Source organism: Anomaloglossus baeobatrachus, chromosome 3, assembly GCF_048569485.1.
Source record: "Anomaloglossus baeobatrachus isolate aAnoBae1 chromosome 3, aAnoBae1.hap1, whole genome shotgun sequence".
Taxonomy (NCBI): Eukaryota; Metazoa; Chordata; class Amphibia; order Anura; family Aromobatidae; genus Anomaloglossus; species Anomaloglossus baeobatrachus.
Window position 1 is genome coordinate 150622440 of NC_134355.1, and position 72089 is coordinate 150694528.

The window sequence follows — 72089 nt, forward strand, 5'->3', positions numbered from 1 at the left end:
ATCTCAGAAAATTAGAATATTATTGAAATCCAACATAAAAAAAATATTTTTAACTCAGAAATGTTGGCCTACTGAAAAGTCTGTACACTAAATGCACTCAATACTTGGTCAGGGCTCCTTTTGCATGAATTATTGCATCAATGCGGCGTGGCATGGAGGCGATCAGCCTGTGGCACTGCTGAGGTGTTATGGAAGCCCAGGTTGCTTTGATAGCAGCCTTCAGCTCGTCTGCATTGTTGGGTCTGGTGTCTCTTATCTTCCTCTTGACAATACCCTGTAGATTCTTTATGGGGTTTAGGTCAGGCGAGTTTGCTGGTCACCAGGTATTGGTGCTTTTGGCAGTGTGGACAGGTGCCGAGTCCAGCTGGAAAATGAAATTTCCATCTCCATAAAGCTTGTCGGCAGAGGGAAGCATGAACTCCTCTAAAATTTCCTGGTAGACGGTTGTGCTGACTTTGGTCTTGATGAAACACAGTGGACCTACACCAGCAGATGACATGGCTCCCCAAACCATCACTGATTGTGGAAATTTCATACTATACCTCAAGCAGCTTGGATTGTGGCCTCTCCACTCTTCCTCCAGACTCTGGGCCTTGATTTCCAAATGAAAAATTTACTTTGATCTGAAAACCACACCTTGGACCATTGAGCAACAGTCCAGTTCTTTTTCTCCTTGGCCCAGGTAAGACGCTTCTGGCGTTGTCTATTGGTCATGAGTGGCTTGACACAAGGAATTCGACAGTTGTACTAAATGTCCTGGATACGTCTGTGTGTGTGGTTGCTTTTGAAGCACTGACTCCAGCAGAAGTCCACTCCTTGTGAATCTCCCCCAAATTTTTGAATGGCCTTTTCTTAACAATCCTATCAAGGCTGCAGTTATCCTGGTTGTTTATGCACCTTTTTCTACCACACTTTTTCCTTCCACTCAACTTTCCATTTATATGCTTGGATACAGCACTCTTTGAACAGCCAGCTTTTTTTTAGCAATGACATTTTGTGACTTACCCTCCTTGTAGTGTGTCAATGATTGCCTTCTGGACATTTGTCAAGTCAGTAATATTCACCATAATTGTGTAGCCTACTGAACCAGACTATGGGACCATTTTAAATGCTTAGGAAGCCTTTGCAGGTTTTTTCTGTTAATTATTCTAATTTTCAGAGATTACTTTTGGGTTTTCATTGGCTGTAAGCCATAATCATCAACATTAACAGAAAAAAAAACCCACTTGAAAAAGATTCTGTTTGTAATGACTATGTAATACATGCGTTTCACTTTTTGTATTAAATAACTGAAATAAATTAACTTTTTGATGATATTCTACTTTATTAAGTAGCACTTGTATATGAGCCGCCCAAGTCTTATGATGCCCGCAGTGTATTGGAGGAAACTGTCCCTAAGAAGTAGATTAAAACAGATTTTCAGTAATTTCTTAGTTACATCTTTTATGTAAGGAAACTTGGGAGAAGTTGTTTCCACAAGACGTCACAGGAATTTTTAGCCTTCTTATTTGTGTAGTAATACCGTAAAAATTTGTTATAATCCCAGCTATAACTGGAACTATTCATTGTCACTTCCATTAACAGATCTATACTCAGCTCTTACACAATGTACATTAACTGAATGCTTGAGCTTCTCTATGGAAAGAAATAGAGTTGGAGAGGAAAAATCCAATAACCTAAATGTTACATTACATATTGGAAGCTTTTTTGTGTGGAGGAGGAGGATAATATAATATTACACAGAGATATTTGGAAGCTAAAAGCTTGGATGGAAAATCGTAAGTTAAGTTTAATTTGGAAATGTAAGGCTATGTACCTGGACAAAAAACAAAATGTACAAATACTGTATATAAAATTTTGTCTACAGAATGGTGGACTCACTTTACTAATTAGCTGACTTCTGCAGACAATTGATTACTTGGAATTTTATTTAGGGTTATCAGATTGCAGGGGGTTGAATACAAATACAAGTCAATTTTCAGATTAATGTTAAAATATTTCGGAAACCATGTATAATTCCCTTTACACTTCACAAATACTTGCTTGTTGTAATATCACATAAAATTTAAATAATATAAGTTTGTTTGTGGATGTAATGTGAAAAACTGCAAAAAATGTCATGGGATATGAATACTTTTACAAGGCACTGTATATGTTCCATAGAAAGACACTGGATAAAACGGTCACTGAAAAAGATATTAGTAGTAGCCATTAAATTCAACTCAAGCTTCACAATAAGTACCAAGTAGCAGCTGCCAAGGTATAAAAGGTCAGCACAAGAACATAGTTTTATCTCTTTACACGTGACTAGTCAGGAGGAAGCTAAAGAATAAATTACAGAGAATTTCATTTGCCTCACGAAGTAGAGATGGTGCAAGTCACTTTACGAGGCCTGATCCAGCAGCCACATCAGGAGCTCTATGAACTGTTTCCTATCTGAAGGCATCTCCAGTTCCTCCTCTTATTAGCTGACTTGGCACAATATCATCTAGTTTTTGAAAACTGGCTAGTAGTAGGTAGTTTGCTAGGCTCCCATCTTAATGGCCACAGGCTACTGTTGTGGTTGCTAGATCAGGTCCTGCCAATCAATTCCCACATCTCTAAATAGAAAACCTTTTTCCATGGACCTAGTAGGATATTTGGACACCCATCAGAGAGGGAAGTCTCCTACTGAGAGGCCCTCTCTAAGGCCACACGTCCGTGAAAATCATGCAAGTTTTTCACGGACGTGTCAATGGTGCGTAGTGCCCTCAGTGTGCCGTGTTTATGGCACATGTGTGTTCTCCGTGTGCTATCTGTGATAACACAGCGAAAGGGAACTTTCTGCTTACCTGTCCCTGGAGTTGCTGTCCATGGTGCTGATCTGCAGTCTCCCGCCCTGCCGACTCCCCGCTGCTGCTGCGGGCCCACAGTGGAGTGAATATTTATGAGCGGCGGTCGGAAGCAAGTGACAGCAGCGGCAGAGGCAGCAGTGCTGGAGAAGGGGAGTATGGAAATTCTTTATATTTCACAGGCACATGTGTTTTCTCCAGAGCGTGTCACACGGATCACATCCGTGCGGTCCGTGTGACACCGTGATGCCGGAGAAAAACGGACATATCTATGTGTGGAGCACACGGGCACAGGTATGCTCCACACAGTCCATGGAAAAACACGGACGTGAGCGCAGACCCATTGATTTTAATGGGTCTACGTGTGCCTGTGTCTCCAGCACGTGAGGAAACGGACCAAACACGTACCGGAGACACGGACGTGTGAAGGGGGCCTAAGCCAGAGTAGAGAGCCATGGTATGGTTGCGACAGTTCAATTTTATATGTATTGTCTATGAGAGGTGTTTTCAAGTGTTGGAGTGCTCTTTAATTTTGTGGAACAAAGATAGTCCTCCTTCCCTCCTCAATTCAGTAATTTTTGTAATAGTGGGTGGCGCTTAGAAGTAGGGGCAGAGCCTCGCACCACCTAGAAAATTTACCATCACGTTTGCTAGAATTTACGCTAGAAATTGCTGTAAATTAAAATCTTTGCTAGGCTAAGCGGACATAGGAAATTTAGTGCCGGAAAGAATAATCTAAGAATCATGGGCCTCCCTTCTAGTTCCACCTCACTGCAGCACTTCAGATTAAAACTTGTGTAGTCTTCCTAAATTCCTCTTCATGTGTTCTAGAACTGTACTTCCCTTAAGTAGAAAGGAAATCTGTCAGTAGTATGCATCGTGCTAGGCAGTCTATAAAGGTATGTAGGCCATAGAAAATAAAGTAACACCTTCATGTCTGTGATCCATGGTCTTATTCATGAGAAAACTTACCAAAATCTCCTCCTAAAAATAATAAAGACTTATAGATTGAGAAACAATTTTAACATCAACGTTAAGCACGTTATGGCTTGCTACATGATCAGAAAACATCGTTAGTACCTGTATATAGCACCAAACAGTGCGCTATTGTCTTTTTTCTTTGTATGCTGGGACAAAAAGTCTTTCTAAAAATGGAGAGGATTTTTCGGTGCCTTGGACTACCTTTTATTTCCCTTGTAAAGTTGCAGCTAATGGAGAGCTGTACCAAGCAGCACAAATAGAGTGGTGCATGGGACAATATTGACTCAACCAAACACCCTGCAGCCATCAAAGGTAATGTCAGGTCAGTCCCATACATGTATTACCAGGAATTTTAAGTTCAAGCATGTCCTTAACGATGTCAAGGAGATGCTGTGTGTTGCTGTTACCAGCCATCATCAGCGTGCGGACTATACAGGAACCACATGAGACAGTCAGTATCACAAAAAATCCATTTACATCTGGGTATCTTATAGACAACATCTTTTGGATTGGAGTCGTTCCCATCTCTTTCATGCCTAGAGCTCACCTCTGCACTTTTCTTCTCAGTCTTCAGCAGCACCTCCCAACACTGTGTCCTTAAAAAGTATCACTGTACTGTCCCATAAAAATAAAATATCTCCTATGTTGCGACCGTGGAAAAAATAAATTGCTCCTCTGTGCTTCCTGCACAAATATTCCCCCCTCATACTGCCCCTCTCCATAATCAACCCAGAATGCTCCTCACCATAATATCCCCCTGCCCCCACAAGTTGAGCCTCTCCCCACCTTTAACAATCCCCACTCCCATATATTGTGGATTGTCACTAACCCTAACACTCCTCTCTCCCTTTAATCTTCAAATCCTCAATGACGCGCTTACAACAACCAAACCTCACAGATGCTGCTGCGGCCACAACAGCAGCATGATGACGTCAACAGGGTGAAGACCTCATCACTATGCTGTACATCGGGGTCTGGGATGATGGAAGCTCCTCTGTCCCAGTCACAGCAATCAAATATAATCATGTCTGAAAGACACAAATACATTTGAATATGGGAAGGGGGTGGAGCATCTGACAAACAAGTCAGCGTGCCGCAGCATACCCAGTGTGCCGTATGTTGTGCAGCCCAGAGATTCCATGTCACAGGCAGCCAGTGTTGCTATATTGTTGTAATATAACACAGCTGTGAGAGCTGCAGTTACTACCGTGCTTGTCATGAGACAAAGCTCAGCTCTACAACTGTGTCTTTATTAAATGTCTCACAATGGTAATGCCCCCTTTAATTAGCCTTGAACAGCTCATGTACATAAAAGAGAAACATGGATTTCTCTGGAAAAAGACATAAAACAACAGATATCAAAGTACCATTTTATTCAGCTTCCTATGACCTGTATGCCCATATAGACGGCTTAGGAGGGCTGATCCTACTGACAGATTCCCTTTAAACTCACCTGGTCCATAGACAATACAAACAGCTATTCATAACAGAGACAGAAGTACCAAAAACTAGCTACAGGAGTTTGCAGTACAAATACAGCTTAGACCGCTGTGTTACACTGTTTCTATAACTCCTGTAGCATTAGAGATATGGAAAAATCGTAGCACACCCTCCCGTGGCCAGCACTTGGGCACTAGTATTCCAGCCTCAGCCATAACACTTTATAGCCACTATGAATAAATCCACATCGAACATGAATTAAACCAAACACAATCTAGGACTTTATTTTATTAGAGAAAATGGTCGATTAACATGTCTAAATAAATATACACAAAATAAACATGAAAAAAAATATTTTTTGCTTAGCTGATTGCAAAGAAATGTTGAGGTCCTAAAAACATAAGTAGATATTTCTATGAATCAGGCTCAATGTGTGGTATCTGTGCAATCATATGTATAAATGTCTGTATGGAGTGGATCATTGTGATCTGGACATGTACGGAACATGCACGTAACGGAACCAGCACATGTTACAGGAAAGTGCATAAGAAAAAGGGTAACACAAGCAGCATACGGGACAAAGTGTCAAACAACAGAACAATAAACACTGTTTAAACTCAACAGATTAAAAAAAAATGCACAAGAGAATAAACTAAAGGTAAGGGAAGAGTTGGGCTTTATTCAGGTTTCAAGGGAACCTGTCACCAGTTTTTCGACCTATAAGCTGTGGCCACCACCAGTGGGCTCTTATATATACAGCATGCTAGAATGCTGTATATAAGAGCCCAGGCCGCTGTGTGGAACATAAAAAAACACTTTATAATTCTCACGTAATGGTTACGCTGCGAAGGATTTGAGTCAGATGGGCGTCTACTTTGTCCAGTGCCGGCTCTTTCAGCCATCTTTGTCATCCTTCCTCTGTAGCCAGGGTGCATGACGTGTCCTACGTCATACACACTCACCGGCATTGAGCTCCTGCGTAGGTGTACTTTGAACTGCTCTGAGGGCAGATCATAGTATTGCAGTGCACATGCGCGGGACCAGCGAGTGTGTATGACGTAGGATGCGTCATGCACACAGGCTTCAGAAGGACGACGAAGATGACCGAAAGAGGAGGCGCCAGCACCGGACAACGGAGACGCCCATTTGACTAAAATTCACCGCAGCGCGACTGTTAGGTGAGTATTATAAAGTGTTTTTTACATTCTACCCAGCGGCCTGGGCTCTTATATACAGCATAGAATGCTGTATATAAGAGCCCACTGGTGGTGGCAGCAGCTTATAGGCCGAAAAACTGGTGACAGGTTCCCTTTAAATGTACGCGAGCAGAGAAAGGATGGAGCCGCCAATTAGATGCCAGTGATCACTGTTCAGAGTGGGTTAAACTAAGTGATCTGATTGGATGACAGTTCTCAGATATGCGTCTGCTCGCTGTCTACGCCGCAGTGTAATGAGTGTAGGTCGGAGTGTCGTGATGCATAAAACACGTGACAGAATGAGCCACTGGAACAAAACTACACAAAATACAATTTCAGATGTGCTGTGAATAGACCCTGTTATACGTATGTAAGCGGAATAGTTCACTTCAAAAGGCAATGGCATGATTTTTCCTGTACAGAGTAGTGCTGATGCACTGCACTGTATAGCACAGGCGATCAGATGATCACAGCTTCAAGTCCCCTAAAAAGACTATTAAATACTGTAAAAAGTAAAAAAAATGTTTTAAAAAATATAATTAAAAAAAGCAAAAATTTAAATTACCCCCATTAAAAATAAAACTATATAAAAAAATACACATATTTGGTATCACCGCGTTTAGAAAATGTCCGTTCTATCAAAATATAAAATAAATTAATCTGATCGGTAAATGGCATAACGTGAAAAAAAAAAATCAAAACTCCAGAATTACATGTTTTTGGTTATCGCAAAATTGCAATAAAAGGCAGCCAAAACATTACATCTACAACATAACATCTACCCCAAAATAGCATCAGTAAACACATCAGCTCAGGGTGCAAAAAATAAGACCTCACACAACTCCAGATCCAGAAAAATCAGAACGTTACGGGTATTGGAAAATGGTGCCAAAAGCGGAATTATTTTTTTTGACAAATATCTACATTTTTTGTTTCACTATTTAAATGAAAAACTATACATATTTGGTATCTACATACTCATACTGACCCAAGGAATCGTACTGCCAAATCACTTTTACCAGATAGTGAGCATGGTAAAAAAAAAACCCACCCCAAAAATCATTGTGAAATTGAACTTTTTTTGGGGCAATTTCACTACACTTGGAATGTCTTTTCCATTTTCTACAGTACAGAATGAATAGTGTCATTCAAAATTACAACTCGTCTCGCAAAAAACAAGCTCTAAGGCTGGCTTTACACGCTGCGACATCGCTAGCCGATGCTAGCGATGGCGAGTGTGATAGCACCCGCCCCTATCGTTATGCCGATATTTGGTGATCGCTGCCGCAGCGAACATTATAGCTACGGTAGCGTCACACGCACTTACCTGGTCAGCGGCGTCGCTGTGACTGCCGAACAATCCCTCCCTCAAGGGGGAGGGACGTTCGGCATCACAGCGACGTTACCGCGACATCACTAAGCGGCCGGCCAATCAAAGCGGAGGGGCGGAAATGAGGGGGACGAACATCCCGCCCACCTTCTTCCTTCCTCATTGCTCGCGTGTGGCAGGTAAGGAGAGGTTCCTCGTTCCTTCGGTGTCACACGTAGCGATGTGTGCTGCCGCAGGGACGAGGAACAACTTCGCCCAAGCGACAGAAGCGATAATTGGGAGCGGACCCCCATGTCAACGAGGAGCGATTTGTCACACACAACGAGATCGTTACAGCGGCCGGATGTACGTCACAAAATTCGTGACCCCAACGAGATCTCTGTAGCGATCTCGTAGCGTGTAAAGCCCGCTTTAGTCTATATTCACAAAAAATTAAAATGGTTTGGCTCTTGGAAGAAGGGGAGAAAAAAAAGAAAAATGAAAAACAGAAAATTGACCGGGGAAAAAAGTTTTTGTTGATGCCCCACATATGGAGTCACGTCCAAACTGAGACTTTGAGGGGGCATACAAGATTTTGGTGCCCAGGTCAACTGCTCCTGTGCCCTCCCCCAAAACTTCCCTACAGAGTTAGATCCAATCATCAAGAAGTGATGAAATACCCTAGTGATAATTTTTCAAGATATTGACTATCATACTTCATATAAAGAATACAGGTGCATCTCAATAAATTAGAATATCATCAAAAAGTTAATTTATTTCAGTAATTCAATACAAAAAGTGAAACACATATATTATACTAGAAGGTGGACCGATTCTAACGCATCGGGTATTCTAGAATTTATTGTGTAGTTAATGTATAATTTTTGTTATATATATAGTTGTTGTGTGTAGTTGCCAAGTGTTTGTGTAGGGCGCTGTAAATGTTCTGGGTGTTGTCTGGGTGTGGGGGGTGTGAGAGCGGTGTTGTTTGTGTATTGCGTTGTGTGTGTTGCGTTGTTTGTGGAGCGGTGTGTGTCTGCAGCGTTGTGTATGTGTGGTGTTGTGTGTGTTGCGCGGTTTGTGTGGGTGTGTGTGTGGGGTGCGTGTGTGTGTTTTGGGGGAAGGTATGTTTTGTGCAGTGTGTGTGTTGGAGGAGTAGTCCTGAAGAGAGAGGAGTATAATAGGAGGAGTAGTCCTGGGGGGAGAGGAGTATAATAGGAGTAGTAGTCATGGGGGGAGAGGAGTATAATAGGAGGAGTAGTCATGGGGGGAGAGGAGGATAATAGGAGGAGTAGTCCTGGGGGGAGAGGAGGATAATAGGAGGAGTAGTCCTGGGGGGAGAGGAGGATAATAGGAGGAGGAGTCCTGGGGGAGAGAAGTCTAATATAAGGAGTAGTTCTAGGGAGAGAGGAGTCTAATAGGAGGAGTAGTCCTGGGGGGGAGTCTAATAGGAGTAGTCCTGGGGGAGAGGAGTCTAATAAGTGGAGTAGTCCTGGGGGGAGGTGTCTAATAGGTGTAGTCCTGGGGGGGAGCTGTCTACTAGGTGGAGTAGTCCTGGGGGGAGGAGTCTAATAGGAGGAATAGTCCTGGGGGAGTCTAATAGGAGGAGTAGTCCTGGGGGGAGTCTAATAGGAGGAGTAGTCCTGGGGGGAGAGGAGTCTAATAAGTGGAGTAGTCCTGGGGGGAGGTGTCTAATAGGTGGAGTAGTCCTGGGGGGAGGTGTCTAATAGGTGTAGTCCTGGGGGGAGGTGTATAGGTGCCCAATGTGTGTGGGAGGCGTGGCCGAGTGGGCACAGTGTGCAGGGGGGCATGGCCGAGCAGGCACAGTGTGCGGGGGGCGTGGCAGAGTGGGCTCAGTGTGCGGGGGCGTGGCTGAGTGGCCACAGTGTGCGGGGGGCGTGGCTGAGCTAGCACAGTTTGCGGGGGGCGTGGCCGGGCCGAGCGGCCAATGCGATGGTTGTCACTGTAATGACGTCATTTTGGAGCAAGACAGACAGACAGACATACAGAATAAGGCAATTATATATATATATAGATAGAGTCATTACAAACAGAGGGATCTATTTCAAGTGTTTATTTCTGTTAATATTGATGATTATGGCTTACAGCCAATGAAAACCCAAAAGTCATTATCTCAGAAAATTAGAATATTATTGAAATCCAACATAAAAAAAATATTTTTAACTCAGAAATGTTGGCCTACTGAAAAGTCTGTACACTAAATGCACTCAATACTTGGTCAGGGCTCCTTTTGCATGAATTATTGCATCAATGCGGCGTGGCATGGAGGCGATCAGCCTGTGGCACTGCTGAGGTGTTATGGAAGCCCAGGTTGCTTTGATAGCAGCCTTCAGCTCGTCTGCATTGTTGGGTCTGGTGTCTCTTATCTTCCTCTTGACAATACCCTGTAGATTCTTTATGGGGTTTAGGTCAGGCGAGTTTGCTGGTCACCAGGTATTGGTGCTTTTGGCAGTGTGGACAGGTGCCGAGTCCAGCTGGAAAATGAAATTTCCATCTCCATAAAGCTTGTCGGCAGAGGGAAGCATGAACTCCTCTAAAATTTCCTGGTAGACGGTTGTGCTGACTTTGGTCTTGATGAAACACAGTGGACCTACACCAGCAGATGACATGGCTCCCCAAACCATCACTGATTGTGGAAATTTCATACTATACCTCAAGCAGCTTGGATTGTGGCCTCTCCACTCTTCCTCCAGACTCTGGGCCTTGATTTCCAAATGAAAAATTTACTTTGATCTGAAAACCACACCTTGGACCATTGAGCAACAGTCCAGTTCTTTTTCTCCTTGGCCCAGGTAAGACGCTTCTGGCGTTGTCTATTGGTCATGAGTGGCTTGACACAAGGAATTCGACAGTTGTACTAAATGTCCTGGATACGTCTGTGTGTGTGGTTGCTTTTGAAGCACTGACTCCAGCAGAAGTCCACTCCTTGTGAATCTCCCCCAAATTTTTGAATGGCCTTTTCTTAACAATCCTATCAAGGCTGCAGTTATCCTGGTTGTTTATGCACCTTTTTCTACCACACTTTTTCCTTCCACTCAACTTTCCATTTATATGCTTGGATACAGCACTCTTTGAACAGCCAGCTTTTTTTTAGCAATGACATTTTGTGACTTACCCTCCTTGTAGTGTGTCAATGATTGCCTTCTGGACATTTGTCAAGTCAGTAATATTCACCATAATTGTGTAGCCTACTGAACCAGACTATGGGACCATTTTAAATGCTTAGGAAGCCTTTGCAGGTTTTTTCTGTTAATTATTCTAATTTTCAGAGATTACTTTTGGGTTTTCATTGGCTGTAAGCCATAATCATCAACATTAACAGAAAAAAAAACCCACTTGAAAAAGATTCTGTTTGTAATGACTATGTAATACATGCGTTTCACTTTTTGTATTAAATAACTGAAATAAATTAACTTTTTGATGATATTCTACTTTATTAAGTAGCACTTGTATATGAGCCGCCCAAGTCTTATGATGCCCGCAGTGTATTGGAGGAAACTGTCCCTAAGAAGTAGATTAAAACAGATTTTCAGTAATTTCTTAGTTACATCTTTTATGTAAGGAAACTTGGGAGAAGTTGTTTCCACAAGACGTCACAGGAATTTTTAGCCTTCTTATTTGTGTAGTAATACCGTAAAAATTTGTTATAATCCCAGCTATAACTGGAACTATTCATTGTCACTTCCATTAACAGATCTATACTCAGCTCTTACACAATGTACATTAACTGAATGCTTGAGCTTCTCTATGGAAAGAAATAGAGTTGGAGAGGAAAAATCCAATAACCTAAATGTTACATTACATATTGGAAGCTTTTTTGTGTGGAGGAGGAGGATAATATAATATTACACAGAGATATTTGGAAGCTAAAAGCTTGGATGGAAAATCGTAAGTTAAGTTTAATTTGGAAATGTAAGGCTATGTACCTGGACAAAAAACAAAATGTACAAATACTGTATATAAAATTTTGTCTACAGAATGGTGGACTCACTTTACTAATTAGCTGACTTCTGCAGACAATTGATTACTTGGAATTTTATTTAGGGTTATCAGATTGCAGGGGGTTGAATACAAATACAAGTCAATTTTCAGATTAATGTTAAAATATTTCGGAAACCATGTATAATTCCCTTTACACTTCACAAATACTTGCTTGTTGTAATATCACATAAAATTTAAATAATATAAGTTTGTTTGTGGATGTAATGTGAAAAACTGCAAAAAATGTCATGGGATATGAATACTTTTACAAGGCACTGTATATGTTCCATAGAAAGACACTGGATAAAACGGTCACTGAAAAAGATATTAGTAGTAGCCATTAAATTCAACTCAAGCTTCACAATAAGTACCAAGTAGCAGCTGCCAAGGTATAAAAGGTCAGCACAAGAACATAGTTTTATCTCTTTACACGTGACTAGTCAGGAGGAAGCTAAAGAATAAATTACAGAGAATTTCATTTGCCTCACGAAGTAGAGATGGTGCAAGTCACTTTACGAGGCCTGATCCAGCAGCCACATCAGGAGCTCTATGAACTGTTTCCTATCTGAAGGCATCTCCAGTTCCTCCTCTTATTAGCTGACTTGGCACAATATCATCTAGTTTTTGAAAACTGGCTAGTAGTAGGTAGTTTGCTAGGCTCCCATCTTAATGGCCACAGGCTACTGTTGTGGTTGCTAGATCAGGTCCTGCCAATCAATTCCCACATCTCTAAATAGAAAACCTTTTTCCATGGACCTAGTAGGATATTTGGACACCCATCAGAGAGGGAAGTCTCCTACTGAGAGGCCCTCTCTAAGGCCACACGTCCGTGAAAATCATGCAAGTTTTTCACGGACGTGTCAATGGTGCGTAGTGCCCTCAGTGTGCCGTGTTTATGGCACATGTGTGTTCTCCGTGTGCTATCTGTGATAACACAGCGAAAGGGAACTTTCTGCTTACCTGTCCCTGGAGTTGCTGTCCATGGTGCTGATCTGCAGTCTCCCGCCCTGCCGACTCCCCGCTGCTGCTGCGGGCCCACAGTGGAGTGAATATTTATGAGCGGCGGTCGGAAGCAAGTGACAGCAGCGGCAGAGGCAGCAGTGCTGGAGAAGGGGAGTATGGAAATTCTTTATATTTCACAGGCACATGTGTTTTCTCCAGAGCGTGTCACACGGATCACATCCGTGCGGTCCGTGTGACACCGTGATGCCGGAGAAAAACGGACATATCTATGTGTGGAGCACACGGGCACAGGTATGCTCCACACAGTCCATGGAAAAACACGGACGTGAGCGCAGACCCATTGATTTTAATGGGTCTACGTGTGCCTGTGTCTCCAGCACGTGAGGAAACGGACCAAACACGTACCGGAGACACGGACGTGTGAAGGGGGCCTAAGCCAGAGTAGAGAGCCATGGTATGGTTGCGACAGTTCAATTTTATATGTATTGTCTATGAGAGGTGTTTTCAAGTGTTGGAGTGCTCTTTAATTTTGTGGAACAAAGATAGTCCTCCTTCCCTCCTCAATTCAGTAATTTTTGTAATAGTGGGTGGCGCTTAGAAGTAGGGGCAGAGCCTCGCACCACCTAGAAAATTTACCATCACGTTTGCTAGAATTTACGCTAGAAATTGCTGTAAATTAAAATCTTTGCTAGGCTAAGCGGACATAGGAAATTTAGTGCCGGAAAGAATAATCTAAGAATCATGGGCCTCCCTTCTAGTTCCACCTCACTGCAGCACTTCAGATTAAAACTTGTGTAGTCTTCCTAAATTCCTCTTCATGTGTTCTAGAACTGTACTTCCCTTAAGTAGAAAGGAAATCTGTCAGTAGTATGCATCGTGCTAGGCAGTCTATAAAGGTATGTAGGCCATAGAAAATAAAGTAACACCTTCATGTCTGTGATCCATGGTCTTATTCATGAGAAAACTTACCAAAATCTCCTCCTAAAAATAATAAAGACTTATAGATTGAGAAACAATTTTAACATCAACGTTAAGCACGTTATGGCTTGCTACATGATCAGAAAACATCGTTAGTACCTGTATATAGCACCAAACAGTGCGCTATTGTCTTTTTTCTTTGTATGCTGGGACAAAAAGTCTTTCTAAAAATGGAGAGGATTTTTCGGTGCCTTGGACTACCTTTTATTTCCCTTGTAAAGTTGCAGCTAATGGAGAGCTGTACCAAGCAGCACAAATAGAGTGGTGCATGGGACAATATTGACTCAACCAAACACCCTGCAGCCATCAAAGGTAATGTCAGGTCAGTCCCATACATGTATTACCAGGAATTTTAAGTTCAAGCATGTCCTTAACGATGTCAAGGAGATGCTGTGTGTTGCTGTTACCAGCCATCATCAGCGTGCGGACTATACAGGAACCACATGAGACAGTCAGTATCACAAAAAATCCATTTACATCTGGGTATCTTATAGACAACATCTTTTGGATTGGAGTCGTTCCCATCTCTTTCATGCCTAGAGCTCACCTCTGCACTTTTCTTCTCAGTCTTCAGCAGCACCTCCCAACACTGTGTCCTTAAAAAGTATCACTGTACTGTCCCATAAAAATAAAATATCTCCTATGTTGCGACCGTGGAAAAAATAAATTGCTCCTCTGTGCTTCCTGCACAAATATCCCCCCCTCATACTGCCCCTCTCCATAATCAACCCAGAATGCTCCTCACCATAATATCCCCCTGCCCCCACAAGTTGAGCCTCTCCCCACCTTTAACAATCCCCACTCCCATACATTGTGGATTGTCACTAACCCTAACACTCCTCTCTCCCTTTAATCTTCAAATCCTCAATGACGCGCTTACAACAACCAAACCTCACAGATGCTGCTGCGGCCACAACAGCAGCATGATGACGTCAACAGGGTGAAGACCTCATCACTATGCTGTACATCGGGGTCTGGGATGATGGAAGCTCCTCTGTCCCAGTCACAGCAATCAAATATAATCATGTCTGAAAGACACAAATACATTTGAATATGGGAAGGGGGTGGAGCATCTGACAAACAAGTCAGCGTGCCGCAGCATACCCAGTGTGCCGTATGTTGTGCAGCCCAGAGATTCCATGTCACAGGCAGCCAGTGTTGCTATATTGTTGTAATATAACACAGCTGTGAGAGCTGCAGTTACTACCGTGCTTGTCATGAGACAAAGCTCAGCTCTACAACTGTGTCTTTATTAAATGTCTCACAATGGTAATGCCCCCTTTAATTAGCCTTGAACAGCTCATGTACATAAAAGAGAAACATGGATTTCTCTGGAAAAAGACATAAAACAACAGATATCAAAGTACCATTTTATTCAGCTTCCTATGACCTGTATGCCCATATAGACGGCTTAGGAGGGCTGATCATACTGACAGATTCCCTTTAAACTCACCTGGTCCATAGACAATACAAACAGCTATTCATAACAGAGACAGAAGTACCAAAAACTAGCTACAGGAGTTTGCAGTACAAATACAGCTTAGACCGCTGTGTTACACTGTTTCTATAACTCCTGTAGCATTAGAGATATGGAAAAATCGTAGCACACCCTCCCGTGGCCAGCACTTGGGCACTAGTATTCCAGCCTCGGCCATAACACTTTATAGCCACTATGAATAAATCCACATCGAACATGAATTAAACCAAACACAATCTAGGACTTTATTTTATTAGAGAAAATGGTCGATTAACATGTCTAAATAAATATACACAAAATAAACATGAAAAAAAATATTTTTTGCTTAGCTGATTGCAAAGAAATGTTGAGGTCCTAAAAACATAAGTAGATATTTCTATGAATCAGGCTCAATGTGTGGTATCTGTGCAATCATATGTATAAATGTCTGTATGGAGTGGATCATTGTGATCTGGACATGTACGGAACATGCACGTAACGGAACCAGCACATGTTACAGGAAAGTGCATAAGAAAAAGGGTAACACAAGCAGCATACGGGACAAAGTGTCAAACAACAGAACAATAAACACTGTTTAAACTCAACAGATTAAAAAAAAATGCACAAGAGAATAAACTAAAAGGTAAGGGAAGAGTTGGGCTTTATTCAGGTTTCAAGGGAACCTGTCACCAGTTTTTCGACCTATAAGCTGTGGCCACCACCAGTGGGCTCTTATATATACAGTATGCTAGAATGCTGTATATAAGAGCCCAGGCCGCTGTGTGGAACATAAAAAAACACTTTATAATTCTCACGTAATGGTTACGCTGCGAAGGATTTGAGTCAGATGGGCGTCTACTTTGTCCAGTGCCGGCTCTTTCAGCCATCTTTGTCATCCTTCCTCTGTAGCCAGGGTGCATGACGTGTCCTACGTCATACACACTCACCGGCATTGAGCTCCTGCGTAGGTGTACTTTGAACTGCTCTGAGGGCAGATCATAGTATTGCAGTGCACATGCGCGGGACCAGCGAGTGTGTATGACGTAGGATGCGTCATGCACACAGGCTTCAGAAGGACGACGAAGATGACCGAAAGAGGAGGCGCCAGCACCGGACAACGGAGACGCCCATTTGACTAAAATTCACCGCAGCGCGACTGTTAGGTGAGTATTATAAAGTGTTTTTTTACATTCTACCCAGCGGCCTGGGCTCTTATATACAGCATAGAATGCTGTATATAAGAGCCCACTGGTGGTGGCCGCAGCTTATAGGCCGAAAAACTGGTGACAGGTTCCCTTTAAATGTACGCGAGCAGAGAAAGGATGGAGCCGCCAATTAGATGCCAGTGATCACTGTTCAGAGTGTGTTAAACTAAGTGATCTGATTGGATGACAGTTCTCAGATATGCGTCTGCTCGCTGTCTACGCCGCAGTGTAATGAGTGTAGGTCGGAGTGTCGTGATGCATAAAACACGTGACAGAATGAGCCACTGGAACAAAACTACACAAAATACAATTTCAGATGTGCTGTGAATAGACCCTGTTATACGTATGTAAGCGGAATAGTTCACTTCAAAAGGCAATTAAATGGGACATTTCCGGGATACGCACCCAAATAATGTCGAGGATGCAGACAACACGGTGTTCTGCTTTAGAATGACTCTCTAAACTTTGTAGTTAAAAATACATTTTTCAAGATCCAGCGATAAATATTTTCAGGTAAAATCACAAGTGAATTCCTCCTATATATAGATATGAATTATAGCATAACAGTGATGAACGCCATTCTGCGGCCAAAAGCAACCAACAGTCAAAGACACGTAGGAGCGACAGGTCACTAGGAACAAGATTGTAATCTGACAAATCAGAACAAACTGCACAACTATTAACATTTTTGGTTGCTGATAATTCATAGACATAAATTACACGGGCAGTTTTTGGTAGTGAAAACATCCATATGCAGAGAGGATCTCTCACCTCTCAGGACATGTCCGGTTTAGTTAAAAATGTGTAATTCCCCATAAAACACTAATACTGGAACAATCTCTCTTCTGTGCAAGTGCCATCCCCATACCTCTGTTTGTTAAAAAAAAAAAAAATAAGAAGACAGCTGCACAGAAAAAAAAAACAAAATAAAGTGCACATCAAATAATGACATACATATTTTTTTTTTATATATATCAAAATAAAAGCTACATTTAATTACAACTGAAGCTGCAATGTGGAAAAAACATAACGGGATATAGATATGATCCAGAGATGACAGTAAGCAACATTGATATTGTGGCCATATCCCCAAGATCAGCCTATAGGTGATTGAGTACAATTGAATTTTCAAAGATATAAAAATATATAATAAAGAAGAAAAGAAGGGTGATGAACTCAAGAAGACACAAGAATAAGGACCTACCAATAAATTGCAAAGTACAGCTACAAGGTCAGCGGAACATAGGTGAAATGCCTGGTGGTGCAAAGTCCCACGCGTTTCACTGCTGCATCTTCAGGGGTGGTCTGTTCAGTGTGGCGTGAAATATATAGGGGATAGGACTGACTTGAAAATCAATAACAGTTGACACCACACTCTTGATGTTGCAGTAGTGAAATGCCTGGGGACTTTGCATCACCAGGCATTTCATCTATGTTCCTCTGTCTGACTTCTGCACTTCACCAGTAGGCCCTTATTTTTTTTTAATCCTCTAGGGCTGATCACCCTTTTTCTTTCAAGTGCTATATCTATATATCTAAATATATATATTTATTTTTGAAAATTCAATGGTCTTCAACCCCACCCAGGTTAATCTGGAGGCTGTAACCATACTATCAATGTTGCCTGGTGCTGGGGTTATCCTTGGATCATTATAGTCATACCAATGTCTGCTTTTTGTTTATTTTTCATTGTTTTATATATTTTTTTCTCATTTATTTTATTAGTTGGTGTGCAATATATTATTTTTGTGCTGCGCTTTTTTTGTTTCTATTTATTTGTATACTAAATTCTGTGCACAGATTAGTAGCACCCCATTCATATTGTCTTTGTATCCATTGTGCATTGTTTTTCCCCTGCTATCCTTCAGTTATTCCTCCTAGAAATGTACGAATAAATTGTCAATTTAGTATTGCCATTTCTTTGTTAAAAGGGTGTGTTCTAAAGACACACGCCCCCCGAAGAAGAAAAGGCGAAACATGTTGGGGTGACGGGACGTGGAGGGATTTAAGTAAGTACTGTGCAGGTTTTTATGCCTTCCATGTGTTCATGGTGAATACGGCTGGTCCGTCACTTATATCAGGAAGTAGCGTGTATCCTGCACTTTGCACTTAAGTAGCAATAAAGCTGTCAACCTTGGGTGATCTAAACACTATAGGTTTCTAGTCTGTTTGAATATATGCATGATGAGTGACTACAGGGAATTGTGGAGCCTGAGTATCTCTGGGGAAACTTCAGCAATGTGAACCATATTAAATAAATTATAAGCACTTGTTTCATAGAATTTGGTGAATAATTATACAAAAATAAGCACTTTATAAGTAGTGAAGTTTATTATTTATTTTACACACCTTATTATATGGCTATTTATTAATTGTTTGAATTAATGGTTCACGTGGTTGAAATGAATTTAACCAGAGATATTTATGCGTATCTATATATATACTAACTATATGCATATTTAATTATATTTATAGAACAGACTGATCACTCACCAGGGATATGTATTATTAAACAATCTATTAAAATCCATGTATATGTATAATTAATATATATTCCTCATTAACCCCTCATGTCCCTTGTTGTATTTAAGTGGAACTCCTTTTGGAAATTTTATTATTGTATGTATTAAATTTTGATATTTGAAATAAAAATTATTTTAATAATATATTGATTTCTATAGCTTCATTCTGGTTTGGGATATTAATTAAACCAAACCATAGTGTTTTGTAATCTGGAGGCTGTAACCATACTATCAATGTTGCCTGATGCTGGGGTTATCCTTGGATCATTATAGTCATACCAATGTCTGCTTTTTGTTTATTTTTCATTGTTTTATATATTTTTTTCTCATTTATTTTATTAGTTGGTGTGCAATATATTATTTTTGTGCTGCGCTTTTTTTGTTTCTATTTATTTGTATACTAAATTCTGTGCACAGATTAGTAGCACCCCATTCATATTGTCTTTGTATCCATTGTGCATTGTTTTTCCCCTGCTATCCTTCAGTTATTCCTCCTAGAAATGTACGAATAAATTGTCAATTTAGTATTGCCATTTCTTTGTTAAAAGGGTGTGTTCTAAAGTCTGCCACTGATTGGACAGTCAGCCCGTGCGAGGCCACACCCACAATTTCTGGGAGGTGTAAAGGGGGAACTGCCCGACACAGGTATCAGGGAAGATGGTCCAGAGTATTTATCTTATGGGGAATACAACTTTCTATGAGAACACGTCAGAAGATCAAACTCGTCCTCTATAAAGCCATTTTGATCAGGATTATGAAACAGTATATGTAAGCCAAAATAGTCAATGACCACAGATGGAGCGGAAATATTTAACATGTCTGATCTTATAAATATGAAATACTGATTAAACTACCCCCATCTGGGTGGCTTTAGTAGGACATTAATGTATATGAACATCTTTGGATCCCATAACCAAAAACTCTGGTGCATTTATGTCTCAGGTTGCATTCTCATCAACACGGATTAAGGCCACGAACTGAGGTTATTGTATACTAGATATTTTACGCACTCAATCCTTTATGTGTATCCTATGACAACTTTAAACTAACCTAATCCGATCAATTATCGATATTTGTAATTCCTTTTAGCCTGTCCGAGGCACCTTCAGAGATGAGCTCACCGTCCCATTCTAAGAAATGCCGGAGCTTCTCCTTCACACTTACTAAAAACTGATAATATAAGCCATTGCTCTATGAATGATTTAAGGCAGATGATGGAAGCCTGTATTATTAATGTCCAAGAGTCTCCAGCGCAACTCATTGTATACGGATTATAAAAATTCTTTCCTCTCATAAGTGCTTCTGGATGTTAAAGGCACTTGGACGATGTTCCCCATTACCAATAATGGTGATCAGGAACAATACAGTCCTTATAAACATGGCAAAAAAATGCTTACAATGATAAGAAATGGCTTTCATCCAGGAGAATAAAAAACTCCTGGAAAGCAGGATTACAAAATATTCAGGAGTCGCCTTCCCGACATATGGCAAATTAGATATTCTCCAGTATCCAGTCATCATTAGAAATAGGAGGTACTGAGAGAGTGAGGTTTCCTTCCGAGTCCTCCCTGACACCTTTATGGAGGGCACCGGCTTCTTGATAATACTCTTCTTCTTCATCAAAAAATCCATTTTCCATGGCGTATGTGCAGTCTGCACTGGAGGCAGCCTGGCAAGCACCTTTATATTCCTGGATGGATTCATACAGCGAGTAGAGCTGACACAGGAGGGACATGTCAAGTTGTCTTAGCCCGACCTGAGAATAGAAAAGAAAGCAACTTAGAAACTGCACAGCATGAGGCACACGATCCAGTCATTATCTGTGGGGCACACGCAATATTGTATTGTTCATATATCACAGTTTCTGGAGGTTGTGCGATCACTACTGGTCTTCGTCATAAGCATTTGTGAATTTATATACAACTTACACGTACTGGGATTTATTCAAATACTTTTTTTGGCTTTCGATAGCTGTAGATTTCTGCACAACCCACAGTAACGCTAAATTTTTAGTTTTATGTTGGCCCCACCACTTTTCCAAAGAAAGTAAGTGGGACTTAACTGGAATGGGTCTGGCCACAGCCCTCCAGATTTACTACCATTTATACAAGAAATTGATGCCAATGTAGTGAGCTCAACATCAGCTCATTGCTGACCTGGGCCTCCAGCATACTGAAAGCCCATAGAGGAGCCAAAGTTATAAAGAGGCATGCTGGATCTATTGTGGTTGCTAATCCGTCATAGCCTGGAGGTTGTGGCACAATTATCAACCATGAACTGGAGTTTTCTTCCTCCTGCTAGATATGGAAATTTGTGACTGCATATTGGTAAAAACTGGTAAAGTCATCAGCTAGAAGAAGAGATGTTTAACCATAGGTTTGTGCATCAGAAAAAAAAAATGATTAGATGTTTTCTGACTGCAGTCACCAATAGGGGAAGATTACGGCATAGTATAAAATAGTACTGTACATAGTATAAAATAGCCCCCTCCAGTGGGGTCTAGCTGCTGTTAGAGCGGACTTATGAGATTACTGAATATATGAACCAGTGCCTATCGATCTGTAAGGCAGGCATCACTACAGGCTGCACTCCATTTGTTGCTTAAGTACATCTTGGAAATGAAATTGGTTACTGCATATCTGATATACTAGAATATAATGGACTTCATGTGCTAATGAGTTTAGGAGCCAAAGGTGGTCATTTTTAGTTAAACGGATCCTGACAGCTGATACATGCTGCAAGATCCACACAGCGCACAGAGAGAAGAAGGGAGGGAAGAAGCCGCTGAGGGAACCACCTGTCTGACTAGTCTCCCATATGGCTAGGTTTATACGTTTTTCTCTGAAACGGCGCAGCATTTCACAGTTGAAAACCTATGTCTGAAATCATGTAGTCAGCGTCAGATACATGCTGCTGGTAGCTCGGGCAGCATGCATCGGCTGTCAGGATCCCTTTAGTTTTTAATATTTTACAGTAACTAAAAAATTCAAAGTTAAAAAATATCACATCCTGGTTGTTGAGAGTCCAGTAGAAACAAAGTACACTGCACTCTCCTGGTTCTCTTCCTATCTTTCTGGCCGCTCATTCAGCGTATCATTTGCTGGCTCCACATCTCCTCTTCCTCTAACTGTTCGGTCCCTCAGGGTTCAGTCCTTGGCCCTACTTCTCTTCTCTCTCTACATTGCCCCAATTGGAGAGACCATCAGTAAATTCTTCTTCCAGTACTATCTTTATGCTGATGCCGCACAATTATACACCTCATCCCCTGTGACCTCAGCCCCGCTGTACTACAGAACACCAGTGACTGTCTGACTGCAGTTTCTAACATCACGTCTGCTCTCTATCTGAAGCTTAACCTTTCCAAAACTGAACTACTTCCATTCCCTCAATCTTCTAACCTCCCTAAACCTGACATCTCCCTCACTATGTGTGGTACCATGATAACTCCTAGGCAGCAAGCTCGCTGTCTGGGTGATATACTTGACACCGATCTCTCCTTCACATATCTACAATCTCTTGCCCGCTCCTGTCGCTTGCACCTCAAGAATATCTCTAGAAACCACCCCTTTCTCACCATGGAAACAAAGCCATCACTGTGGCCCTGATCCACTCCCGCCTTGACTACTGTAATTCTCTATTAAATTGGTCTCCCCCTGCACCCAGGGTCACCTAGTCACCTATCTGGCTAATCATTACTCGGATGCTTGTACTGTGTGCCAGTCATTGCACTTGTTGCCCCATATAATCACATGATCCCATTCAAATTGGTTGTTTTCACCCACAAAGCTCTCCACAGTGCAGCACCACCCTACATCTTCACCCTCATCTCTGTATCACGCTTCTCTACGCTCTGCAAATGACGTTTCACTAACATCCACACTAATCCGAACCTACCACTCCAGGATCCAAAACTTCTCCCGACCTGCACCAATCCTTCGGAATGCTCTACCCCAAGAAACTAGGACGACTCACAACTTACTCAGCTTCAGACGCTCCCTAAAAACACATCTTTTTAAAGGAGGCCTATAACACTCCCTAATTGAATTCAATTCACATAGTTCCTTCACGACTTCTCTCAACATAACTCTCCATCAAACTCCACCGCACCCGAAAGCATCTCTAAGTTTTGGCTGACTGGTCCAAGCAGCCTTTATCTATCTCGCATTTCTTTGAGATGGCTGGATTGTCATTGTAAATAAGCATTTGTACCTTCTTCCCCCACCCCACCTCAACGAATTGTAGATTGTAAGCTCTCATGAGCAGGGTTGTCTTTTTTTGCTCCAATTATTGTAGTTTCTATAACTGTAACTTGTTTGTATATGAACCTCCTGAATTGTAAAGCGCTGCAGAATATGTTGACGCTATAGAAAGATTAAATAATAATAATAAAAAACAATAAGAAGTCATGAAACAAAAGTAACAAAGAAAAACTGTATATATTATAAATACAGTAGTGTGCAAAATGCTGCAAAGTATATTAAAAACTTTCATTGTTTATTGATAAAAAAAATTAAGTGAAAAGAAAGCGAACAAAAAAAAAAAATAAATAAATAAAATCTTGCTTGCATGCTTCTGTCTCTTCATAAAAAAATTGTTTAAAATAACTTCGAGTCCTCAGTGGTTGATACCTTTATATTTGTCTCTTCATGTATTCCCAGACACTATTGACAGTTTTGAAATCAGGCCTCTGTAGGAGCCATATCATTAGTTCTAGGACCCCTTGTTTTTCTTTAGTTTGAAGATAATTCTTAAAAACATTTGACGTATGTTTGGGGTCGTTGGCCACCTGCTGAAATAATTTGGAGCCAGACACCTCCATGATGGTATTGTATGATGGGTAAGTATTTCTCACCATTGAGGGCACCATAAATCTTGACCAAATCCCCAACTACATTTTCTAAAATGCAGCCCACACTTACATGGAACCACCACTATTGTCTAGATAAACTCTTCTGCCCTTTGAAAATCAAACTGCTTTCTGTAATTATCAAATATTTCAAACTTTGAGTTCAGTCCAAAGCACCTGCTGCCATTTTTCTGCACCCTTATTCCTATGTTTTCATGCATAGTTAAAGGGGTTATCCGGCTTCTTTGACTTTTTTTTTTTTATTTCCCTATTGGGCTACATTGGGGCAGGTAAGTAGATAGAGACCACTTACCTGCCCTGCTGTCAGCCCCTCTCCCCCGGCTCAGAGCGGTCATGTGACCGCTCCTGCCGCGATTTTGCTGCTTCCGGTCTTTGCACGTCTACATGGGCAGGGCCATGTTGACATGCAAATGTGGAGCAGCATGTCACCTCCCTGCTAGGTGTCTACAGTGCGAGGAGTCACCGCCCCCTTCCCTGCACCCTCCCACACATTCCCCCGCACCTCCAGTAACCTCCCCCTGCACTGCTGTGGGGGTCCGTGACCTGGGGGCGGGGCCTGGCGGCAGCTGCCGTGGTGTCAGCTCCAGCACCGGGCCCCCTGCCCAGGATCGCACATTCAAATGTACCGGCATCACAGATCACCGATGCCGGTACATTTGAAAGTGCTGATGAGAAGCAGCGCAGCGCTGCTTCTCATCACTGTCCCTCCCGCTGTCTGTGCAATCTGCAGCACAGCGGTGACGTCACTACTGTGCTGAACAGAGCACAGACAGCGCACGAACGTGCAGGAGCGGCGGGGACCGAGGACAGGTGAGTATGTACTCCACATGTGTTCCCTATGGGGATGGGGGGGCTGGCAGAGCCATATGTGTGCGTGTGCAGAGCCATGTGTGTGCGTGTACGGTGCAGAGCCATGTGTGTGCGTGTACGGTGCAGAGCCATATGTGTGCGTGTGCGGTACAGAGCCATGTGTGTGCGTGTACGTTGCAGAGCCATATGTGTGCGTGTACGGTGCAGAGCCATATGTGTGCGTGTGCGGTACAGAGCCATATGTGTACGGTGCAGAGCCATGTGTGTGCGTGTACGGTGCAGAGCCATGTGTGTGCGTGTACGGTGCAGAGCCATGTGTGTGCGTTTACGGTGCAGAGCCATGTGTGTGCGTGTGCAGAGCCATATGTGTGCGTGTGCGGTACAGAGCCATATGTGTATGGTGCAGAGCCATGTGTGTGCGTGTACGGTGCAGAGCCATGTGTGTGCGTGTACGGTGCAGAGCCATGTGTGTGCGTTTACGGTGCAGAGCCATGTGTGTGCGTGTGCAGAGCCATATGTGTGCGTGTGCGGTACAGAGCCATATGTGTACGGTGCAGAGCCATGTGTGTGCGTGTGCAGAGCCATGTGTGTGCGTGTACGGTGCAGAGCCATATGTGTGCGTGTACGGTGCAGAGCCATATGTGTGCGTGTACGGTGCAGAGCCATGTGTGTGCGCGTGTACGGTGCAGAGCCATGTGTGTGCGTGTACGGTGCAGAGCCATGTGTGTGCGTGTACGGTGCAGAGCCATGTGTGTGCGTGTACGGTGCAGAGCCATGTGTGTGCGTGTACGGTGCAGAGCCATGTGTGTGCGTGTACGGTGCAGAGCCATGTGTGTGCGTGTACGGTGCAGAGCCATGTGTGCGTGTACGGTGCAGAGCCATGTGTGTGCGTGTACGGTGCAGAGCCATGTGTGTGCGTGTGCGGTACAGAGCCATATGTGTGCGTGTGCAGAGCCATGTGTGTGCGTGTACGGTGCAGAGCCATGTGTGTGTGTTTACGGTGCAGAGCCATGTGTGTGCGTTTACGGTGCAGAGCCATATGTGTACGGTGCAGAGCCATGTGTGTGCGTGTACGGTGCAGAGCCATGTGTGTGCGTTTACGGTGCAGAGCCATCTGTGTGCGTGTACGGTGCAGAGCCATATGTGTGCGTGTACGGTGCAGAGCCATATGTGTGCGTTTACGGTGCAGAGCCATGTGTGTGCGTGTGCGGTACAGAGCCATATGTGTGCGTGTGCAGAGCCATGTGTGTGCGTGTACGGTGCAGAGCCATGTGTGTGCGTGTACGGTGCAGAGCCATGTGTGTGCGTGTACGGTGCAGAGCCATGTGTGTGCGTGTACGGTGCAGAGCCATGTGTGTGCGTGTACGGTGCAGAGCCATGTGTGTGTGTGTACGGTGCAGAGCCATGTGTGTGCGTGTGCGGTACAGAGCCATATGTGTACGGTGCAGAGCCATGTGTGTGCGTGTGCAGAGCCATGTGTGTGAGTGTACGGTGCAGAGCCATGTGTGTGCGTGTACGGTGCAGAGCCATGTGTGTGCGTGTACGGTGCAGAGCCATGTGTGTGCGTGTACGGTGCAGAGCCATGTGTGTGCGTGTGCGGTACAGAGCCATATGTGTGCGTGTGCAGAGCCATGTGTGTGCGTGTACGGTGCAGAGCCATATGTGTGCGTGTACGGTGCAGAGCCATATGTGTGCGTGTACGGTGCAGAGCCATATGTGTGCGTGTACGGTGCAGAGCCATGTGTGTGCGTGTACGGTGCAGAGCCATGTGTGTGCGTGTGCGGTGCAGAGCCATGTGTGTGCGTGTGCGGTGCAGAGCCATGTGTGTGCGTGTGCAGAGCCATGTGTGTGCGTGTACGGTGCAGAGCCATGTGTGTGCGTGTGCGGTACAGAGCCATGTGTGTGCGTGTACGGTGCAGAGCCATGTGTGTGCGTGTACGGTGCAGAGTCCGATGTGGGGCTGTTATTTGCAATGCTGTAGTGATACCAGGTCAGGTGCTGGGGAAGAATACTGACAGGGAATGTGTGCAGGGGGTGGGCAGAGGGTGCGGCTGGACACTGGGGTGGGGCTGGACACTGGGGTGGGCGGTGCCAGCTCTGACTGAGGTTTTGCACAGGAAGTGGTCAGTTTGCTAGAGCTGAATGTAAACAAGAAGCTGCAGAGAATAAAGGTATAATTCAAGAGGAACAAAAGTTAGAAAACAAAAAATAACAATGTAGGGGTGATTTATATGACAATACAGCACAGATAAACTCAAAAATTTTTGTTAAGCTAATGTCGGACAACTCCTTTAAGTTATTTGTTTTTTTCCATGTCGAAGGAAACCATAAAAACCTATTAGAAGGGTTGTCCAGTACTTTTATTATAACTACTAGCTGTAGTACCCGGCGTTGCCCGGGATAGTAACTGTCTCTCTCCCAGTCTCTGTCTGTGTTTGATGTCTATCTTTGTATCAGTCTGTTTGTCCCTTTCCCCGTGTCTCTGTCCCCTTTCCCAGTGTCTTTACTTGTCTGTCTCTTTCCCAGTCTCTGTCATGATGACCTATTCTGAGGATAGCTAATTAATATAAAAAAAGTAGTGGACAACCTCTTAGACAGGAATTCTCTGACTTGTAGATGGGTGTAAGTGGGCTTATTGTTTGCTGCTAGTTGGCACTGTTGGACATTTTCTTTTGCCCAATTTCTGAAGGGCGATGTGCCTTATTCTGATGAATTAAGTTTCTTTGGCTGACCACTATGTTCACGGTCCACAGTGTTTGATCGCTGATGGACGTACAATAATGAGAATATACAGGCAACAATTAAGCCTGGTGGAAGTTACTTGCAAGTTTGGGGCTGCATTTGAGCAATGGATTTGGGAATTTTGTCAGCATTAAGGATATCCTCAATGCTGAGAAATATAGATTTTTATCCATCATACAATAACATCAAAGAGGTATCAAATTGGCTCCAAATTTATTCTGCAACAAGACAATGACCCAAAAATAAAAACTATCCTATCTATTGGGGCTGACAATTGAAAATTCCCTATCAGTGTGTCTTTGCAACGTGGAAGGAAACTAGAGAATCCAAAAGAAATCCACGCAAACATGGGGAGAACATGCAAACTGCTTGTAGATTTTGTTCTTGGTGGAATCCTCAGCGTAAAGAAGAAAAAGGAGTCCTGAAAGTGATGATATGATCCCCACAGAGCCCTGATCTCATCATCACGTCTGTCTGGGATTACAAAAACACAGAAGGATTTTCACAAGCATATATCCACAGAGGATCTATGGTTTGTTCCATACATCTTGGAGACCCATCACTCAGCCAAGCTTCCTGAGAGGCACAGAGTTAGGTCGGGGCCACACGGGGCACTAGTGTGATCCTCGCATCGGCTCACTCGGCTCACGCTGGCAGAATAGCGGGAGCAGAGTGTCTTGTGAGTGTCACTGCGACTGAAGTCCGATCATGCAATCTGCCCACATCTGCGGGGGGTGGGCCGGCTCTGAGGCGGGATTTATCTCCCTCTCTCCTCCGTAGCCGGCTATTGCCATTCTCGCCCTGCACTTGCAGTACACCGGTGTACCAGGAGTGTAGTGCGATTTTTCTCTCGCCCCATAGACTTGAATGGGTGCGAGAGAAAAAAGGATCACATTACAGTCACAGCATGCTGCGATTGTTTTCTCGGTCCAATTAGGGCTGGGAAAATAATCGCTAATGGGTGCTGACACACAGGCTAATATTGGTCTAAGTGGAATGCAATGTTTTATCGCATTCCACTCGCTCCAATTTTAATGCCGTGTGTTTTAGGCCTTACGCTACTTATTACACATACTAATGAAGTTTCGCACGCCTGTTCATGGCTTTCCTTGTTCTTATTGGAATGTGCACAATGTAACAAAGAGAAATGCTATGTATGACAGCCACTAATACTTTTGCAAGCACCAACATAAATGTTTTCCCTGTAGAACAGTTTCATCCTGGCATCCACTTATCTTAAAAGCTTTTACCCTCACCCACATCTAACCAGACAATTACATCAATAATTCACATACTGACCATTTTGGTTTGGTCTCTATTAAATACTAGAGATTAAGATAGAACTGTCTCCTGAAAAATCAATTTTGACAAACAACTCCATAAAGTACCACTCCAGCATTTCTTTTTTCAGTGCTGGAGTGGCGCTTTAAATGAAAGTCAACTGCCCTCGATCATATACTCACCTTCTGGCAGCTTCACCTATTACAGACGCCGCTCCGGTCCCACGGCGCCATCTTGTGCCTGTAACATCTGACTAGTCAGAAGCGAGACATTACATCACAAGGTCTCAATGTATCTCTAAGAGCGCAAGAATCAGGCCTAAACGAGGCTCCCATAGAGATGTATTCAGTTGTGACCTTCATGAAACACTGGCGGTGCCGCATGTCACAAATCGCAGACACCGACAGTGCAGATGGTGATAGAAGGTGATGCCACCGGAAGGGAAGTATAATACAGCAGGCAGGGCACTTAGATTTAAAGCACCACTCCAGGGGTGCAATAAAAAAAAATGCAAGAATGGTGTATTGCTGCATGAATATATCCAAATACATCATTGTGCACTTTCCAAGTGTCCTTCATACATCCTCCATTGCTTATCAACGCATTTTCCATTTATTGACATGTATATCCTTATATAGATCTGCTGACGTAAAGTTTGCAACTTTTCAAAGCTTTTTATGCCAGAATTCTGTGCCAGAAGTGTAACAGCTTTAATGAATTGTGCGTGATACAAAACGTGTATTTTTTGGCTGTACTGGATACTTTGTTGTTACGGTATTAATATTTTTTTTTTTTTTACATTTTTAATGAGGTTTTTTTGGGGACCCGAATTTCCAATTGGTTGATTAACTATGCTAAGAAATTGTTACGCTATTGCAGTGTACTGTTGAATTAATCTTCCCATATGAAGCCGAGCTATACGCATGTCAGACAACGAGAGCTTCAGTAAGGCTGGGGCCACACGGGGACTACTGCGATCCCCTTGCATGAGACTCGGCTCGTGCTGGCAGTACAGCAGAGCCGAGTGTCATGCTTATGTCCTTGCAACTGAGGTCCGTTCGTGCGAGCAGACCTCAGCTGCGGGGGGGCGGGCCGGCACTCAGGAGGGGAGGGAGGGATTTCTCTGCCTCTCTCCTGCGTAGCCGGCTATAGCCATTCTCGCACTGCACTAGCAGTACACCGGTGTACCGCGAGTGCAGTGCGATTTTTCTCTTGCCCCATTCACTTGAATGGGTGCGAGAGAAAGTCTCGGATTACAATCGCAGCATGCTGCGATTGTTTTCTCAGTCCGATTAGGGCTGAGAAAATAATCGCTCATGTGCGCTGACACAGGCTAGAATTGGTCCGAGGGGAATGCGATGTTTTATCGCACTCCACTCGCACCGATTTTCTCGCCGTGTGGCTTAGGCCTAAGAAACCAATGATCATGTTGTGGGGGAAGGAGGAATGATGGCCAGTCGCTTCTGATGCCCAACTTGGTCGGTGGCGTGGTGGTTACGACTGATAGTAACAGTTACGGTACTTTCGGGTGGCAGCTGCGTAACACAATAGTTTAAAAACGAGCAAGTTTTGAAATACTCAGATTCACAATACTTGTAACGAGTACTGCCTAATACTCGTGTGTGCATTCCAAATAGTGTGTGCAATGCAAGTCAATGGGGAATACTCGGAATGTAACAAGTAACCCGAATGCCGCACTGTTTGCTACTCGCATGAATAGTGCGGCATTCGGGTTACTCGTTACATTGCGAGTATTCCCTATTGACTTGCATTCACACACTATTCGGAATGCATACACGAGTATTAAGACAGTACTCGTTACAAGTATCGTGAATTTGAGTATTTCGAAACTTGCTCATCATTAGAACAGTTACTTGTGTTGTATGGAGTGGGCTCAGCTCTTGAGGTTGCTCCATATAATGAAGGCGCCCTTCCGCTGTACCAAAGCGTTAAACAGCAGATCATTTAGACATGGACCTTTACTAATGTCATTTGATGGCTATGCCAAGGAAATCTCCTAAAGAGCATATCTACAAAGCATATTAGGAGCAGAAATTCTCCAACTCCTTCTCAACAACTTGGGAGTTTCCGCTCCAAAAACTCAGCAAAAAGCCTAAAGGTTATGTTCACACCAAGGCCAGCACACCTGCCAAGTTTTAAGGCGAAGTGGCATCAGGAGAACACAAGCATGTTATACTCTATACTTTGAAGTGGTTAAAATAAGTGAGATAAAATGGAATATGTGCACAGCAATGTCGTTTTGACATTGATGTGCATTATGTTAATTCTATGGGGCACGTTTGCAGCACTTTTTCAGGCGGAATCTGCTTGAAAATGACACTATATGCATAAACCTTTCCTGGTTATCAGCTAAAACCTGTGGAACTATTTTGTCTGCCATTGAGCTCCTGGTTATTTAAAAACTCTCTAGTCATCTATTGGATGTACATGACAAACTGAAGATGGACAGATGTCTGCATGACTGAATGGTAGTAGCCACAGAAGTCCCTCCCAGTAGAGATCCATTACTATGCTGCTTTGTCACCATTTATTGTACTGCCCCACTGCTTCTGATGCTGAAGACAAAGTGCAATCAGGCTCCAAACAAGGAAAAGCAGAATTATAAAAGAAGCAAAGTTAGGGGGTGAGGAGTTAGGTCAGACCAGCAGCATTTGTTTGCTACTTGGTGGAAGTTCTACGCCAGGAGTATAGTAGTCAAGATCTCAAAATAACTTAATAGTCATTTGGCAGGTGAGGACCTGTACATAACCCTGAAAACAGAAATAACCCAAAAGTGCCTAAAGCAGAAAATCCTAAGAGGCCTTGAGCTTTAGTCCTACAAAACCCCTTATCTGAAAAACTCACATAAGCCCCAACATTCCAGAAGAAAAGTCCAATACCAATAGGTTGTATTGTAGTGGCACGGCCAGGGGGTGAGAGGTCATATCACTACTTTAATGTCTGTTCGACATGACTGCATTAGAGGACGCCAGCCTGTTAAAATATTTTCTTTGGAGAGAGACGTTCTTTTATTGGAACTGACCTCGGGGAGGGACCAGGTGTAGAAGACATTCACCCTGCACACAGCTTGTGAAATCGAACATCAACTGCCCCAATATATTCGGGAACTGCAGGTTTACTAATTCTTATAGTTACTACATTACAAGAAGTGTTTTGGTGCTGTACTCGCAGAACTGAAACTATACATTAATTGTACACTTGTAATTTCAAAGACCCAACTGGGTGAACCTATGGTATAAAAGACAAAAAGGAGGCTTGGGAAATTTAGGGTTGGGGTTCCTATGTGTGCTTATCTTCAATTAATTTGTCCTCTTAAAGAGAACCAACCACCAGAATTTTGCGATATGAACTAAAGGCAGTGCCATACTGGCAGTAAGATGCTGAATCCAAGCATAGCTGTTGTAGAAAGATCCAATGCTTGGTTGCAGAAATATCTTTTTATCAAAGTTGCAGAACCTCACTGCACTTTGACAGGCGCAAAGGAGGCGGGCCTTTGTTTATTGGGTCCTCGCTGTAATGTCCTCCTCCAGCTTCCTTTATGATGTGCCCCCTTTTTTTATTTGAATATCACGCCGCCATTGCTGTTTGCCTTGCATGCGCATTGTCACAATGATTCTGTTTCATTAAATTGGTGCCAGAGTCCGCACATGGTGCCTCTCATGGTCTTCACTGCAGTGATTTCGATAAAATGGCGCTGGAGATACCGGTTTGCGCATGTGCGGACTCCGCCGCCATTTTAATGAAGACAGAATCACTGTGTCAATGCGCACATCCCGCCAACAACAGCAATGGCAGCGCAATAGTCAAATAAAGAAAAGGGGACACATCATAAAGGAAGCTGGAGGAGGACTTTACAGCGAGGACTGAACCACAAAGGCCTGCTCCTGTTGCACACATCAAAGTGCAGTGAATTTCAGCAACTTTGATTAAAGATATTTCTGCAACCAAATATCGGATCTTTCTACAACAGGTATGCCTGGATTCAGCATCTTAGGTTCAGGCGGAACCATATTGCAGCAAGACATTTACCTGTAACATTTCAGAAACTGCTTCCATGTTTGCAAGGAGAGATGGCTGACCCCCACCATGCCGCGCACGCCTGGTTTGGTTTGCAAATTCCTTCGGTTTCTATCAAAATTAAATATTGGTGGCTGTTCACACTCAACCACCTCCCCCTTGTCCACAGGCTTTGTTAATTAAGCACCATTTACTTGGGCCTATTCCGCCTTTATTCATGGACCCTGGTCTGGCACTGTGAGGGCCAGTTCTGATATTGTGTGTGGCGTTCGCTGCACATACTGGGACCTGGACTTCCTTTATTCGCGGTTGCCTCTCCTTGCAAACATGGAAGCGGTTCTCAAATGTTACAGGTATATGTGTTCAATATGGTTCTGCTTTTAATGAATTTAGGAGGCCGAATGGCACAATGGAAATATTCCATAGAGTAGGACCCCCCTATTGAGATTTGCCATGACGTGGCAGAGGTGGCTCAAAAAATTGATTAATTGTTTGCTAAAAATCTCATTTTGCATTATAGAACAGTTGGAATAATTTGTGAATGTACACTTTTAATTGTTTGCGTGCCATTCTCAAGCAGTGCTGGCTCCCCCTCTTTCTGGTACATGATGGGAAGAAAGATTATAAAGTGCAGATTGCTAAATTAGTGAGAAAAAGAAAATGTTGATTGTAATTGCCACTCACATACTCAGAAGACCACGCATTAGTATGGAGGAGTATGGAAGAATACTTTAAGAATCCTAATGTATAGAGTATAGTGCAAGTGATTGCACATTTTTTAGAATTACATCCAATTAATAAAAAAAAAAAAAATGTATACAAGAATAATAAATCCATCTTTCGGTAATGTGGCTTGAACTCAAAATAATATACTAAAGAGTATGAAAAAACTGTCAACAGCAGCCATATCCTACTATTTATCCAGCTGAATGGTAAAACAATTAGGTCATGTATTCTACGGATATCCTATAGTTTTACTGAAAGTGGCTCACTAACTCTCACAATGGATCTAGGCAGAAACTCCGGGGAAAAACCGTGCAACTTCTCTCAATGAAATACCTACACAGGATGCCAGGGGGGTCCTTCACCGCCCTGATACCCTCATGTTTTAACACTGTGCCGCTATAAAACTGTACAATGACTGTCCTGATGAATGCCTACCTTGTATCAGATTTTACAGTATAATACAAGAATATAGCCAGATTGTTAGTCGTGCTCTTAATTAAGTATTGGGATTTTAATGAGCCATGTGTAATTAATGCGTCATTCTTATCTGCCAATTATGAGGGTGGCACTTTGGTATACTGAGCAGTTAAAGACCTGGCACATATGCTCTTAATGTCATCATGAGCGCCCAAGTATAAAAATAGCAGATCCTCTTTCTCAATCTTCTTACTCTACCTAAGTCCCGGGGCCCTGGGCTGACAGCAGTCAGCAAACAATAGAGCTACCTTCAATTTAATGATTCATATGTCCTCGTGATCCTTAATACAAGGGGCTAGGCCTCATAGGACCTACTTCAGGCTAAGACCTTTATCCTGCTAAATTATTATACTCGGAGGATGATCGGAAAAGCAAAAGGCACAGAAGTAGAAGAATGAGGATTACACACAAAGAACAAAAAGAAACATTTATACTTGGCGGCCCACACAAACACAATAAAACGCCTCCTCAGACAGCTACAATCTGATGCAGCGCTCCGACCACTGTTCACTAGTCACAGGCAAAACTAGTGTTTTGCCCCAATTTGCATAAAATAGCAGTATATTGTGCGGCCGTTTAGCAAAATTTACTTAATTTGGTCGACAACATAAGCGCCCATGCTTAGGGTATGTACAGAGCCTGTCCTCATTCTTGTGAGATTCATTTGTGTTCCTCAGGGTGGAAATGTGATCGCATCATTCGTCAGGCTAAGGCCGGGGCCACACGGGGATTACTGCGATCCCCTCGCATGACAATCGGCTCACGCTGGCAGTTAACAGAGCCGAGTGTCATGCCAGTGTCCCACAGCTGCAGGGTGCAGGCCGGCACTGAGGAGGGGAGGGAGGGATTTATCTCCCTCTCTCCTCTGTAGCCGGCTATTGCGATTCTCGCTCTGCACTCGCGGTACACCGGTGTACCGCGAGTGCAGTGCAATTCTCTCGCCCCATACACTTGAATGGGTGCGAGGGAAAGATTCTCGCATTACAGTCGCAGCATGCTGCGATTGTTTTCTCGGTCCGATTAGGGCTGAGAAAATAATTGCTCATGTGTGCTGACACACAGGCTAGAATTGGTCCGAGTGGAATGCGATGTTTTATCGCACTCCACTTGCACCGTTGTTCTCGCCGTGTGGCTTAGGCCTAAGGCTTAAACTTGTTTGGCGCTAGAAGAGGTGGTCCGAGTTACCACTGAACAGTTTCCTAAAGGCCCATTTATAGGAGTAGATAGTTGTGTAACGCTGCATTTACACAGTTTATCGCTGCCATTAAATATCCTGTATAGGTAGGTCGACCGCACTTTCATGTGCATGGAATAATTGTTAAAAGGGAACCTGTCACTAGATTTGGTGACAATAAGCTGCAGCCACCACCAGTGAGTTAATATACAGCATTCTAGAATACTGTATATAAGAATCCAGGCCGCTCTGTATAATATAAAAAACACTTATAATCACCTAAGGGGCGGTCCGGTGGGAGTCGCTCCTCTCTGGATCGGCGCCTTCTCTCTGCGGTGATAACCGTCCTCCATCTTCGCAGGCCCGTGTGCATGACGTGTCCTACGTCATCCACACAGGCCGACATTGCAGTCCTCCGCAGGTACACTTTGATCTGCCCTGCTGAGGGCAAATCAAAGTATTGAAATGCGCAAGCGCGAGGAAAGGTCAAAGACCACTCATGCATGCGCACTACAATACTTTCGTCTGCCCTCAGCAGGGTAGATCAAAGTGCATCTGTGCAGGACCGCAATGCCAGCTAGTGTGGATGACGTATGACGCGTCATCCACACGGGCCTGCGAAGAAGGAAGAAAGGGAGGCGCTGGACCGAAGAGCAGCGACACCAAATCGGACTGAACCGCCCCCCCAGGTGAGTATAATAAATGTCTTTTTTATGTTACACAGTGGGATCTGGGCTCATATATATATATATATATATATATATATATATATATATATATATATATATATATATCTCACTGGTGGTGGCGCGATTGTTGTGGGTATGCTCTCGGCAGGAGAGGTCCTATTTACTCAGGACGATGTGCTGCCGAGGACAATGATCTTTTAAACTCAAGCTTAAATATCAATTCACGTGACAAGCGAGCGATTTGACCCATTGTAAGGTTTTTGGCAGTCTACGTAGACAGGCTGAATACCAGGAAATGAACGTCCCTAGGAAAACTTGCTCCAGATATTTGCCCAGGGTAAATGCGATCAACAATATGATCTGTACACAATGGCAGACAATTAGATACATTTCACAAGAATTGTGTAATAAATCGCTAATGTATGATGATTTAATTGCTACATAGCACATTGTATTCACACATGTAAATGTCAGGTAACTGCTAGTGAAGGTGTGGGAAAGGCATTGGGAAAAATGTTAATGATTCTGCAGTAGACACCCTTTAGCATCTCAGGTCACTTGCATACATTGAGTATTTGGTGAGTTTTTTTACATCAGTATTTGTAGCCAAAACTGGGAGTTGGTAAACTTTAATGACTATGTCCGAGTGTAAATGGGTGTTAAAAGTTGGTCCGAAGGCCAAAGAAATTTTCATCTAAATCCCTATAAATTTAGTGCTGCAATATAAACTCATTTCTAATATGCTTGCCTTAAAAATTCCCTATCCTTCCCTAACTACACCATGTAACACTATTTTTTTAACTTACTTGCTGTGTGACGACACTTTATTTGAGAATTCCAGTTCACACAAAAGAAGAAGCACTGCCCAAGTCTCCGTTCCCTCCCTGAGGTCTCTTTCACATGTCCGCGTAAAACACACACATGGTGTAGGTGCGTATATGTGTGCTTGTGTGTTCCGTGTGCTGTCCCTGTGCTATAACTGTGACATCTGGATAGCACATGGACAGCATGAACTTGTATACTTACCTGTCCCCAACACTCCTCTCTCCGATGCTGGTGTTACTTCCTGCTCCACGATCACTGCAGTGAATATGCAATGAGCGGGCCCGGAAGTAACAGCAGAGACACAGGCAGGCAGGTATAAAAATTCTTTATTTTTATGTGACACGTGTTTTCTCCGGTATAGATCACATGGATCACAATAGTGTGTGGTCCGTGTGACTCCCGTGCTGCCGGAGAAAAACGGACATGTTGCCGTGTGGATTGCACGGACAGGCATGTGCTCCACACGGACATACGTTCCTTGTGAAGCACACAGAGACGTGTGGGCAGACCCATTGATTTTAATGGGTCTATGTAGGTGTGTTAGTGTCTCTGGTACGTGTGAAAACGGACGTCACACATACCAGAGACATGGATGTATGAAGGAAGCCTGAAACGAGGAGTCATCAGTGACACTTGTTTGAGGGGCTGGGCTAGTCATTGAGTGATGTGCACTGTGAAATGTGGTGATAAAGAGCCAGCAGAGCACACTGTCAGACTACCCAGCATGCAGAGACCAGTGAAGACAATTGCGGGGGCAGTGCTGCTGGTCTAAGCACATCAGGTAACCTGACAATATGCACTTACAGTAGGCTCTCTGTTGCAGGCTCGTTATTATTGATCTCAGCTGAAAACAGAGCATACTGTCATTGTGCACATTGCACAGTGTGCTGGGACCGAGCAGGGACTAGCCCAGCCTCAGAAAAACATCACTGATGACGCTTCTTTTCAGGGAGGGGACAGAGGCTGTGTCACTGACCGCAGCCTCTGCCACCTAATGACTCTTCGTTTGAGTATCCCAGCATGCACTGGGATTCTCAAAAAAAAAAAATACAATAGCAGTTAGATAGTGTAGATAGGAAATAGTAGGGAATCTTGTAATGCAAACAGATTAGTAATAAGTTTAGACTATGTCAGTAAATATATAGTGATTTAAATAACATTTCTTTGGCCTTGGACTACTCCTTTAGGTCATAAAAAGGTATATGGAGGAATGGATCTCCAGAGCGCAATGTGAACTTCGGATCTATTCACGCTGTGCTTGCATTGTATGTTGGAAGGTTTCATATCTGAAAGTATGGCATAGTATAGTATACATTAAGCTTCCATAAAAAAAAAAAAAAAAAAAAAATGTACATGCCATGCGCTATGTATAACTATATCTTTTAGCGGGATGCCCCTCTGTAGATTGGTGCAGCAGACTACGAACACTATGGAAGTCAAAACAACTTTTTGGCTTTCATTGGGTGTATAGCACTATATGTATCATAGTTTCGAACATTTCTGGGGAAGTCCTGCCACCCACCTTCTATTGAACATCTGCCGTCAGCCTTGCAACACCCACTTTTGGGTAGGGTTTGCATGAACCCTGCCCTCTCTCAAGTACCGGGAAATCTGGGACCGTGGGCAAGTATGATGGACGCATCTAATGTATGCTCTGGGAGTGTGAATATTTCACATGTCCAGGCAAGACATATTTGTTTCTTGATAAAAACTACATGACATATCTTACAGTAGATCGTGTGAATACATTACATGATCTGGATATTGTTACAATATGTCAGCGATACAGGCGACACCAAACCTGCTGCAGAGTATATCTGATAGCGTGTCTTCTATATACTGATAACAGAAGGTGGTTGTGGGAAATTGTGACAACTTGGTACATGCACTGAAGACATTATACACAACGGGCTCCGCAGATTACTGATGTGACAGATCAACCGGGTCGTCTTAATCGCTTCGAACCAACTCTACAGAGGACACTTGTTTCCTGTATACAAAAAAAGGGTTAACTCACCATTTCTTTCCTAAGTAAAGCCAGCGCTGCATCTAAATTTGGCGGCTTTGGATGAGCTTGAGAGCTGCCACTTGACCCTCCACGGCTTAAGTCATCTTGGATGCGGGACTTCTGTGCGTAGACTCTCTCCAGGTCTCGCCAGCCTGACCCGCCACTTGAGTTTAGCAGACCACTGAGGCTCTTTGGTAGTGGAGGCAACCCCTCCATGCAAGGGGTCAGCGGAGTCACAACTGTGTGCGAGCCACTCATCACTCAGCAGGATCGGAGCCAAATATTCCTCCTAAAGAATTACAAAGGTTACATCTATTAGAAACATTGTAATGACGGCTCTGCCACATCCCGGTCATTGGTGTTACCGGGCAACTAAGAAGGCACCATGGAGCTGCTAATGCCCCGGGGGCTCAGCACGGCTGCAGAAATAACAGCTCAGTGTTCCACTGACAACTGTGATATACACACCGCCTGCAACGACGAGCGGCATGAGGGGATTCACACCAGTCAGAATATGCCACTCCTGACAAGCCCACTAGAAACAAGCCCACTAGAAACAAGCCCACTAGAAACAAGTCCTCTTATAGCTAGGACGACAGAAAAATAAAAAGTTATGGCTATTGGAACAAGGCAAGGAAACGAACGACAATGCAAAAACACAAATTGCCCGGTCACTAATTAAACAATAGGTCATAGTCTGGTAACATCCACTTTAAGGGCCACAGTGAGCCAAAAAGAGTGTTCTTATCTCTATAGCCAGCCTGGAGGGGTCGCCTTGTTTCCAGCCAAATTCACTTCCCTGCGAGTCCCCCACCAGTGCTGTCTCTATTCTGCTCTCCACCTGTCTGTGTACAGGGGTTTAGTGGGGATGTCTTGTATAAAAAAAATGTGACTGCTGCAGCCAATCACTTCCCTCAGGGCTGATGCTGAAGCCATGGATCGCAGGGGTTACGTGCTGTAGACGAGATGTCCTCGCTGCAGCCAATCACTTCTCTCAGGGCTGATGCTGAGGTAGAAAAAATACGAATGCCAAGGCCAGGGATCATGTGCAGTAGTCAAGATGTCCCCACTGCAGACAATCACTTGCCTCAGGGCTGATGTGGAGGTAGGCAAAATAAAAATGCCAAGGCCAGTGATTGCAGGTGCCACGTACTGTAGATAACATGTCCCCGCTGCAGCCAATCACTCCCTCAGGGCTGATGCTGAGGTAGGCAAAATAAGAATGCCAAGGCCAGGGATTGCAGGGATCACACGTTGTAGACAAGATGTCACTGCTGCAGCCAATCACTTTCCTCAGGACTGATGCTGTGGCTGGTGGAATAACACTGCAAAGGCCTTGGATTGTAGAGGTCACGTATTATAGACAAGACGTCTCTGCTACAGCCCTGCAAACAAAGACCGGTGGGTGGGGAGCAGCAGGGAAGTCAACAGGTAAGTGGTGCTCCTGTTATCTGACAGCATTACTAACCTAATATGGTCTTCATTAGAGATTTTCATTGGATCACCTCCAATGTATTTACACATGGATGCTGCCCAGATGCAATTACTCCTGGGCCATATTGTCAGACTATACATGCTGGGGAGCTGGTCACACTGGTATACGGACACTATGGGGCACAGCATGGTTAGGTATATTCATGCATTACAGTGAGGCGGAGGAGGACCAGATGCTTCTGCTCCCAACATTGTAACGTATGTGTTTTGGATGGAGCTCCAATTCGTAATGCTGGCCCAGAACAAGCGTCCAACCCCCTCTATAAACACTGGGCGAATGTGCGTGTTATACTAAGGAGATAAGCAGCTGCCAGACGCCAACTCAAAATGGATCTTTGCTTCTCCTGGGAGACTGTGGAAGATAAGTGACATTACCGATCTCTGCCCACTTGCCCCATAGAGGCCGCTGTCCTGGAATAGGTGCCACGTGGTAGAGAATCCCCTTCTACTAAGGTAGTGTGAGGTCACTCGTCACCTGTGCGGTGACGGCTCAGATGATGTACCTCCGCCACTTACTAAGTAGAAGCTGCCGCCTGTCTGAGGACCGTTCTCCCTGACATTTTTTGTAGTGAAGGTGTTGTGCAGTGACCACCACCTCTGAATAGGAGCAGTGGTGGAGCGAGCGCACGGTCACTCCATGCTGACCCTGTTCTTTCAATCGCTCCGGGTCCCCATGGTGAGATCTCCACAATCAGAAAGTTATCACCCACCCTTGTTTTTTCTGGTCACCCCCTTTAAACACAACCGGTTACCTTTCTTGACTTTAATGAAAATACCTGTATTCCCCATAAAATTATTTTGGATCAGTGTGTCGTTCCACTTCTACTCCTCTTAAAAAAAATCATGACTAAAATGACAACTGGGTGTTACCCATTCCCTTGTCAGATGTGTTCCTGCAGAGTGCTGATTGGACACACCTAGAACTGGTAACGCCCAGTTGTCAATTTATGAATATGAAACAAGAACAACATGACACGATTGGGAGAGCTGGTAAACACCGGCTACTTTTCGGCAAGCCACAAGTCAGCAGAGCTAGTCTACAAGGCAGCTTGGATCTGGCTATTACGAGGGGGCCATCACACTATAGTCATCCTCTCTGTGGCCCACTCTGTCGGTGAAGCTGCAGTGGATGATCAGCCATTTTACCCATCTCTTGGGCTTGTATAGCCTCTGTACATTGTGTACATGACATCAGGCTGGAGTTTTGCCATCGCCCTTGGAGCCCGCGGTCCCCGGCACCAGCCTGCCGGGCAGACATATAATTACCTATGGCCGGTCACCGCACTGTGCATTATGTAACGTCTCTGGTGTCTGGATACAACCGATGTATATACCACACTGAGCTGGCCTCATCACAAGGGTACTGTGCAGCGTATAGAACAGACATTAATAATGAATGGAGCATCTGTCCAGCGCTGGGACATAGCGAGCAGATCACAGCAATATTCCTGCTGAGCTCCGCAGCCGGCCGGGGTCACAACTCTGCAAATTAAGTCATTCTTCAGTGGAAAGCCAGGCACAGCGTACTGCTCCTTTAAGGAGTCTGGTAAGGTTATAGTATGAGGAGGCTGACCTCCGGGGAGGGGATAGCGCAACATCTGGGGAATATCACCACTTCTGAAGATGCTACACACTTATGAGCCCACAAGGACACCTCCGGCCAAAGTGGGGTGATGGGAGCTAAGTTGGTGATCATCAATATGGGCAAAAGGTTGCAATTTAGCTAAGGTGGGCACTAATTCAACCGCCATCTCCGAAAAGTGGCACAGATATGTAGACACCATTAGCATCGCCTCTCACCGGGCACTACAGACCCACGGGAAGCCCGAGGGGGCAACCATTGGGTTCAGAATCTGTGACATCCGCCCTTCTGGAAAGTTCACCTAATGGACAGGGGTCTGAGGTACAATCACAATGGGGGCTCGTTTTCTAGATTTCTGCTGCCATTCTGTTGATGTCACCTACAATGACCAGTCCCTGATGTCCCCGGTGACCAGGACCCCAACCTGTGGCTTGTGCACCCCGATGTGTGGATGATGGCGGTTCTGCTCGGAGAGCACAATGTCATCCGTTTTGTCATCCACAGGATTGGGGCGCCTGGGTCATTAATCATTTTTAGGGTTCACTCTGGATTTTTCTATGTTATGGGGGCAGTGAGGGCCATTATTACTTTCATGGGGGGTCCTTCAGGACAATATTACTTATTAAGGGGTATTATTTTTAAAATGGCACTGGGGAGGGGGGGGGACAATATTCCTCTATGAGGGGCGCACTGGGGGGCTTCTATGATTTCTTCCCATAGATCGTGGCTGCGGGCATGTCCCGGAGATACATGTCGGAGACCCCGCTGTAGAGGGAACGGTTTGGGGGTCACCGTTGGTTTAGGTGTCTGGGTCTGTCCGCGCCCCAATAACCGGACCTGGCGGCTCTGGTACAGCACACACAATGGCCATGGTTGGGTCCTGCACTCACTTTCTGGTCCCATGTAATGTGACATGGAGCCGTGTGCCCCGCTGCTCTGCCCCTGTGGTGCCCAGAAATCAGGAGCACACAATGGACGGCGCCCCACTCACTGCTCCTCCGGCTGCGGCGTGCTCAGGTCCTCACTGCAGCGGCGCCTCGTCCTCGGTGTGTGCCGGCCCTGCTGTCATCCCCCCGGCTGCTGTCAGCGGCGTGTCCCGTCCTCCCGCCCGGGCTGTGTGAGCAGAGCTGCTGTGTGATGGGGGAGGGCGGCCTGTGCTCCTCTGTGCGGCCGCCGGCCGGGAGGGGGTGTTAGCTGTTGGTGCAGGGAGGAGGAGGAGGAGGGGAGCAGCAGGGAGGAGGTTCTCTGCGGACTGTACATGTGGACGGTCCCAGGGACCACAGCACCGCCCATGTGTGGCAGAGGCTCCACTGTCCCGGTACAGCCCTGTATGGCGGCTGTGTGCCCTGATGGATCGGCACGGAGCGGCCCTGTGCAGTCATGTGAGCCCAGCACTGGGGATTACACGGGGAGAACAAGTCCTGAGGATCAGTGGGGTCCGGCTGCTGGGGCCTCACTGTTATCCTTATGGCTCAGCAGTGGCCGCTGCTCTGTCCCTATAGGGCTGCCAATTCGCTTTTTCCGACAGTCCCATAAGGACTGGATGGAGTGACGGGCATCTATGGGCACCGCTGCCCCATTCTGCAGGTCCCAGTGCTTGCACCCCCATCGGTAATAAGTAGGTGTGACAACTTGTTTTCCCCAGATAATTCATATAAAAGGTGCCCAGAAATTCATGGAACTCCCATACAAATGAATGGGGTGCGACACACGAGGCGACCGCGCCATTCCTGATGTCGGTTTTGTTTGAGAAATAGATATGGGATCACATGTATCAGTTGTATTTGACTTCGGTTATCCAGCGCCACACACGCGTTGCCATAAACATTACAAGCCCAAAACCTGCCGAGATAATATAATAATAATATTTTTTCACTTATATAGCGCTATTAATTCCACAGCGCTTTACATACATCAGCAACACTGTCCCCATTGGGGCTCACAATCTAAGGTCCCTATCAGTATATTTTTGAATTGTGGGAGGAAACCGGAGTACCCGGAGGAAACCCACGCAAACACGGGGAGAACTTACAAACTCCTTGCAGATGGTGTCCTTGGTGGGATTTGAACCGAGGACCCCAACACTGCAAGGCTGCAGTGCTAACCACTGAGCCACCGTGCCACCCATGTCTGACAGTAGGGTCCAAACACCCACAGAGGTGCCTGACAGCACTGTCTGCACACCTGCTGAGATGCCTGAGAGTACTGTCTGCACACTTGCCGAGATGCCTGACAGTCAGCAAGGTACGCACACCTGCTGAGATGCCTGACAGTCAGCAAGGTACGCACACCTGCTGAGATGCCTGACAGTCAGCAAGGTACGCACACCTGCTGAGATGCCTGACAGTCAGCAAGGTACGCACACCTGCCGAAGTGCCTGACAGTCAGCAAGGTACGCACACCTGCCGAGGTGCCTGACAGTCAGTTGGTATCATGCACGCGCCTTCGGCAGTTGTGCAGGTCGTAATCTCCTAGATTGTAAGTTTGTGAGCAGGGCCCTCAGTCCTCTTGGTTTCTGTTGAATTGTGTTACTCTGTAATGTGTGATATTGTCTGTACAAATATCCTCTGAAATATTTTCCTTGTGTGACAGCGTCTTACAGATCCAGCACAGTGGATGGGATTTATAGAAATCTCCTGCCCGCTTTGCTTCTTTACTACTCACCATAAACTGACCTGCGGTGTTTGTTTCACATTCAGAACATGTCAATGCCTGAGTTTTCTGTGTAGATTCTATTCATAGACTGATATTCGATGTAAGTAAATCCACAGGTGAAATTGCACATGTGCTTTTATTGTATTTCCGCAACGGAAATGCATCAAAAACGCGTGTAATCTGCATCTAAATAGATCAATAAAGTTTTGTCAAAGCCAAATACAGTACCAGAAAGTATCAAAAACAAGCCACTTTATATAAAGCATTACACGCCAAAGAGACAAAGACTGCAGGGTTAAAAATGCATTTTCTAAAAACACATTTAAAAAAAATGAAAATTTACACAATAGGTGTAGAAATTCTGTAACATCAAAAACTGACTGAAAGCTGATTGTGGGAACGTAGCCAGCCTATGTCACATGCATGCGTCGAGTGGCAACTTTTTTTTATCAGGAATGGTAAAGAACGCAGAAATGGATGACGTGTGTCTATTACAGTTTTCCTCTGATTGTTCCACTCCTGGTTTTGCGTTACAAATACTGAGGTAAAAAACTCACCACATAGTGTGTACGTGGTCCTACAGCCCCAGCCCTGCTGCTGATCTCACAGGTGCACTGACAGCAGAGTAGCTCACTGTGTTGGTGGGATAATTGTGTATTGGGCTGCACGGTGGCTCAGTGGTTAGCAATGCAGTCTTGCAGCGCTGGGGTCCTGGGTTCAAATCCCACCAAGGACACTATCTGTAAGGAGTTTGAATGTTCTTCTTGTGTTTGCGTGGGGGTTCTCCAGTTTCCTCCCACACTCCAAAGACATATAGATAGTGCCTCTAGATTGTGAGCCCCAATGGGGACAGTGGAATTAATAGCGCTATATAAATGAATACAATCATTATTATTATTGTGTATAATTTTGTGTAGGTTCGTATGCTAGGCGTAGTGCTCTGTCCATTCTGTGCATTCCTTGTATGTACATTGTCCTGTTTGCAGGTTAATCAACCCCTGCCGGGCTTTTGTCCCTAAAGGTCCAGTCACACTAAGCAACTTACCAGCGATCCCAACAACGATAGGGATCGCTGGTAAGTTGCTAGGAGGTTGCTGGTGAGAAGTCACACTGCGACGCTCCAGCGATCCCACCAGCAACCTGACCTGGCAGGGATCGCTGGAGCGTCGCTACACCAGCAACCAGTGACCAGCCCCCAGTCTCCTAGTTACAGCACACATCAGGTTAATTAACCCGATGTGTGCTGCAGCTAAATGTGCACAGAGCAGGGAGCAGCGCACAATGCTTAGCGCTGGCTCCTTGCTCTCCTAGTTACAGCACACATCGGGTTAATTACCTGATGTGTGCTGCAGCTAAATGTGCTCAGAGCAGGAGCCGGCACTGACAGTGAGAGCGGAGGAGGCTGGTATCATAGGTAAATATCGGGTAACCAAGGACAGGGCTTCTTGGTTACCCGATGTTTACATTAGTTACCAGCCTCAGCAGAAGCCGGCTCCTGCTGCCTGCACATTTAGTTGTTGCTGTCTCGCTGTCACACACAGCGATCTGTGCTTCACAGCAGGACAGCAACAACTAAAAAATGGCCCAGGACATTCAGCAACAACCAACGACCTCACAGCAGGGGCCAGGTTGTTGCTGGATGTCACACACAGCAACATCGCTAGCAACGTCACAAAAGTTGTTCGTTACCAGCGATGTTGCTAGCGATGTTGCTTAGTGTGACGGGGCCTTAAGTCTGGGGGATGCAGGCCTTGGATCCACTTAAACTTCCTGCTTACCTGGGGCATTATTCATTCTGGCTGAGAAAGACACGAGAAAAGGAGTAAGATTGATCCTCTGGGGGAGAAGCTGTGGCTACAAACAGCACCCCAATGAGTCATGGAGAAACCCCGATTTCCCTAGAAAAGGACTGCTGGAGGATTGTGAGTGATTCCCGGGACATTTATCCCATTACTGGACTACTTTACCCTCTGTGTGGTGGATTATTTAATGGACCTTGTTCATCCATCTCTCGCTCTGTTGATTGTGTGATATGGGAGAAGGACCCTGTGACACTCACCATAAGGAAAATGTTGTGGTGCAGCAAGTATCGATTGTAATAGCGACCCCGCATATACTTTAGATTCCAACGGGAATCTGAACATCTAGCAAACAAAAGGCAGGAAAAATAAAACTCTGTCCTTTATTCAATTCTTTAAAAAAACAGTCACAGCGGTACAGGCACAAACAGATCTCACGGGATGTACGATCCAATGCGTTTCAACAAAAAAGTAGTTATGTCTTATTCATGAACCATGAATAAGACATAACTACATTTTTGTTGAAACGCGTGGGATCGTTGGACAGAGTTTTATTTTTCCTGCCTTTGTCTGCTGGATGTTCTTTTCCTTTGGAGTCTATGTAGCCCCTCCCTGGGTTTTTCCTTGCGGACATGATACACTCCAGATCATTTGTATATGGTGAGCTGGCTATATTTTGTGTTTGATTTATATACTTTAGATGGTTGACCGAAGTATAATGTGCATGGGCACCCCTAAAGCTGTGATCCACACTGCCGATTTTAGTAATGCATTTGGTCTGAGCTGGAAGGCAAAAAAAATTCTTGTTGGACTCCATCTGGCTAGTATACGTTAGAATAATGCAAAATATAAAAAGCACCTAATTGCATAGTAGACACTGTCATCCCACAGGATCAAATAAACAAAATGCAGCCGCAACTCTGTGGGTGACGGATGCCACTGCTATTGTGACGCCCTAGACTAGTCAGGTCGTCCCAGGTAGTCCCATGCACACACACACACCCACTCCCCTTAGAAAGGTGACATCAGCCAACCTACAAACCTTTGTCACCACCCTCCGGGTTTGATGTCCACACCAGGGGGCGGAGCCAATCAGTTGGCTCTGCCCACCAAGGAGTTCACAGGCCCGGAGGCGGGAAAACAGTTAGTTAAAGAGAGTTGAGTCTTGACAGAGAGTGAGGAGAGTCAAGTTCAAGGGCAGACCTGTGCTCAGGGCCTGCCAAAGACTACACTAGGTGTCTGGGTTGGAGCCCAGGCACCTTTGGCAAAGAGGCAGGACGGTGGTGGCCGCCTGCAGGAGCTGGGATTACAGCCGGTGGAACCGTAGGGACCGGGGCCGGGCGGTGGCGCCGCCGGTACCGAACAGGGGAACCGATTGGAAATCCGGAGCACCAGGAGGGGTACTCAGACCCAGTACGAGGCCCAGAAACCACTAGGCTAAGTCGAATCAACTGATTGAGGACTGGACTTTACGACCTTTCCCACACAAGACCCGACTGAAGACAACAGCCCACCCATTAGGGTAAAGCCACCGTCAAGGCATAGAGACCCAAGGGGCCAGTGTCTGCGGGCAAACAGGGCTCTCCCGACACACAGCAAGCCAGGGAGCGGACTACCATTGCTTAGGCATAGGAGTCATAACGACTACACTAAAGAGGTGTAAGAGAAAGGCGGAAACCACCAACCTGTTAAGGGGAAGCTGCAGCCGGCTGCGGGCACCGTTCATCATCCCGTTTGGTTTACCAGAGACTCCAGTGTGTTGTATCATAGTGAGTACACCAGTGCCTTCGGGCCGCGCACCGCACCGACACCCAGCACGCACCCATCCCCTCGCCTCAGCACCTCCGTCGGGCTCCCTGGGACCATCATCCCCCCCTACCCACTGAGGGTGTCAACACCAAGCTGCGTAACACCGTCCCCGGAAGCCTAGTTAACGGCAGCGGTGGTGTCCATCCATTCACCACAACCCGTGGGTGGCGTCACGAACTTAAATCTCCTACAAACCACTGTGGCTGCGGCTGTGGAACTCCCCACCGAAGTCCCTACATGTAGCGCCAAAACCCCCTTTCAGAGCAACGTGACCCCCCCTGGGTCCGTGGAAGAGCTCGAGCCACCCACCGACGAGCATGGATCCGAGCGGCTCGGCAGCTGGCCGAGCCCCGGGGCGGTACACATCCGCTCTTCTGGCATCACGAACAGGACTGAGCCCATCCACTTACCTGTGGAAGCGCGCCTTGAAGTTATCGTCAGCGGAGTCCCCGTTGAAAACTTTCAGAATCCGCCATCTTGTCACTATCCTGTGGTGGCGTGAAGTTTCCCGCCCAAGCCGTCTTCTCCAAGCCGAAAGGGTGCGAAACTGAAGCCCCACCCCCTGAGAGCAGCGCGGTGAAGAAAGCAAGTGAAGTGCCCCGAAGAGACCAAGGGGGGGTGGGTGAAGATCCTGCCTCATGTGACTGAGGAGATAAAGGGCAGGACTCCAGGAGTCTGCCACCCGTCTGGTTCCTGGAAGCACAAGCCGCAACATGTGCGCCCCATCAGAGAAGCCCGAATTTCCAATTTGCCCGCGCCCCGAACAGCAGCGTGGGTGGAAGCCCGGACGACCCTGATGGCATGCCGCCTGCAGGTGCAGGTGAGGTACCTTATGGAGCAATGGGCGACTGAGATGGAGGAGATAGCTTCGGCTGTGCGGGCACGTGAGATGGAGACGAATTTGGAGGAGCGGGTGAGCGACCCACGCCCCTATGTCCTTGAGGGACCGGCCGCTGCGGCTGAGGCACCCGGTCTGCCCCTGCTTCCCCTGTCGCCTCCTCCACAGCCTGTATCAGTTACGGCTACTTCCCCGCTCGGTCTTTCGCCCCCAACACCGGCGGCGGAACCCGTCCCAACTGCCCGTGAGGACCCACCTGCAGAAGCGGCTCGCGGACGGCCGTACGTTCGGCCAGCACCAACCCCGCTACCCTGGAAGGTGCCCGCCCTGGACGTAATCCCGTCAGTCCCGGAGGGAGCGACGCCCAGAGAGACCTTGGCCCCGGCAGTCCGCCCGGCCAAGAGGGAGGCGAACGCTGCCTGGAGGCCCACCCAGCAAGGAAAGCTGGCCGCTTCCCGACCCCAGGCCTCGGCTGAGGCAGCGCAGGGTTGATGCTGCAAGGCAGCGCTACAGGCTGCGACACAGCAGGATTCCCCAGAGAAGGTGCAGGTCGTGGCTGGCACAGGGGAACTCCGGCTGGGCCCAACCCGCGCGCAAGGAGGGCAACTGGACGCCCCGTACTGGAAGCGGCAGCAGCGCCAGCTGGGCTTGGAAATTGCAGCCCGGGAAAAGAGGAAGGCGGAGATCCTGTCCCACACCATAAAGGAGGACAATCTCCGGAATGCTACCTTTCGGGTACGGGGCTCGAGGCACGAAGGCCAGGTCAGGCGGTTTGACCCCAACAAAGGGTGGGAGTTTGTGTTTGAGCCCGGCTTGGAAGCGGAGGTCTTTGTGTCCCGTCGGGACGTCTACCCCCACCTGCCCATGGGTCACCCGTACCGTGACCTGGTTCCCGGAGAGCTGATCAGCTATACCCGTCATTGCGGGGAGAGGGGCTGGTTTGCCCTTGATGTGCAGAGGAGGGCACGCCGTGAAGGCCCAGAGAGCTCCCGGACCCCTCCCCCACCGTACAGCCCAGGAGTTACCGTTGAGGCTGAGTACGAAGAGGAGGATGAAAGTTAAAGGCAGCGAATCCTGGCTGCCAAGTTGAACAGTCCCCGTTGGGACCATACTGCCCAACCCCGTTGGGAGTTTGGTTTTGCCCCGTTCACTAAAGACAAGGCCGAGAACTGGCAGGCCACTCAAAAACTTTTGGGCTTGTAAATAATCCCCCTTTTAACCGGCCCTTCCCGTTTCACAGCCTCCGGAGAGGCAGACTGGAGAATGAGCCTGCGGGAAACAGATGGCCGAGGCCCGCCACCATTGCAAACGGTGGCCATCCTCCGGGTCAGGGACCCCCTGGACGTGGGGCCTCCGAGAGACAAGCACATGTGAAACCTGCACCCGTCCCGTTAAACAACACCTGGGCCTGTTCCTGGACTGGGGAATAGGGGTGCTGTCCATTTAATAGGGGCAGCATCAAGGCTAGGTTTGTTTGGGTGGGTGACTGAAGGACCCGGTCCCGTTCCCGTTGTTAATAAAAGTGTTACAATTTGCAACATTGAAGCATGTGCCTCCCACAAGGGAAGAATTGAAGCCAATTTTTGAAGTTTGTACAACTGTTAGTATACTTGTATTGTGTTCCGGTTTTATCTTTCAGAAACAAAAATAAACCGGTGATGGACGAGCAGCCTGCGGACGGTCTGCATTAAACCAAGGGGGAATGTGACGCCCTGGACTAGTCAGGTCATCCCAGGTAGTCCCATGCACACACACACCCCCTCCCCTTAGAAATGTGACATCAGCCAACCTACAAACCTTTGTCACCACCCACCGGGTTTGATGTCCACACCAGGGGGGGCGGAGCCAGGCGGTTGGCTCTGCCCACCGAAGAGTTCACAGGCCCGGAGGCGGGAAAACAGTTTGTTAGAGTTGAGTCTTAACAGAGAGTGAGGAGAGTCAAGTTCAAGGGCAGACCTGCCAAAGACTACACTAGGTGTCTGGCTTGGAGCCCAGGCACCGTTGGCAAAGAGGCAGACGGTGGTGGCCGCCTGCAGGAGCTGGGATTACAGCCGGTGGAACCGTAGGGACCGGGTTCAGGCGGTGGCCCGCCAGTACCGAACCGGGGAACCGATTGGAAACCGGAGCACCAGTAGGAGTACTCAGACCCAGTACGAGGCCCAGAAACCACTATGCTAAGTCGAATCAACTGATTGAGGACTGGACTTTAGGACCTTTCCCACACAAGACCCAACTGAAGACAACAGCCCAACCATTAGGGTAAAGCCACCGCCAAGGCATAGAGACCCAAGGGGCCAGCGTCAAGGAAAAAACCCCAGCCTTTCTATGCGTTGAAATGCCGGACCTGGCTTTGGTGTGTCGGTCCCCGCACCCGGAAGGTGGCGTTCTGGAGATGACCCTTCTCGTTGTAGGTTTGGGACAGGACCTCCGCTTTCCTCTTCTCCCGAGCTGCAATCTCCTTGCTCAACTGGCGCCGCTGCCGCTCCCAGTACAGAGCCTCTGCTGCAGGCTCCGTGTCGACCTGCGCAGGGGCCGGGCCCAGCTGGAGTCCCTCCGTGCCGGCTACGACCGGCACTACTGGCAATGGAGGGCCCCGCCGTTACATGGCCAGCTCTGCTGCCCCGCAGGTGCATCCCTACTGTGCCTCAGCCGAGGCCGGGAGCTTGGGAGCGGTCAGCGTCTCTGGCGGTGCTGACTTCCGGTCGGGAGCTGCTTCCGCTGCGGCCGGGCGGACTGCCGGGGCCGTTGTCATCGTGGGCGCTGCCTTCTCCGGGACCGGGATTGATGTCATCTGGGTTACGGCCTGGCTGAGGACTGGACGGGACATCTGCCGGGACGTGGTCCGGCGTGGAGCTGGTGCGGGAGCGGTGGAGTGCTCGTGGCCTGAGGATTCCGGTGGTGGGTCCTCGCAGGCAGACGGAACGGGTACCGCTGCCGTTGCTGGTGGCAGCGGATCAAGCGCGGTGTCGGCAACAGGTGCGGGCGGCGAGGGAGACAGCGTGGCGGACGGGGGCAGACCGGGACCCTCAGCCTGGTAGGCCAGTCCTGGGGGGACATAGGGGTGTGGGTCGCTTACCCGTTCCTCCGAGGCTTCCTCCACTTCACAGGCCCGAACGGCTGCATCCAGCTCTGCTATCTCGGCCGTAAATCGCCTTAACAGCACGTTGGCCTGAGCTTGTATCCGGTGGCACATCTGTGCTGTCTGGGCTTCCACCCAGTCGGCTGTTCCGGGCACAAAGTGCTCCATAACGGGCTTGCCAGATTGTTCGGCCATCTTCCTCTGTCAGGATCCAGGAACAACAGGGTGGCAAAGTCCTGGCGTCTCTGCCCTTTATCTGCACGGGTCACATGCTGCAGACTCTTAGCCTGACCCCCTTGGTCTTTTTCCAGCACTTTCTTTTTTGGCTAGTTAGTTTCGTTTTACGACCTCGGGGTTTACCTTCCGGCCGTGTTCCCAGGGGGCGGGGCTTCAACTTCGCACCCTTTTCTCGGGGAAGAAGACGCTGGGCGGCAAAAATGGCAACTTCTTAAAAATTCTCAATGGATCATCGCTGACTGTCCAATTCTAGGCGCACTTCCACAAGGTAAGTGGATGGGTAAGTATCCTGTTCGTGACGCCAAGTTTCGGGGTGTGCCACCCCCGTGCCAGCAGCCACCGCTGCTCGGGCCCGGTCCTTCCGGTGGGTGGCTCAAGGGTCTCCGGACCCGGGGGTCTCGCGGACACGCCGAATAAAAGGGGGGATGTAGATGTACGGGCTAGGCCGTATTAAGTTCGTGACGCCACCCACGGTGTGTGGTGAGGTGGGACACCACCGCTGTTGTTATGGGGCACCCGGGGGAGATGTAGTGGCAGCTGAATGTTAACCCCTCCGTGAGTAGGGATGGTTGCCCCTGGACCCAGTGTCTTTGTGCAGGGTGTAGCGATGGTAAGGGCCGAAGCACCCGGACGTGCGGGGGAATATTTGGTTACTCACAGTAAATGAACCACACAAGTCTTTTGGTAAACCAAGGTGCTGGTGGCCGGCCGCCACGGCCGGTTGCATTCGGGTCCCCCACCAAGGCTGGTGGTCACTGTCCTTTTCCTCTGCACTTGTTTGTGTATGGTGGACTGCCTGGCCTGGAACTCAGGAGTCCGCTCCCGGCTGGATGTGGCCTGAGGAGCCGTGCCCACAGACGCTGGCCCGTGGGATCTATGGGCCCTGGCGGTGGCCTTCTATCCTTAACGGTGGGCTGTTGTCTCTATGAGAGACTTTAGGTGGGAAAGGACCTATAATCCTGCCCTCAATCAGTTAATTAGCTAGGCCGCTGGTTTCGGTCCTGGCTTCAAGATCTGACTACCCCCTCTGTGCCACGGTTTCCGGGTCGGTTCCCCGTGTCGGTACCGGTGGGCTACAACCCTGTCCCAGTCCACCTCAGTTCTGCCGAGCCGTCTTCCCGTCTCCTGCTGACGGAGACCACCGTCTGCCTCCTAGCCAAGGCACCAGGGCTCCAACCCTGGCACCGTTCAACTTGAACTTCCTCTGCTGGAGCTACACCTAGCTCCAGCCCACACTCCTCTCAACTTGAACTCTACTTAGAAAACTGTTTGTTTTCCTGCCCCGGGCTGTCTAGACCCTGGGGAGGGCGTGTCCAACTGCCTGGTCCCGCCCACTGGTGTGTCCATCTTTCCCTAAGGGGGAGTGATTAGGGTTTCAGGTTGGCTGTGTGTTACCTGTGTGAGGGAAGGTGTTGTGCGGGGGCCTATCTGTGACTACCTGGTTTTGCCAGGGCGTCACACTTATGTTCAGGGCATTGCCGGACTTTAGGTATCCATGGTTATGACCACAGTTAATTAGTTGCTTGTGGTCATAACTATGGAAACCTAAGGTCTTGCAATGCCCTGAACATGACATAAGCAACATAGTGAATCAGAAGAACTATACTACATTTCTAATTGGAGGTATTTGCTAATATTATTATTATACCCACTACATATTGGGATAGGATCTTGGAGATGGGAATACCCCTTTATGTTCGGGACAAGAAACTTGTGATCAGTCTTCGTATACGGACCATGAAATACTTTTGTGTGAACTCGGTGTAAGACTTCCTTCACACGTGCGTGTCTCCGGTACGTGTTTGGTCCGTTTCCTCACGTGCCGGAGACACGGGCACACGTAGACCCATTAAAATCAATGGGTCTGCGCTCATGTGTGTGTTTTGCCATGGACCGTGTGTCTGTGTGGAGCATCCGTGTGCCCGTGTGCTCCACACGTAGACATGTCTGTTTTTCTTCGGCATCACGGCTGTCACAAGGACCGCACGGATGTGATCCGTGTGACACGCATCGGAGAAAATACACGTGCCTGTGAAATAAAAAGAATTACTATACTCAACTTCTCCAGCGCTGCTGTCTCTGCTGCTGCTGTCACTTGCTTCCGACCCCCGCTCATTATGCTCATGAATATTCACTCCACTGCGGGCCGGAAGCAGCAGCACCTGGGAGTCGGCAGGGTGGGAGACCGTAGATCAGCACCACGGACAGCAACGCCAGGGACAGGTGAGCACAAAGTTCCTGTTCTCCGTGTATTATCACGGATACCACACAGAGAACACACGTGTGCCATAAATACAGCACACGAAGGGCAGTATGCACCTTTGACACGTATATGAAAAACGTGCATGATTTTATGTACGCATGGGTATGTGCGTATGAGGCCTGGGTAGGTTCAAACGAGAATATAAAAAAAAACCTCAGTCCGATTTTCATCCAGAAAAGTGGAACAATTTTTTTTCTCACATACAATTTTTTTACTTGCACCTATAGACTGGAATGAGTCTCATCCGATTTCCAGAGTAAAGGGGGCTTTACACGCTGCGACATCGCTAATGCGAACTCGTTGGGGTCACGGAATTCGTGACGCACATCCGGCCGCATTAGCGATGCCGTTGCGTGTGACACCGTTAAGCGATTTTGCATCGTTGCAAAAACGTGCAAAATCGCTAATCGGCGACACGGGGGTCCATTCTCAAATCTCGTTACTGCAGCAGTAACGAGGTTGTTCCTCGTTCCTGCGGCAGCACACATCGCTGCGTGTGACGCCGCAGGAACGAGGAGGCTCCCCTTACCTGCCTCCCGGCCGCTATGCGGAAGGAAGGAGGTGGGCGGGATGTTACGTCCCGCTCATCTCCGCCCCTCCGCTGCTATTGGGCGGCGGTTCAGTGACGTTTCAGTGACGTCGCTGTGACGCCGCACGGACCGCCCCCTTAGAAAGGAGGCGGTTCGCCGGTCACAGCGACGTCGCCGGACAGGTAAGTATGTGTGACGGCTGTGGGCGATGTTGTGCGGCACGGGCAGCGATATGCCCGTGTCGCGCAACAGATGGGGGCGGCTACCCACACTAGCGATATTGGGACCGATATCGCAGTGTGTAAAGTAGCCTTAAGATCGCAGAATGCTGCCCAATTGAATAACATTACTCTGAAATGTATTAATTGTCCTGTATTTTCTGACGTATAATCTATGCTAATCGACTGGCCAACATATACTTTGTAGATTTTGGATAAGGCTTGTCATTACTGAATTCCTGTGCCCCTGCTGAGTTCTTACCTGCCCCTCCTAAAGGAGAGGACACAGGTCAGAATCCGAGATACATCAGATATGGTCTGGTAATGACGGCCTTTATCTGCTGTTATCAGATTGTGCTGTAGCCATCTGCGACAAGAGGGCGTTTAATTTCTTGCTGAATGACCAGTTTGCTAAATAATCTCTACAGGGGATCGCCTGCAGCTGCTGCCTGCCTGCACCATCCTGAGAAACAGACGATCCTTCTGTAGAGCAAATAAACATATGCCCAGTATTTATCACATCCACACAATGCGGGCACGGTAATTAGTGCTGTTTGTTTATGTTTATTTTACCTATTAATGCTCATTTATATAGAAATTAATGTTACGATCTGAAGGTTTCTGAGTAACGATCTTCTGTTCATACAAAGTTATTGTTATTTTGTGCCGGAGTGTTCTCCCTTGTAACACATCTCTATTATACTACGATAAAATGTGTCCAAAATTATTCCTGGTGTATACAGTAGATGCCATTGTGTAAAAAGGAGGTGCCCAGCCAATGACCCACTATGAATGAGGGCCAACAAAAATCACAATTTATTCTAAATATTAAGAGATTTTTTGGGGGATCACACGCCGTTATGTGACGTATACTCTTGCTATTTGTACACGTGCGTTCGTATGTGGCTTCCAATGTGTTATATTCCAAGCGCAGACAGTAGAACTGACACCATCAGACGATACCTGGTCTCATAGCAATTGCAACGTGAGAATTAATGTTATTTAGAAGTCAGGTAAGCATTTTTATTTGATTATTAAAGATACTTATACACCTCGGTGGCACCTCACAAATCATGCCCCACTCTTTATAGTCGTCCCCTGTCTGGTCCTGCATCAGCAGCCGAGAGGCTAGTGACGTGGTGTCCCAAGGTATTTTGATTCGAGAAAAGGGCCCTGAATGATAAGTCCATCGCCCCAAATCTTACTAATGCCACAATTTGAAACATTTTGAAGCACACTGTACAGGCATGCACACGCTGCTTTACTTACAAAGTTGAGTATGATGCGTTCTGTTTAGAACCTTATCCTTCGCAAGTATCATGTTTCCTCGAAAATAAGACAGCCCCCCCAAAGAAAATCACACTCACTAGACCCAGAACAACTACAGCTGGCAAGTGCCGATGCTAGATGGGCTCTCCCACAATGATCTGCATCACTGTCAGATCCCCCTCCATATTACTCACTAACACACACATCGGGTCGCAGTATCACTCTGCTCTCGCTCTCTCACACACACACACTCACATTCAATTTCAGTATCACTCCGCTCTCTCTTACACTCACATATTTGATCGCAGTATCACTCCACTCTCATAGGCCCCCTTCACTTGTCAGTGAAAAACACTGACGTTCTTCACTGACGTGTAAAACATGCACATGTCCCTCCGTGTTCCGTGATTCACGGCACATGTGGGTTGGCCATGTGCAATCCGTGATCCGTGATTGCAAATGGACATTACTCACCTGCCTTCGCTCCTGCTGTCCATGGTGCTGAACTCCTCGGCTCTGCAGCGTCCACCCACCGCTCTCCGCAGCTACTTCCTGGTCGGCTGTTCCTGCTTTCATGAATATTCATGAGCCGGCCAGGAGCTGCAGAGAGCGGAGGCTGCACAGCCCGTCGCTGGAAAGGTGAGTTGAAAATGTTTATTATTTTATATGTCAGTGTTTTTCTGGTACATGTTTCACGGATCACACATGGATCACACCATAGTGTGGTTCGTGGGTCATCAGTGATGCCAGAAAAAAACAGACTTGTCTCCGTGCAGAATCATGGACAAAATCACTGATGTGTGAGCAGACCCATTGATTATAATGTGTTTGCGTATGTCAGTGATTCTGGTACGTATAAAATAAGCACATACGTACCAGAATCACTGATGTGTGAAGGGAGCCATACACACACATCCAATTGCAGTACCACTCCTCTCTCTGTCACGACAATCATGTACTTTCTGGCCACAGAAGGTCACAGGGTGTAGCTGCGGAGAATACTCCCTGACTTTCCATTGTTCCTGCTCTCAGTATTCATTGGCATAAGTAGGTTTCCTGCTAAATTCATCTCTCTCCCTTTTGGACCCAGCAGGAGCTCACTTCCACCCAGCTGTTGATTATCAGTATTCCCTTGGAGTTTAAATACCTTTTCCTTCCTTTGGACTGGTGTTGGTGATATTTTCAGTTCCTTCAAGCCGAGGTTGCAAGCAGGTGGTTGTACTCCTTGGTGGTATCGTTGCAGAACTTCTGCCCTGAGTCATCTAATGCTAATTAGTTCATGCTTTTCCTCCTGTGTGTCCCCCTTGTATCTTCCATAGTTGTTTAGTGGGGATGACAAAGAGCTCATCTCATGTGTTCTCTATTTAGCCCAGCACTAGGGATACCTTGGGTCAGGTATCTGACTCAGCGCATAGGTGTGGAACCTATCTAGGGTGGTGAGGGACCCCAGGGACCAGCAGTAAGTTTGGTCAGGGGTCATTATCTTCTTTCTCCCTAGACACAGGGTTTCCCTTTCCTTTTGCTGTGCGCTTTGTACTTCCCCATACCTAGCGTGACACTCTCATACAGGGCCGGCGTCAGCACGCGGCATACCCGGGCAAATGCCGGGGCCCTGGAGAGCTGGGGGGGCCCACTCGGCCTCGTCAGTTCTGTTGCCCCCAGGCCGAGTTCCGGGGGCAGCAGTCCTTGGCACTGGAAACTGTGGCTGCCGGCCCTTTAAGGCCCGCAGACCACAGTGTTCACTGTGTTCTCCTGCATTGAGCATCATCTGTGGGCGGAGCTACCACCCGGCGTCCTGCTCGGTCCCACAGAAGAAGGAGTCACAGTGCCAGCCAGCGACCCCCAGCACATCGCTTCCCTCCAGCGCTGTGTGGGCCCCATCTGCACCGTACCTGATCAGTATGTGGGACATCACTCCCTCCCCGCCCCTCCCTGTCCCCCCGTGCGTGTGTGCCCCCCCGGAGCCGCGTGTGTGGCCCCCGGAGCCGTGTGTGTGGGCCCCGCAGAGCAAGGTGTGTGTTTGTATGTATGTATGTACGCATGCAGCAGAGCAGTATGCGTGTCTGTATGTATGTATGTATATGTGCAGCAGAGCAGTATGCGTGTCTGTATGTATGTATATATGCAGCAGAGCAGTATGCGTGTCTGTCTGTATGTATATATATATGCAGCAGAGCAGTATGCGTGTCTGTATGTATATATATGCAGCAGAGCAGTATGCGTGTCTGTATGTATGTATGTATATATGCAGCAGAGCAGTATGCGTGTCTGTATGTATGTATATATATATGCAGCAGAGCAGTATGCGTGTCTGTATGTATGTATGTATATATGCAGCAGAGCAGTATGCGTGTCTGTATGTATGTATGTATATATGCAGCAGAGCAGTATGCGTGTCTGTATGTATGTATATATGCAGCAGAGCAGTATGCGTGTCTGTATGTATGTATATATGCAGCAGAGCAGTATGCGTGTCTGTCTGTATGCATGTATGTATGCAGCAGAGCAGTATGCGTGTCTGTATGTATGCATGCTAAGCAGTATGCGTGTATGTATGCATGTATGTATGCAGCAGAGCAGTATGCATGTCTGTCTGTCTGTATGTATGTATGCATGCAGAGCAGTATGTGTGTGTCTGTCTATATGTATGTATGCAGCAGAGCAGTGTGTGTCTGTATGTATGCATGCAGCAGAGCAGTATGTGTGTCTGTCTATATGTATGTATGTAGCAGAGCAGAGTGTGTGTGTGTCTGTCTATATATATATATGCATGCAGAGCAGTATGTGTGTGTCTGTATGTATGTATGTAGCAGAGCAGTATGTGTGTGTCTGTCTATATGTATGTATGTGTATGCAGCATAGCAGTGTGTGTCTCTGTATGTATGCATGTATGATGTGTATCTATGTATGTCAGTGTATATGACTGTATAGATTTATCTGTTTATATGTATTTTTGTGAGTTTGTCTTTAAATATGTATATGTACGTGTATGTATCTGTGTATGTGTGTGTGTCTGCGTGTTTATGGGGCCCACTGGGACTCTTCCGCCCGGGGCCCACAAAAACCTGGAGCCGGCCCTGCTCTCATACACACATGTGATCGCAGCATCACTCTGCTTTCACAGTCACACATCAGGCTGCAGTATCACTCTGCTCTCAGTAACTCTGCTCGAGTGGTACTGCTTACTGCCAGCAAGAGGCGCGACTACTGTGGAATGCAGTGAGACCTGACAGCGACGCAGACATGTATGTGAGAGGAGCCCATTCACTTGCTAACTACATATTCGGAGCCTGCTAACTGTGATTCACATGAGGGGTATTTCCATTCTTTTGGGTGTAAACTTAGCAGTGGATAGAGAATACCCATGTTTCCCCAAAAATAAGACCTGCCACAAAAAGTAACCCTAGCATATTTTTTAGTGCAAAAAGTAAAAAAATATGCTGCCAGGCTCCTATTTAGATTGTCGTCTGGATAACAGGGCGTTCGGCTGACATTTGTCTAATGCATTTGGGGATCTTTACACAGTGTAATGGGCCTGGACTTTGAAGGAGGCCTGTCGCATTATGATGGAGGCCTGTCGCATTATGATGGAGGCCTGTTGCATTATGATGGAGGCCTGTTGCATTATGATGGAGGCCTGTTGCATTATGATGGAGGCCTGTCGCATTATGATGGCACTGTGTTTGGATGGTTTTACATTTGTGAAATGTGCTGTAAAATTCCTAATAAACTATATCGTTCTTATGTTTGTTTAACTTACGTCTAATTCTTTCTCTTTTATTTCTATAATAGCATAGTTAAGCCAACCATACACATTAGATGACTGTAAGCCAAATGACTGTTTAGCTGATTGTTTGGCCGGCAGCCATCTTGGCCATCTCTGATATACACAGGAGTAGTTTCTATGAAGAGCCGCCTCCAGAAATGTATTTGGGACAACAAAAGGATCAGCAGTCAGAAGCTGGACATTCTTGATCCTTAACTCCCCTGACAATCATTTGTCCAGGGCCCCATGCACATTACAGTGTAAGTTCTACACGTCAACATCAGCGGGTTCAGTTGACATTCGTCTGATGGGTATTGGTATTCCGAGGATAGAAAGCAGCTAGCTTTTTTATTGCATTTATTACGGCACTTTTCTCTTTTTCTTTTGCAAACTTGTGCCTCAGCCTTATCCTCGTCCAACTTTGAGAAGGGCCAAGAATTGCAGTGTAGTATTTCACATATACCAGTGGTTGTTGAAAGGAGGATGGAGTTACTGCTCCCTTTTTTAATGTTGTTATATTTGCATTCATCTTTTTGTAAGTATGTAACCCATCTGTTGTTCTGAATTAATTTGGCACAGAGGGTAGCATTTGTTTATCTAGAATCCATTGTTCATGCAGTATTAAATCCTGTCTCTTTTACATACCAGCTGTTAGCTGATCTATAGAGCTGTCTGTGATGGAGCTTGATAGGTATAGATAGCGCTCCTGCAATACGGAAAATAGACGGCTAAACACCCAATCTGTTCTACTTCATGGAAGTAAGGTTTATACATTATTTTTTAATATTGTTGGATTGATAACTGAAAGTTTCATGTACATGGGCTGTTCTGTATGAAATTTATAGAAAAAAAATTTCAGGCGATTTTTGTCTGTTTTTGATATGTCATGTTTTAACAAAAGCTGTTTTAATTTTTAGTCTTTCTGGTATCTGGTATCTGGTGGTCACGTGGAGGGGCTGGCTGGCAAATTTTGGCCTGGGGGCAAATACAGCAGTTGCCCTCGAGTTGCGGCAGCCCACCTTTAAACTTACTTATGTCTCGCTGCTACATTAAAACAGCAGCGGTAACAGGCTTTCAAAGAAACGAAGGCTGGTGCATGGATATGGGAAAAGAATCAAGCTTACTATACTTTAGATACAACACCAGAACCAAGCTTACTACAGAGATACAGGAACAGAACAGAGCTTACTGCATGTGTGGCACCCCAGTGGTCATGGGAGCCACATTGGCGTTGTTCTCCTCACCGGAGGGCAATGTTATGCATGGAAGCAGCGGGAAGACCTCTATGTCAGGTACAATCACACACACACAACACTTCCTAATCCAGGCCAGAAGGGGGAGCTCAAGTCTTGTTTGGGGCGAGCTTACCTGTGCATTCTGGGCTGGGGAGGGGTTAGAGAGAGAGGAATAGGAAAAGAAAACGGTCGCTGTTAGAGAGCTGTCTTAAGCTTTCCAGGACCAAGCACTGAATCAGGACACCGGGGTCCTCGACTGTCGAGTACTAATGTCTCAGCAGTAAACCCGGAGGGCAGGAGGTTCCACACCGCCTGGCCCAACAGAGACTCTCAAGGCGCCGCAGCATAATAGAGGCCCGGGGTCGCAGAAGTACCGGCGGGTCCTACATCCGACTCGCACTCCCCGCCACAAGGGACAAGGCAAATTGCACCTAGGAAGAGGGACGCTGTGCTGCTCCAGGCCACAGTGACCCACATTCAGATCGCACTAAGGAAGGCCTCCAACGTACCTGGCAGAGAAGGGACTTCTCACTGCTTCCTGGCTGACTGGACCACTGTAACCTGGGACTATAACAACTGACCAGTAAAAGGTAAAGGAAACTACCGGCCTGTGTCGTCGAGTTACTGTAGGCATTCTCAGCTCCGCTCCCCAGTGTACAACACCATAGACTACCACCCTATCATCCTCCCAGGGGCCTGCTCCACCTGTGAGGAGCAGAACCACCCTTGCTGCTACAACAATCCGTCCCCGAGGACAGCGATTGCAGCGGCAGCTAAACCCTGGCCTCGTATCACAGGTGGTGTCACGAGACAAACTAGCTCCATCATCCTTTCCTTTTATTGTACACCTCGGGGCCACGAAGCTGGGCAGGGCCACCCATGACATCTCCATCCAGACCCGATATCACCGGCCAGGCGACGAGTAAAATTAACACCTTTCCCCGTGGGTGCTACACATGCATTTGGAGCAGAACCAAGCCTATGATATAAATACAGTATCAGAAATGAGCTTACTACATAGAAATGGGAGCAGAACCGAGCTTACTACATTGATATGGGAACAGAACCAAGCTTACTGCATAGATAGGGGATTGTAACCGAGCTTACTGCATAGATATGGGAACAGAACCAAGCCTATGATATAAATACAGTATCAGAAATGAGCTTACTACATAGAAATGGGAGCAGATCTGAGCTTACTACATTGATATGGGAACAGAACCAAGCTTACTGCATAGATAGGGGATTGTAACCAAGCTTACTGAATAGATATGGGAACAGAACCAAGCCTACTACATTAATACAGTATCGGAACTGAGCTTACTACATAGATATGGGAACAGAACTGAGCTTACTGTATAGACTTGTGAACAGAACAAAGCTTAATGCATAGATACGGGAACAGAACTGAGCTTTCTACATAGATACTAGAACAGAACAGAGCTTACTACATAGACAACACACAGTGTTTGGCTCTGAACTCGCCGAGTGTTATGGCGGTATCTGACACTATTCACATTTCAGAGTCTGACACTTCTCACTATACCTCCTTTGGTGCTTCTGTATTTCTGAGTTACACAGACATGCTTAGGCGTCGGCCAGCTATGTTCTCCTTAGTAATCGGGTTTGCTGGAGTTAATTTCTGCAAGACTGCTGGTTACCTCTTGGATCCCATGTTGTGAGAGACCTATCACAGTCACTTCCTGCCTTTTTAAGATGGAGGAGCCTATTTTCCCATGCAGACTATAGCTTCAGCTACACTGGTCCATGTGCTGCTATTCCAGTCCTGCTGGTGATTACATTGCTTTGTGCGGGGAGTTGTTCTGGAGTTCTCTCGTCATCTCGTTGTTTCCTCCCTGCTCTTATTTTCCTTATTATCACTTGTCTAATACCTTTGTGTGAGAGTGCTGTGTGATCGAGTTTTGTTTTTTCCTGTTTGTCCTTATCTGTGGGTTCTACCATTCCTGTCCTTACCCTCCCCTGGGGTAAGGTAGGGGGGTATTAGATCAGGGCTCTACAGGAGCAGGGTTAGGAAGATGGCCCAAACATCATCACCATCAGACATATCTCTGGGATCAGGGCCAGCTAGGGCCCCCCTAGACTGGGGGCCAGTGTAGAAGCGCCAGTCCCCGGTTATCCCATCATACCTCATGATAATAGATAAAAGAAACAGAACCAAGCTTACAGCATAGATACTGGAACAGAACCAAGCTTACTGCATAGATACAGGAACAGAACCAAGCTTCCTTCATAGATACGGGAGCTGTCACAACGAGTATGGGGATAGTGGGAAACCGGGGTTCCTAAGCTGATCCAGAGGCTAGGGGCCCTGTGCTATCCCTAATCTCAGGGATACCCCTAAAGGTGGGGATGTCTGAGTCTCCTTCCTGGCCCTGTTTCTGACCTACCCTGATCTTATACCCCCTCCCCCAGTGGGGCTGGGACAGAACTGTGATTTAACCCACAGAAATAGACAGACAGGGGAATGAAAACTCTGTCACACAGCATACACACACAGTGGTATAAGACAATCAGTGATAAGGAGGAAAACAATAACAGGGTGGAAACAAGACGATGAGTAAACTCCACAACAATGTCAAGCAAGTGTGGGAAACCACAACACACAGATCAACACAGAATAAACTATAGCTGGCATGGGTAAATCCTCCAGCATAAATATGAGAGGAGCAGATGTGATTGGCTTCCTTACAACATGTGATCAAAGAAGCCTAATGAGCTGGCTAGCAGAGGTTAACTCTTGCAAGCCTGTCTGTCAGCAGACAGCAGGCCAATGCCCATGTCTGCCTGTGTTGATCAGAGACACCAGAGAAATCATTGGGCGTAGTGTCAGAATCTGCAATGTGAACAGAGCCTGACGCCGCCATGACAGTCGGTGAGTTTTGTGCAAAACTCCTTGTGACAGGAGCAAAACAAAGCTTACTAGAGAGATGTGGAAACAGAACATGAAGTCAGAATAACAAGTTTGTGGTTTGGAAATTGCTAATTATTCTCATAGTTGTTCCTAATTCATCAAACAACAAGATGTCTTAACAAAATCTGAACACTATGCTAAAGTTATATAGTGAGGCCGTTTTGTATACCACCTTTAAAACCCCCCCAAAAAAAACAGGTTTTGGAAACTTTATTTTCACCTTCAAAACAAATTTCTGATTTTGATGAATCAAGTCAGCTGTTTTCACACTCTGTGCACTCGTGACATCACTGCTCCTTATGCAGTTTGTCCACTTGCAATCATGTACAAACTAGTGATGAGCGAGTACTAAAAAGCTCGGGTGCTCGAGGCTCGGGCCGAGCATCCCAAGATACTCGTGTACTCGGCCCGAGCACCGAGCCCAATGTTATCCTATGGGAGACCCGAGTATTTTTGTAAAATGACCCCCGGCAGCATGTAGAAACCCTAAAAATGGCACAAAAGTCTCAGAAGAGTGCTCAAATGACATGGCAACAGCATGGGGAAGACCCCTTGAAGCATTTATCACTCAAAAGTCACAGCTGTGAACAATTTTGTCCGCGTTTTACGCCATTTTTACGGACTCACCAGAAAACCTTCCAAAATGACACCAAAATGAATTTTCATGGCGGAAATGTTAAGGGCACATACCCAGTAGTGAGATAGAGCTAATGTATGTTACTTTTTGAGATTAATACATGAAAGATTTTACGTAAAACATTGTGTGGCACTCCGATGTCCCTGAGAAGAGACGTACATAAAGGCCTCTGAGTCTAATGTGCCCATTTTGAGGAAGTGAGTCTTTGTAGTATTTTCCTTTGCCAGGGCAGTCCAAAATTTTGAGGTTCACCAATGCCCCTGCATACAGACGTGCATGAGGGCCTGTAAACCTGAAGTGCCCATTGTAAGGAAGTGGGTCTATTGTAGTATAGCCCTTAGGCAGGGCAGCCAAAAATTGGGAGGCTCCACGTTGTCCTTGGATAGAGACGTGCATGATGGCCTGTAAACCTGAAGTGCCCATTGTAAGGAAGTGGGTCTATTGTAGTATAGCCCTTAGGCAGGGCAGCCAAAAATTGGGAGGCTCCACGTTGTCCCTGGATAGACACGTGCATGAGGGCCTGTAAACCTGAAGTGCCCATTGTAAGGAAGTGGGTCTATTGTAGTATAGCCCTTTGGCAGGGCAGCCAAAAATTGGGAGGCTCCACGTTGTCCCTGGATAGAGATGTGCATGAGGGCCTCAAAACATTAAGTGTCCATTGTCAGGAAGTGGGTGTATTATAGTATAGCCCTTAGGCAGGGCAGCCAAAAATTGGGAGGCTCCACGTTGTCCCTGGATAGAGATGTGCATGAGGGCCTCAAAACATTAAGTGTCCATTGTCAGGAAGTGGGTGTATTATAGTATAGCCCTTAGGCAGGGCAGCCAAAAATTGGGAGGCTCCACGTTGTCCCTGGATAGAGACGTGCATGAGGGCCTCAAAACATTAAGTGTCCATTGTCAGGAAGTGGGTGTATTATAGTATAGCCCTTAGGCAGGGCAGCCAAAAATTGGGAGGCTCCACGTTGTCCCTGGATAGAGACGTGCATGAGGGCCTCAAAACATTAAGTGTCCATTGTCAGGAAGTGGGTGTATTATAGTATAGCCCTTAGGCAGGGCAGCCAAAAATTGGGAGGCTCCACGTTGTCCCTGGATAGAGATGTGCATGAGGGCCTCAAAACATTAAGTGTCCATTGTCAGGAAGTGGGTGTATTATAGTATAGCCCTTAGGCAGGGCAGCCAAAAATTGGGAGGCTCCACGTTGTCCCTGGATAGAGACGTGCATGAGGGCCTCAAAACATTAAGTGTCCATTGTCAGGAAGTGGGTGTATTATAGTATAGCCCTTAGGCAGGGCAGCCAAAAATTGGGAGGCTCCACGTTGTCCCTGGATAGAGACGTGCATGAGGGCCTCAAAACATTAAGTGTCCATTGTCAGGAAGTGGGTGTATTATAGTATAACCCTTAGGCAGGGCAGCCAAAAATTGGGAGGCTCCACGTTGTCCCTGGATAGAGACGTGCATGAGGGCCTCAAAACATTAAGTGTCCATTGTCAGGAAGTGGGTGTATTATAGTATAGCCCTTAGGCAGGGCAGCCAAAAATTGGGAGGCTCCACGTTGTCCCTGGATAGAGACGTGCATGAGGGCCTCAAAACATTAAATGTCCATTGTCAGGAAGTGGGTGTATTATAGTATAGCCCTTAGGCAGGGCAGCCAAAAATTGGGAGGCTCCACGTTGTCCCTGGATAGAGACGTGCATGAGGGCCTCAAAACATTGTTCCCATTGCAAAGGAGCGGGTCTCCTGTCGTTGTAATGTCCATTCTGCAAAGAATGGGCGAAAAAATTTACCACTGGGGGTATACCTGAAACAAAGGCCTAACTATTGTAACGGTCATCATGGTGGCGCATGAGGAGAAGGAGGAGCAGTCCAGCGATTATCCAAAGTCCAGAAGTGTGTACCCATGGGTGAGTGGAGGTACATGGCAAATTCCCGTTACAAACTTTAAATTCCGCTCTCATTTGCTGGTGGTGTGGTGAAGTCTGGCCCAATCCAACCCTTGTTCATCTTGATCAGAGTCAACCTGTCAGCATTTTCAGTTGACAGGCGGGTGCGTTTATCTGTAATGATTCCACATGCGGCACTAAAAACACGCTCTGACAAAACGCTAGCGGCAGGGCAGGCCAGGACTTCCAAGGCGTAGAGAGCCAATTCATGCCACGTGTCCACCTTGGATACCCAATAATTGTAAGGCACAGAGGAATGTCGGAGTACAGTTGTTCGATCTGCAAGGTACTCCTTGAGCATCTGGGCAAACTTAGGATTTCTTGTGGCACTACCCCGCACCTCAGGGGCTGTGGTACGTGAGGGGCTGAGAAAACTGTCCCACATCTTAAAGACTGTTCCCCTACCTCTGGCGGATTGGACTTGTGCCTCTCTCGGCTGTACGCCTTGGGTGTCCACTGATTCCTGACCTATGCCGCTAGCGTTTTGTGAGGGGAATGCTTTGCCTACTTCCGTGACTATGGCCTTCCGGAACTGCTGCATTTTGGTTGACCTCTCCGCCTCGGGAATAAGAGACATAAAGTTCTCCTTGTAGCGTAGGTCTAACAGTGTTACCAACCAGTAATGATTGTCGGCCAAGATGTTCTTAACGCGAGGGTCACGAGACAGGCAGCTTACCATAAAGTCAGCCATGTGCGCCAGACTTTTAACAGCCAGTACTTCAGTATCCTGACCAACACGATGACTGAACATGCTGTCCTCCTCCCCCTCCTCCTCCTCATCTACCCTGTCCTCTGGCCAGCCACGCTGAACCGAGGATATGACTGGTGTGCATGTCATATCCTCAATTTGGCCGGAGAGTTGCTCCATGTCTTCATCCTCCTCCTCGTCATAGTCCTCCACTGCACGTTGTGATGAGACGAGGCTGGGCTGTGTGTTATCACCCACACCCACTACTGTTTCTTGCTGCAACTCATCGCGCTCCGCCTGCAATGCATCATGTTTGTTTTTGAGCAGAGACCGTTTTAGAAGGCAGAGAAGCGGTATGGTGACGCTAATAATGGCGTCATCACCACTCACCATCTTGGTGGAGTCCTCAAAGTTTTGGAGGATGGTACATAGGTCGGACATCCATCTCCACTCCTCAGGTGTTATGTGTGGAGTTTGACCCATTTCCCGACGGCTTAGGTGATGCAGGTACTCAACAACTGCCCTCTTCTGCTCACATATCCTGACCAACATGTGCAGAGTTGAATTCCAACGCGTGGGGACATCACACACCACTGTGAGCCGGAAGATGCAAACGGCGCTGAAAGCCGGCAAGGCCGGCTGAAGCAGTAGGTGACTTTCGAAAATGTGCAGACAGGCGGCGAACTTTTACCAGCAGATCAGACAGCTCTGGGTATGACTTTAGAAACCGCTGAACCACGAGGTTGAGCACATGGGCCACGCATGGAACATGTGTCAGCTGGCCTCGCCTCAAAGCCGCCACCAGGTTCCGGCCATTGTCACACACGACCTTTCCTGGCTTTAGGTTCAGAGGTGTGAGCCAGTGATCTGCATGCTGTTTCAGAGCTGTCCACACCTCTTCTGCATTGTGGGGTTTGTCACCTATGCAGATTAGCTTCAGCACAGCCTGTTGCCGCTTCGCCGAGGCAGTGCTGCAGTGCTTCCAGCTTGGGACTGGTGTGGAGGGTACAGTGGATGAGGATGCGCAGGAGGAGGAGGAGGCTGAAGAGCATGACATTCCGGAGCTGTAGAGTGTGGGTGAAACCCTGACTGAGGTAGGGCCTGCAAACCTTGGTGTGGGAAGGACGTGTTCCGTCCCTCGCTCAGACTGGGTCCCAGCTTCCACAATATTAACCCAGTGTGCCGTCAACGAGATGTAGCGGCCTTGCCCACAAGCACTTGTCCACGTGTCTGTGGTTAGGTGGACTTTGGGTGAAACAGCGTTGTTCAGGGCACGTGTGATGTTTTGTGACACGTGGTTATGCAACGCGGGGACGGCACACCGGGAGAAATAGTGGCGGCTGGGGACCGAGTAACGTGGGACAGCTGCCGCCATCAGGTCGCGGAATGCTTCTGTCTCCACCAGCCTAAAAGGCAACATTTCCAGCGCAAGCAGTCGCGAAATGTTAGCATTTAGAACTGTGGCATGTGGGGTGTTGGCAGTGTATTTGCGCCTGCGTTCAAAGGTTTGCTGAATGGATAACTGAACGCTGCGCTGGGACAAGGACGTGCTTGATGATGGTGTTATTTCTGCGTAGGCAACTGCAGGTGCAGGACCGGAGGAGGCTTGTTCGCAGGCAGCATGGACAGGGGATTGGCTCGCATGCACAACCAGCGAAGACGTAGCAGTGACATCAGCAAGCACTGCTCCTCGACTCTGTTGTACTTCCCACAAAGTCGGGTGCTTGGCTGACATGTGCCTGATCATGCTGGTGGTGGTCAGGCTGCTAGTTTTGGTACCCCTGCTGATGCTGGCACGGCAGGTGTTGCAAATGGCCTTTTTAGAATCATCTGGAGCCAACTTAAAAAACTGCCAGACTCGGGAAGACCTAACATTTGTACAGGCACCTTGTGTCGTGTTGTTGTTCCGGGGAACGGTTGCCTGACTTCTGCCTGGAGCCACCACCCTGCTTCTTACTGCCTGTTGGGATGCTACGCCTCCCTCCCCCTGTGCACTGCTGTCCTCGCTCTGCATATCCTCCTGCCAGGTTGGGTCAGTTACTGGATCATCCACCACGTCGTCTTCCTCTTCCGCACCCTGCTCCTCCTCCTGACTTCCTGACAATTGTGTCTCATCATCGTCCACCCCTTGTTGAGACACGTTGCCAACTTCGTGAGAACGTGGCTGCTCAAATATTTGGGCATCTGTACATACGATCTCCTCATGACCCACTTCAACATGAGCTGGCGAGAGGCCAGAATGTGCGAATGGAAACGTGAACAGCTCTTCCGAGTGTCCAAGTGTGGGATCATTAATGTCCGAGGACGTGTACTCAGCCTTGTGGTAGGAAGGAGGATCAGGTTCTTAAATGTTCGGTGCAGTATCACGGCTACTGACACTTGACCGTGTGGAAGACAGAGTGTTTGTGGTGGTGCCAATCTGACTGGAAGCATTATCCGCTATCCAACTAACAACCTGTTGACACTGGTCTTGGTTCAAGAGCGGTGTACTGCTGCGGTCCCCAAGAATTTGGGACAGGACGTGCGAGCGACTAGATGTGGCCCTTTGTTGTGGTGAAATTAGAGCTTGCCCACGACCTCGGCCTCTGCCTGCACCACCATCACGCCCACTTCCTTGTTCCTTGCCAACGCCCTTGCGCATTTTGCAATGCTGTGCTGACGTGTATTTACTAGACTTGTGCGTTATATCCAAGTTTGTTCAAATCGTGCACCTGTACGCTGCCACCGACAGGCACACACGTGCGGTTTTTAAATGCAAGCACGGACGCACTAAGAACCTAACAGGTTTTTAGGAGCAAAAATTAATGAGAAGTCTGACACTATCAGCCACTGCTGACTGACGTGTATTATACACTACACTTGTGCGTTATATAATAGTTTGGTAAAAACGCACACAAGTGCACCTGTACGCTGCCACCGACAGGCACGCACGTGCGGTTTTTAAATGCAAGCACGGACGCAATAAGAACCTAACAGGTTTTTAGGAGCAAAAATTAATGAGAAGTCTGACACTATCAGCCACTGCTGACTGACGTGTATTATACACTACACTTGTGCGTTATATAATAGTTTGGTAAAAACGCACACAAGTGCACCTGTACGCTGCCACCGACAGGCACACACGTGCGGTTTTTAAATGCAAGCACGGACGTACTAAGAACCTAACAGGTTTTTAGGAGCAAAAATTAATGAGAAGTCTGACACTATCTGGACTGTTTTAGACTGTGTACACCAGCCCCAGATATGATGAAGGCTGGTATACGGTCACCACTAGGAATGGCTATATACCCTGCCTGCCTGTATACTGCTACAATAGTCCTGACAAGGACTCTTCTGGTCACTAGCCTGTATTCCGACCTGGCTATACCCTGCCTGTATACAGCAACAATAGTCCTGAGAAGGACTCTGCTACTGTACTCCGACCTGGCTATACCCTGCCTGCCTGTATACAACTAGAATAGTCCTGAGAAGGACTTTTGGTCACACTGTTTGCAGCCCTGCTACGGAAATAGCTATAAAGGGCCACAAACCTTTCCCTGAAGCAGCAACACTCTCCCTGCACTGACTGTCTGGATGGCTGTGAGCAGAGCACACGCAGAGCCCGCCAGTATAAAGGCTCGGTCACGCTGTGCAGGCCGGCCAATCACTGCAATTCCACAACTAACAGGGCTGTGGCATTGCAGTGGTCTGCCAGCCAATCCCTGCATGAGGGCTGGCTCTCAAAAGAGAGCCAACATGCAGGGATGAAGACCACGAGTACAGCACGAGTATCGCGAGATTACTCGGTCCCCGCCGAGTAGCCCGAGTACAGTGATGCTTGTGCGAGTACCGAGAAGTAGCAAGCATGCTCGCTCATCACTAGTACAAACCATTCTTTTCTGCTTTTCCCAATTAAATCAATGAGAAAAGCAAAAAAGAAATTGAATGTCACATGATTTTTTTCTGTGCAAATTACATATGGAGTAGTGATATGACTAGTACAGAGAGTATGAAAACAGCCAAACCTTAATAGTACATTATGAGTGAAATCCTACAAGTTTACTGGATACTTCTTTAAAAGGAACTTGTCACCTTGAGATTTTCTATTTATCTGCAAATATAGGTGTAGTGCCCCTGAGACTCTCAGGGCACTTCAGGGAACTGCATCCTTTTGGGGATGCAGGACCTGCCCCCTGAAACCTGGAGTACCAGTGCCGATTCCACCAATACACATCTAAAATCCTAGTTATCCTCTCCACACTGGGCATAGAGGGTTAACCATGTAAGTGGATGGTCGCCATGGGAACAAGCCCCTGGGTATAGCCAGCCTGGTGGGAGGGGCCAGCAGTGAGTCAGAGTCAGTCTAGCGTCAGGAGCACACAGGAGAGGTGTGCAGACATGCCTGAGATGGGTCCGTGTAACGGTGACCTTGGGGGCAGGGGAGAGAGGTCGCCAGGATGGGTACCGACATACCGCTGAAACCGGCGCATGAAAGGGGCACAGGGCCGTTGGTCAAGCACAAGTTTCAGACTGTTTGACAAATACCTGCACGGTGAGGACACCTTCACGGACTTCATCGAACCAAATAATCCGGGTGCATCAGCAGTAAACTAGGATCG

General features: G+C 46.7%; 1 protein-coding gene across 2 annotated transcripts; it reads right to left on the bottom strand.

Annotated features, from left to right (window-relative positions):
* Nucleotides 1-15931: 15931 nt before the first annotated feature.
* Nucleotides 15932-42796, bottom strand: FAM89A (family with sequence similarity 89 member A). 2 transcript variants are annotated; one of them, XM_075339524.1, is made up of 3 exons: nucleotides 42588-42796; nucleotides 38530-38809; nucleotides 15932-20639 (listed from the first exon to the last, which is right to left on the bottom strand). In XM_075339524.1, exons 2-3 carry the CDS (start codon nucleotides 38776-38778, stop codon nucleotides 20376-20378), a joined length of 513 nt encoding a protein of 170 aa, XP_075195639.1. In that variant the 5' UTR covers nucleotides 38779-38809; nucleotides 42588-42796; the 3' UTR covers nucleotides 15932-20375. The 2 variants fall into 2 exon arrangements, with proteins under 2 accessions (XP_075195639.1, XP_075195640.1); XM_075339525.1 differs by lacking the exon at nucleotides 42588-42796 and adding an exon at nucleotides 42487-42579.
* Between the last annotated feature and the right edge of the window lie 29293 nt (nucleotides 42797-72089).

Bases quoted from the DNA above. Each gene is read 5' to 3' on its own strand.
- FAM89A (XM_075339524.1), bottom strand. From the start codon at position 38,778: ATGAGTGGCTCGCACACAGTTGTGACTCCGCTGACCCCTTGCATGGAG. The intron at 20,640-38,529 runs GTGAGTTAACCC...TTCTATTCTCAG, and splicing joins CTTTACTTAGGAAAGAAATG to GTCGGGCTAAGACAACTTGA.